We start from the raw sequence: 72,089 nt of genomic DNA, 5'->3' as shown, positions 1-72,089 counted from the left end.
TAATGATCACTATAAACCCATATTTCTCTTTTCTGAATTTAACATATCTTAAAAGTCAACATGGATGTTGTGGGTTGACAAGATATTAGGGTCTCAGGAATGTTGATTAGCTTAAAAAGTACCTATCCCAGCAAAAGTTTTTAAAAAAAGTAAAATGCAACCATGCATATGTACTTCTCTACTTTCAGTTGTATCAAATATGGGTCTGAAGGAACTTTAGATTTCACCAAAATTTACCGGTGACCAGGGGTCTGTCATCATAAATTAGCTTCCCATTCCCAAAGGAAATACATATATTCACATGTCAAAACCTTCCTGACACTCTCTTGCACTTTACACGTAACTTCCTTTCCTTTTCTACTAACTTTATTGACAACAATAAAGTTAGTCCATTTGAAGTATCTTCTACATTCGCTGCATTTGAGCTTTCTGACTAAATCCCAACCAAATGCTTAGAGAATACTAGGTACTCAAACACCTGCCCCATAGAAATGAAACACCATTCTGAATTTCATTTTGGTTTTATGCAGACAATTAGGTTCTATGAGTTAACATTATATAATGTTAATCTAAATTCTATTCAGTTTATTCTCTAAATTTTAATAAAATTATTTTGCTTTGTTTTTCCTGAGACACACATGGAAAATTTAATATTCAAAATATATTTGCAATAGCCATGTTTATTATATTCCATCATGCAGATAGGTGGAAAGACTTATCCAAGATAAGTAAATACTATGATAAAATTGGGGGGGGGTGGGCAGAAATAAGCCTGACACACAAGTCTCTTTTTTCAAAGGCATTAGTTGCAGTACAATAGAATCATTAAGAAAAATAAAATCCTAAGTAACTAAAATATTTGCTTCCATTTACTATAGTTTAATGTGTGAACCCAAAGCTGTGAGTTTGGAATCTCAGGATATCTTTCTTTTGCATTGTCTTAGATGACACAGCAAACTAAAAGATTAACATGAGGATTCTCTTTTTACTAAATACTAAATGTATATCAAAACTGTGTTTCTGTGTGCACATCTAATATGGTGTTGTTTCCTCAATAAATTTTCAGTAAGTATCTCCATGTCTACTGTATTACAATTATCAGGATATACTGGGTAGGAGATAACAAAGAATCAGAAGAAGTCATAACTGTCACATGTGGTTGACATATTGGCCACAAGAATAAAAATATCATGACACATGTTTAAGAAAAATACATGTAATTAAGTACTTAGTTATGTTATTCATTCATTATTACTATAGACTGGTGAAAGGGATATATTCATTTGCTCTAACGAAAGAAGATTTCAATTAAGAGTAAGATCTGGAATGGAGAAGAAAGCATTGAACAAATGATACTGTGAAGAGGCAGTCAGAGTAAGCTTAAAAAATTGAAAAAAAAACATGAAAATAAAAATGATAGGTTTTTAAAGAACTACAAACCTCATCTTAATGAAAGCATGGGAGAGCAAATCTGGTGTTAATAAAATAAGAAAAAAAGATAGGAAGGTGAGTACTGATATGGGCTGAAAGATAAGGACAGTAAGATGTTTGTAGCTCAGTCTCTTTCTGCAACAACTGCTAAATTGTGCTATAACACTACCTGGCATACCAGACTCTCCATCTCCCACATGCATGATCTCATGACCAAAACAGACTTTTTGTCTTCCCTAGGTAACAAGACTCCCAAGTGAAAAATGAGGTTGATGACTTTAGATGTCTTTCTTGATTGCAGCCAGAAGTAACTGAGCCAATGTATAGATTTGAAAGATGCAAAAAATTGAAAGGAATATGTAAAACATTTTGTAATGATCATGAGTATGATTACGGATACTGCATTAAATGGAGAAATCAGTGCTGCATATGAACTCTGGAAAACAGAAGTACTATTGAGCATCGAAGTCTGGAACAGAGATTCATCTTACCGACGCGAGAGTGGGTAGAAAGAAAACGTTTGCAACGTTTAATAGAAGCATTCCCTTTTAAATCTTCAGTACCACTGTTTACATAAATAAAAATAATTTAGTTTGTATTCTATTTATTTCCCACTTTCTTTGAATTTCAGATGGATGAATGTATTAATTAAACAGAGGATCAGACTCTAATTGTGCTTATAATCCCATTATGGACATGTTGCCAACCAGATATTCATGCTACTTATCTGAGTTGCTCTGTTTCATTTCTAAATATATGTATAGGACTTTATTGCCAGTTTTACTATGAAAATCATGGTTATCTTCATAGATGCTTTCTTCCACACCAAAAATCTCCGTATGTAGTTTTAAATCTTCCTTAAAAGCAAATGCATGTTTTCTCTCTTTCAAATGTGAACCCTTCCAATCTTGGCTTACTTACTGATTTTTCATATGCATTTAACCAATTCCTATGAGGTGACAATTTGAGATGACACACTTTAGTAGTAGTTCCCTCAGGAAAAAACAAAACAAAACAAAACAAAACAGTTCCCTCAGTAGGCCAATGAAATACTATTCATGACACTGAAGAGGGATAAATATTAAGGTTTTTGAGAACAGCTTCCCTCTTATCCATGCAATCATTTAATCAAATGAAATCCCACAAGGAAGCTCAGTAATAACAATTCTTGTTCCAACAATTTAGGACTATGTTTGGCCAGCTCAGTCGGCTGCTCCTAAAGAATATGTCAGATTGAAGGAATCTTTAATTTTGTTGGAGAAGGAACTGGAATGCCACAAGCAATGTAGAGCTGCAGGGCAGCTCAGTAAGTTGATGAATGAACTTGACCAACTGCTCAGAACACCTATCTCCAAGGTCCACCATGAAATCTAGCAGGATTAGTTTTATCTAAAAGGGCGATGTTAGAGAAGTTTAGGTATCAGAAAATTTCACTTTTCAAAAGCAGAGCCCATGACTTTGCAGCTGATACACACATGGGATAACTTGGGGAATATCAGGGTGAGCCTAGGAAAGATAAAGACATTGAAAGGAACAACTGTGTGGTAGCAAAAATGAGGGCTCCCCTGGCCATCCTGAAGATCATATTATTTGCCCTAGAGATCCTCACTGAGCAGAGGGCGGCTTTTGTATTTCCAGAAATTGTGCTGCTGTGGGGCATTTAGTGAGAAGGTGGCATTTAGTGTAACAGGAGGTTATTATTGTAACATACACCTTTGTGCTTAACAACTGTTTAGGCTACTCTACCTGACATATTTAAGTTATAATGTATACATATATTCATACATAGTGATACATATTATGACTTCATTTAATCAAGACACAATGGATGTCTGGACTGTTATGTCTAGAAAAATACTATTGTTTTTGTGAAAGTACAGTATTCTTTCTGACTACTAGCTCTTTGAAGATAACACTAAGAATTGAACTTTTCCCATACTTAGTAAGCCCTGAGAGGTGAGAATTTTCTGTCCTTTCATTTTAACAACATATGATATGAAAAGGAATGTTTTTTTATCTTATTTTTTTTTAGAGAGAGAGAGAGCACATGAGTGGGGGAGAGTGGCAGAGGAAGAGAGAGAGAATCTTAAGCAGGCTCCACTCAGCGTGAAGCCTGACATGGCACTTGATCTCATGACCCTGGGATCATGACTTTGTGTGACAATCAAGAGTGGGATGCTCAACTGACTGAGCCTCCTAAGCAACCTAAGAGGGAAAGTATTTTAATTCTTTTCTACTAAGAAATTTTCTACCATGCAATGTTTTTTTTTCTCTTTTTTTTTTTGATAACACTGGTCCATAAGGTCAGAATTCCATGAGGTAATGTAGAAACGTTTATATGACTATTTATACTGCTGAATTGTAGAAATAATTACTTTGTATCTTGAATTATAATACTCTAGACATCAAAGGACCATTAGATTAATACCATAACTACCACTCAGCAACATTTATTTATATTCTACTGTTGCTGGACACTACCTAGTTGGAGAAAATTTTAGATATAATTTTTAGCACCATATACTTCTCCATGGTGATAGCTTACAGATAGAAAAAATTCAATTTACCTGTTCTTTTTCTTTATTATTGCTTTATTATCGGTAGACTAATTTGTACTAATTAGACATTTTCTTCTGCATACTTCAGAAATATCATGTCCACTAGTGACCTGAGTATTATGTGTACTACCCTTCTAAATGTAAGTGAAACTGATTTTGTGAGTACTGAATGTGATACTTTGTAGGAGAGCTACTTCTTAGTAACATCTTTTAATCTAAGAGATATACCTCCAAATTGGTTGTGTTATCAGACATGCCTCTCCTGAACTGTTTAAGTACTGTACATAAATAAAAGTGTTTAAGTAATTTTTTACTTGAATTTTTTATTGTGATTCATGATTTATACTTCTTAATATGTGCCCTAATATACCACCACTTCCTTGAAAATTCTCTGGTATATGTTCAATAAATAGTTGTTAAATGAGTATCCGGAGAAGCACTGATTTTTCTGTCAAATGATCCTGAATTCTGTCTTTTTTTTTTTTTTACCAGTAACAATATGTAACTGATTCAAGTTCCTTAGGTAAGTTTTCTCATCACGTTGAATCTCATTTTCCTAACCTGTAGTGGGGAGGGTTTCCTCTCTAAGCATCCTCTTATGTTCACCTATTTATGATTCTGTGATTTGTTTTTAATGTTATCCTTAATTGTGTCCATAGTTTTGTCTTTTTCAGATTTGTGATTCCATTTAAAAAATAACTTCTAAGGAAACAACGACACTTTTTTTTCTAAATTATGTAGTTCAGGATAGAAAACCTAGAAATGGACACACAACTATATGGCCAACGACTCTTTGACCAAGCAGGAAAGAATATCTGTTGGATATTCAACAAATAGTGATGGGAAAACTGGACACTGACATGCAGAAGAATGAAACTGGACCACATTCTTACATTTTTATACACAAAAATATATTAAAAATGGATGAAATACCTAGAAGTGAGACAGGAAACTATCAAAATCCTAGAGGAACAGTGGCAGTAACCTCCTTGACCTCGGTCATAGTGACTTCTTACTAGACACTTTATCAGAGGCAAGGGAAACAAAAGCAAACATGAATTATTGAGACCTCATCAAGATAAAAGCTTCTGCACAGCAAAGGAAACAACCAATAAAACTAAAAGACAACTGACAGAATGGGAGAAAATATTTGCAAATGACATGTCTGATAAAGGGTCAGGTTCCAAAATCTATAAAGAACTTATGAAACTCAACACAGCACCCCCCCCCAAAAAAAAACAAATAATCTAGTTAAGAAATGGGCAGAAGACATGAATAAACATTTTTCCAAAGAAGGCATCCAGATGTCTCACAGACACATGTAAAGATGCTCAACATCACTCATCCTCAGGGAAATGCAAATCAAAACCATGATGAAATATCACGTCACACTTGTCAGAATGGCTAAAATTAACAACAGAGGAAACAACAGGTATTGGTGAGGATGTAGAGAAAGAGGAGCCCTCTTGCACTTTTGGTGGAAATGCAAACTGGTGCAGCTACTCTGGAAAACAGTATGGAGATTCCTCAAAAAGTTAAAACCAGAACTACCCTATGATCCAGCAACTACACTAGTAGGTATTGATCCAAAGGATACAAAAATACTGATTTGAAGTGACACATGCACCCTGATATTTATAGTAGTGTTAACAATAGTCAAATTATGGGAAGATCCCAAATGTCTATTGACTGGTGAATGGAAAAACTGTGGTACATATACACAATGGAATATTACCTAGCCATCAAAAAGAATGAAATCTTGACATTTGCAACAACGTGAATGGAGCTAAAGTGTATTATGCTGAGTGCAATAAGCCAGTCAGAGAAAGACAAATACCATATGTGGAATTTAAGAAATGAAACAGATAAACAGAGGGCAAAAAAAAAAGAGAGAGAGAGAGAGAGAGAGGCAAACCATAAAACGGACTATAGCGAAAAAAACTGAGGGTTGCTGGAGGGAGGTGGGTGGGGGATGGGTTAATTGGGTGATGGGCATTAAGGAGGACACTTGTGATAAACACTGGGTGTTATATGTAAGTGATGAATCACTAAATTCTACACCAGAAACTAGTGACACTATGTGTTAGCTAACTAGAATTTAAATAAAAACTTGAAACTGAAATGAATAAATAAATATAAATTATATAGTTCAGGGATTTGGGAGTCTAATCTAAATCTAAGCTAATCTAAAAAGAGTAGCTATGTAACGAAAAGGAGGGATTCAGTGCTCTAAAGGATGCAGCACCAACAACTGTGGGTCATATATACATACACATATATATACACACACATATAAGAATGGTATAGGGTGATAAAAAAAAACATATGCTTTGATCCTCTACCCTCACACACACATACACAGATGTAAATACACAAGCCTGCCTAGATTCAGGTCACATTTTGGCAACTATGAATTTTTTTTTAATGTTGTATAAGAAAACCAGTATCTCTTTCTTCCTGATAGCAATTCAGTGGGCATGACTCTCAAAAACTCTATATTTTCATTTCCTCTACTTGCTGATTTTTCCAAATAATGGCCTAGAGAGACTGCACGGTGATCAAAAGTCCTTCACTGCCACAGAAGGCAAAGCATTTTAGTAACTCTCTACCTTTGGCTGCCAGGCTGGGGCTGGTGTCATGCAGGGTGCTTTCACAGAGATCTTCAAAACCAACCATTATACCTTGCACAGTTTCACCATGGTTCTCTTTGAACTTCTGCTTTACCACAAAGTATTTCTTCACTGCCGTAATGTATATATCAGCCTTAGGATACTCACTGGCAATTTGAGCCTAAATTATTTATTACAAGATGCCAATGTTGTAACATATAATAAGAAATTATATTCTTGGGCATATTAATCATTTTTCTTGGCCTGACAAGTTCTCATTTACATGGGAAGCCAAGCTGTAAGGAATTTTCCTTTGATAAGAAAAGTCCAAAGTTAGACCCCTTTTCTTATCTTTTTCAGGAATGTTTCATGTAAAGGTCCTGGCTTTTAAATAGATCGCCTTTCCACATTCATGCTTGAGACTTCACATCATTGGGCAAAACAATACTTCGAATATTAAAAAAGAAAAAAACCCTCAGAGATTTCTGGTTCTGGTACAAGGGCAGCCAGAGAGGGAATTCAGAACCCTTAGTGAATAGCCATAAGTTTTAGACAAAGTGCAATTTTAAAATTGTTATTACTTGTGTTCATCAGAATGAGCTAACTCGATATACCAGACAAAAGAGGAAACCAAAAGCTAGAGCGACAAAGGCCAGAGGTGAGGCAGCCCAATGTAGGGTGGAGGCAGGGAAAGTCCAAGGAACCCAGCAAAGGTCTTGCTCTTCTACAACTAGGTTATGAGAGACATGGTCACAGTTCTATGCAAGGCAGAGAATTGGAAAAAAAAACACTGTTTATGATAGTGACATGAAATGTTATAGTTGTCACACTGAGGATGTGTAGGAAATGAAGAATGTATAGATACCCCATTTGGGGAACTTGAAAAATGAGTCATTAAGCTGGTCAGGAGAAGAAGAGCCTAGACTTTAGCCGGAGCAGCAGTGGTAGCAATAGAAGCAGTGGGGACAGGTGATCCCCTGATCTGAGAAGATGACAGGTACAAAATCACTGAAACAGCAATGACTGTCAGGGCCATGAACACACAGCAGAGTAGTAAGTCAACTCACAACGTGGTGAAGATTGACGAGCCACTTCAAAGGAGAACATAATTGGACATCAAACAGAATGCAAAAGCCACAGAAGGACCCTGTGGAGGACAGAGGAGACCTGTGGGCTGATGTCCCAAAGTAGAATGTCTATGACTCAGAGACAGGTTATCCAACAAATATCACCCACGTAGTTCCAATTTCCACAAGTAACTATGCTAGCTGGGAAGATAGTTTAAAAAACAAAGGAAATTAAGTTTTTTCAATGAAAACTGGAGATTCAGAGATCAAACACTTAAAACCACTACCCAGCAGACTTCCAGGGAATCAATAACAAACTTAACATCCTTGAAAACCACTAAGCTTTGGATGACACAATGAAGGTTCTCTTTAGTTTTTCTGAAGTATGTTGGGGGAGTTTTCCAGCTGTCGTCCTCCTTGGTAAGCCACAGATTTGATAATCTTCTAAGATTCAGTAAACGAAACTGTGAGCCACATGGATGAACTATAAATATGGATATGTCTCTTTTCCCAAACTCTAGAGAGCTTCATATATATATATATATATATATATATATATATATATATATATATAATCTCATTGTTTCTTGCTTTAAGAAACCACACCTTCCATGGGAATTTATTTCTAACATTTTCTTCTTTTTGGCACACATTTCTGCATATAAAAATAACAACCAAAAAAAAGGGCGTTCTTGAAGTTCTATCCAGGTGACTATATATGAACCAAGTAATAGGGCTGATAAAGAATCCAGGATTAATTCAGAAGGACAGGGCTAAATTTGTGACTGAGAACATTAGGATTGAAAGAGTTGGGAGCTAGCTCTAAGATTATTGTCAAACAGTAATCCTTTAACTTTTAATATCTTTAACCTTCACCTGATATAGAAACTTAAATTTAAATCACTATTTTATTTTCACTGGTAATATCTCTCCTCCACTACCAACTCTTGTTAAAGGTTTTCCTTTGCATATTATAAGAAAAAAATCTGAAGAAATCTGTACCCTTCTCTAATTGATTTTTTTCCCCCGCTCTGAACTGCTACTCACCTCACTGACTGGAGGGGAGAGAGTAACTGGAGAATTTCATTTTCCTAAAAACTGTGTAACCAAAGCCCATGTTTATATTTCTGCACCTGTTTCAACTTCACTACAATAAAACATACACTGATGATGGATGAAACAATTGTCATTGCACCAGTGTACCTCTGCTCTCCCATTATCACTGCACCCTGCGGAGCTCTCTTCACAGGACACCTGTGTGAGAGAGGACCTGAAGCACAATCCTGCTGAGTGAGTGCCTGCTTAGACATGTGCACAAGGGCCTCCTTACTCAGGGTGCTCCACAGACCAAGGGCATTTATAGCATGAGAGAGCTTGTAAGTAATGGAACATCTCTGCCCTGTCCCATATCTGCTGACATAGAACCTACTTTCCCATGAGAACCCAGGGTATTCACATGCACATTTGAGTTCAAGAGACACAATCCTAACAGCACGCTAGAATTGCATCCATCTACCAGTTAAGCTCTATGTTATTCCGCCCCCTCTCTTCCTCCTTTTTCTTCTCCCTCCCTTGCCCCTGAAGCATTTATTCTCATCTCTCAACTAACCTGCAATTTCTCTGTGGTGGAATCTTTGTTTTTTTGGTTTGTTTTTTTTTTCCAGCGTGTTAGATGGCAACATTGTTGGAGGATATCCGTGTCCCCTCAAGTGTACAGGTATCATGAGATAAAAGGAACACTTTCTGCTCTAAACTCCCACATGGCTCTGTATAACATGTTGTCGGATTGTTCCTTAAGGAAGCACAGGGAGTTCAACCCAAGGCAACCAGAAGCGAGGAGGAGAGGACAGACATTTACCAATGATCAGTGATCTGGCAAGAGGTTAAAATGCCAGGCACAGGCTCTCCTTATCTGTGGTCAGATCTTAGAGGTAGGAGTTTCGGCAGGTTCCCAGAGAGGATAACTGAGTAAAACCGTGGGAGGAGTAAAGTGCAGGGAGAACAGTGGAGAGGCAGCTGATGAGACCTTCATCTAAGCCACCATCTTTTCCCTCACAGACCACTGAAGTAGTCTCCAAACTTACTTCCCTCCCTACCCTCACTCCTGCTCCCTTCCAAACAGTTCTATGAGCCAAAGTGAACTCATAAACTCTTAAATGGCTTCCATCAAACATATAATAAAATCCACCATTTCACTGTGGCCTAAAAAAGCCGGATGAGACTGATCGCCTCCCACTCCCTGACCTCCCCTGCTACTGGTCACGCCATCCCTCACCAAGCGCTAGGTCATTGGCCTTCATTTTGTTCCTTACCCACCTTATGCTGTCAGGAATATCTAACTTCGTGTCTCTGCAAGGGACCCCCTTTGTAGGCCACCCTCTTTTCAGGGCAGTAGAATTCATCGTTGACCATTTATTACAGTGTCTCTCTTGATAGTCTCTCTCTCTTAACACTCTTAAATTTGAGAAGAGCAATTCAATCTGAAAATTAAGTCCCAGGTATGGCTGTGACCAGGCTTATCTTGCCTAGTGATTTCTTTGAGTCTTGAGTTGTACCAATGAATAGTAAAAACTCAGTAACTTTTTTTTTTAATATACCTTATTGTCAAATTGGCTAACATACAGGGTTTAAAGTGTGTTCTTGGTTTTTGGAGTAGATTCATCACTTACATATAATACCCATCCCAACAAAAGCCCTCCTCAGTGCCCAGTGTTCATCCCAACAAGTGCCCTTCTCAATGCCCACCACCCATTTTCCCCCCTCCCTTGCCCTTTCTCCCACCAACCCTCAGTTTATTCTCTGTATTTAAGAGTCTCTTACAGTTTGCCTTCCTCCCTCTCTGTTTGTAACTATTTTTCCCCTTTCCTTCCCCCACAGTCTTCTGTTAAGTTTCTCCAGATCCACATATGAGTGAAGACATTTGATATCTGTCCTTCTCTGACTTATTTCACTCAGGATAATACCTTCCAGTTCCATCCACATTGCTGCAAATGGCATGATTTCATTCTTTCTCATTGCCAAGTAGTATTCCATTGTACATATAAACCACATCTTTATCCATTCATCAGTTGGTAGACATTTAGGCTCTTTCCATAATTTGGCTATTGTTGAAAGTATTGTTATAAACATTGGAGTACACGTGCCCCTATGCATCAGCATTCTTGTATCCCTTGGATAAATTCCTAGTAGTGCTATTGCTGGGTCATAGGGTAGTTCTATTTTTAATTTTTTGAGGGACCTTCACACTATTTTCCAGAGTGGCTGCACCAGTTTGCAGTCCCACCAACAGTGCGAGAGGGTTCCCATTTCCTCACATCCTTGCCAGCATTTGTAGTTTCCTGAGTTGTTAATTTTAGCCACTCTGACCAGTGTGAAGTGGTTTTGATTTGTATTTCCCTGATTATGAGAACTTTGTAACTTTTAAAGTTATTAATAAGTATCTTCTTTGTCAGGTTTGTGCATTATGTCATTTAACATGCAGTAGAAGTCAATAAGTTTGACTTATACTTGATATTAAAACACCATCTTATAGATAAGGAAACTGGATCTCAAAAAAGATCACTTAATAAAAGCATGCTTGAGGTTCAACTCCAGGTTTTGCTAATGTCAGAGAATAGGATCGTTCTACTCTGAAGATCAGTCAGTCTAGTCCAGGGGTCCTGATGGAGGTGATTTGTCAGGGGTATGGATGACCAGAAGTAGAGAACTGTATACCAGAGAAATACTTTATAAATCTTATTTCTTAATTTCTGAGAGTCTGTGGACCACTTTCCAAGGGATGTGAGCATATGGATGACAGCTTTCTATATTCTTCAGTTTGGTTTCAGCTCCTAAAATGCATTCTTACTGTGTGACCTCATATTAGTTTGCTGTGGAGCACAGTAAAACATAGAGGGTCAGAGAGCAAAGGGAAGAGGCATTAATTTAGGTCAGATCAAGTACTCATATTTGTCATTTATCCTCACATTACCTATACAGGTGACTATTTTTATTCCAATACCCCTAATAAAGTTAGACTCAGAATGGAAACACCCCTTTGCACAAGGGCCGCATGGCCAGAAAGTAGTAAAGTGTCATCCTCACTGAGGTCTGTCCACAGTATTACGCAGCCTCAACAGAGGGTTTGGACATGCCCACTGAAGGGTCTTCATGTTTTCCTGGGCTTGGTGGGGAGAGAACCATGCTTCATTCTGCATTCCAGAAAGGACGTAAGTAGAGCGAAGGCCATGATGAGACTGATTGTACAAAGGGAAGAGATGATATAGATGAGTTTACTGTGACAAGAGGTGAGTGTGGCAAAATCAGGGGTATGATGGGGCACCTACGTGACTCAGTTGGTTAAGCGTCCAACTCTTAGTTTTGGCTCAGGTCAGGATTTCACGTTTTCTCATGAAAACCCCCACATTAGGATCTGCACTGGCAGCACAGAGCTGCTTGATATTTTCTCTCTTCCTTGTTCTCTGCCCTTCCTCCAGTTGCACTAAACTTAAAAAAATTTTAAGAAATAATAAATCGGTAGCATCAGACCTGCCTAAGCATAGGAAAGGTTTGAGGGGATTCATTTAAAAGTGCAAATTTCTGAACTATACCCCTGAATAACAGAATGAAACTATTCAGGAGTGGTGCCCAAGAATGTGTGTTTTTTTTTTGTTGTTTTGCTTTGTTTTGTTTTTTGTTTTGTTTTATATAAGGAGGCCTCGGAGCGCCTGGGTGGCTCTGTCGGGTAAGTGTCCGACTTCAGCTCAGGTCATGATCTCACGGTCCCTGAGTTTGAGCCCCGCGTTGGGCTCTGTGCGGACAGCTCAGAGCCTGGAGCCTGCTTTGGATTCTGTGCCTCCCTCTCTCTCTGACCCTCCCCTGTTCATGCTATGTCTCTCTCTGTCTCAAAAATAAATAAACCTTAAACAAAAATTAAAAAAAATAAATAAGGAGGCCTTTCTATATATATATATATATATATATATATATATATATAATTTATTTATTTATTTAATGTTTTATTTATTTAATTTTGACGGAGAGAGAGAGAGATGGGTAAGGGACAGAGAGAGAGGGGGACAGAGGATTGGAAGCGGGCTCTGTGCTGACAGCAGCGAGACTGATGTGGGTCTCACGAACTGTGAGATCATGACTTGAGCCAAAGTTGGATGCTTAACCAACTGAGCCACCCAGGTGCCCCTTTTCTTTCTTTCCTGTTATTATTCCAATGATTCTAAAAATTATGATGTTCAGAGAACCACTGATTCAGCTAATTCTTCTGCTCTTCCTGGTCATGAATTCACCATTTATTTTTAGTCAGTCAACTACCATTTACTAAAGGTTAATAGCTTTAGTTCCATGCTATAAAAGGAGACATAAAGAAATTAAAGAAACTCAGTATTGCCTTTTCAGAGATTTGTTCATTCACAAATTCATTGATTCTAGTGTAGCAGGTAAGAAGACCTTGGGTTCAAGAATCAGACTGCTTTAGAGTCTAATGTCACCAATGGTTAATTATTAGCACAGGGACTTTAACAGGATACTAAATGAATGCCTCTGAGCCTTGTTTGCCTCATTGTGCAATGATGATAACACAACTAAGGTTGTTGTTGTGTTTAACTGAGATAATAAATGTAAAACATTCAGGTATTATATTTAGCAAGTGTTCAACACATATTCACTATTACTTATTGGGCATCTATTAAGAAAGAAACCTTTTGTTAAATGTAAATCATAAAATAGAAAGTGGAGTTGTAAAGGATACCCTTTGTGTATAGTCTACCATTTTTTCCAGAAAATCTCTCTCATGGCTCTCCTTTATACAAGCTGTATGTGGAAGGGTAAATCACAATTAATTTTTCAAGCTTAGGAAGACAGAACATTAGTTTATTTTCCCCTCATCATCTTCCATACCCACAAAAAGGGAAAGAAATGGATAAAAACTCTGTGAATTGGTTTCTCATCTCTTAGGATTAGAAACTGAACTGTGAGGGTGCCTGGATGGCTCAGTCAGCTAAACATCTGACTTCGGATTAGGTCATGATCTCACAGTTTGTGGGTTCGAGCCCCGCATCGGACTCTGGGCTGACAGCTCAGAGCCTGGAGCCTGCTTCAGATTCTGTGTCTCCTTCTCTCTGCCCCTCCCCTGCTCATACACTCTCTCTCTCTCTCTCTCTCAAAAATAAACATTAAAAACAATTTTTTAAAAGAAACTGAACTGTGTATTCTGACATTAACTTTCTCAGAAGTGCCATTTTCTAATTTTTTTTAGATAAATGATAGACATTGCAATAGCTACTATAATTGTATCTCAATCTCCATTCAGCCAGTATGTATTAAATGACTCTTCTATCCTAAACTTCACTGTATAGCTGTCAAAATCCCTACGCTCATGAAATTTACATTCCAGTGTGAAGTAGCAGTTAATAATAATAATAAGAGCAGTAATAGTAATAATACTCATACCATACTATAGGAGTAAATAATTAGAAAAGCCATTAATGAACCAAGCTAATTTCAAATAAAGGCAAATGAGGAACACCAAAAAAAATTGGAATAAAGTAAGGGTCACTATTATTAGATTAGATACCAAAAAAGTTTTCAAAATCTCTGATAAGATGACATGAGCAGCAGAGACAAGAATAAGACAAATCAACTGTGATTCTGGGTAAAAGGGCGAAGGACTTGAAAGATGTGATGGAAATGCTTGATAATGAGTCCTGAATATCACATATCAATACATAAAATACACAAACACACACACACACACACACACACACACACACACACACACATCAAAAATCCTTCTGAAGAAAGAATAGTACAGTTGAGTGAGTTTAAAGTAACATGTATTCACTGAGGAGATAAGTCTTCATCTGAGTAAAATTAGAATTGACACAGAGAAGTGGATCATATGCAAAACATGTGAAATGAATATTAATGACTCTTGAATTTATAACCCATAACTTAAAATTCACTCAGATGTAAGAAGATGAGGCAAATAATAACATGTATCACAGTAGATAACCAATACTCTATTTTCAAAATTAAAATGTAAAACTTTGATCACTACACTAATTTCCTTGTAGCAGGATTCTCGCACAGAGAGTCATGACACTGAGGCTTTTCTTTCCAGGAAGCAACTTTATTCCTGCTGGCACTGCTCAGTTGGATTCGCACCCAAAAAACAGAGCTGAATGCCACGTGGTGTAGTTTTTATATGTATTTTCTACTTCTTTGTCTCTCATATATGGTAACACACACAAACATGTAGTCTGATTAAGTGGTCTCATGTTATAAGTTCATGAAGGATGTTGTCATGTATGTGCATAGCCAGGTTATCTTGAGGTTTTTTTTTTTTTTTTTTTTTTTTTCTTTTTTTTCCCCTGGGGTGGAGACCCTACCACATCCTTAGTGTGAGATAGCTCACTGATATATAATACCAGAAAGTAATAAGCACATTCTGACAGTTACAGAATGCCGTTGGTCTATAACCATTAAATTCAGTGATGGTCTAATAAACACATATTAAGAGGAGGCATCACTAACAATAAGAAATATATTTTCATTAAGCAAGTATTGCTTAAACACCTTAAGCATTGTTTAAGCAATGGTTACTGGGAACAGTTTCAGGTTAATATTTCTAAATCATATATGTGGTCATTTTTTTGAAAGATGATTCTTGAGTAATGGGGTAGTACAAAAAATGTTTGGTAAACTATAAATTTGTCCTCTAGATCAAGACAGAGCATACAAGCCAACAGATACTGGATAGCATTATCTCATGAGACCATATATTCTAATAGTTACCTTTAAGGTTGACTGAAAATTTAAAGTTTAAGACTCTTAACAACAGAGAACAAACTGATGGTTACCAGAGGAGGGGGGGATGGCTATATAGGCAATGGGGATTAAGGAGTGCACTGGTTGTGATGAACACCAGGTGATATATGCAAGTAATGAATCACTACATTGTACACCTGAAACTATTATTGCACTGTATGTTAACTAACTGGAATTTGAATAAAAACGTAAAAATGAATAAATAAATAAAATTTATACCGTTGCCTTTCACAGCCATTTATGGCTTACTATAGAACAATAGCTGCAAGTTGCACCAGAGTTCTGCATGAGAACTTGTTTTTGACTCATCCTCGGTGAGAATTCATAACAGGCCATGGTCTCCTCTACTCCTTAAAATGTCAAGGGAGACTCGGATTTGGTTGGAAAGATAGTTGCTGGGATGAAAGGAAAGACCAGTTTCTGCTATTCTCCAACGTTTCTCTAGATTCTCCTAAAAATAATCTCCCATGAGTGTTTTCTCTACAAAGTTCCTGCATAATAATAATGGTTTAGAGTGTGGGCTCTAAAAGTAGACCATTTTCAATTTCATTCTGACAACTTTACTAGTTAGTGGTTGACTTTGGATAAGTTCCTTAAGTCTCTATGTGCCAGTTTCCTTGTATCTGAAAATGGGGCTAAAGATTATTCCTACTTTCTAGGGCTTTCATGATATTTAAACACACTCTGCTTATCAATTACACAGAAAAGTGCCTTGCACATAATAAGCATTTAATAGATGTCTTCAAAGTGCAGCAGGATCAGACAGGACAGAGAGGCTAAGCTTCTGGGACTCATGGCTTCTCAATGTATGAACCATCAGTAATTAATACAGCTGGCATAAGAGCTTTTTATAGTGGAAAGATGTAGAAAATGTAGCAGAAGATCCAGCCACTGACTAAGCAATCTTTTGGTTTTTAGTAATTTAATTCTCCTTGTCCTCATCTGTAAAGAGGTTTTATGATTCTTACCAATTTGAAAATTTCCAAAAGTGCCAATCAATCTGCCCACTAGTGTATAAAATTAAGCTTTGAAGCCATCAGTGAAATGAAATATAGAATTTTGGGGGTTGGTGGCAAAATAATTCATGGTGTCTGGTAGTGAAGAACCAAGAATGGAAATGGCATCATAGTTTTCCAATGAAAGAGACCTTAGTGCTGTTGTAGGCTCTTATTTCCTGGAATGTGAAAGCTAAGCCTCAGTGCCAGAGCAACAAATCAAGGCTTTATGCAGAGTGGTATAAAGTGCCAAGTTTTTATTGCAAACTCCTGTAGGAAAATAGCATTTCATTTTTATTTTCTCTTGACCTGCTCTCTTCTTAACATCATACACTTTTCTAGCATTCTCAACACATAGGCCTTGGCCTGGAAATGCTCCTTTGGTGAGCGCATATCAACATCAAATCCCTAAAGCCTAGCCACATGCTTTTCACCAAGAACCTACAACTTCAAGGGTCCTGATCTGTGGCTTTGAAACATATAATTATTAGCTTTAATCATCTAACCTTGTAAAAAAAAAAAAAAGTAAAGACATTTTCTCATCTAAGAATCCAAAATTCTTACTTAAGAGAAAGTATGTTGGAGTTACTCATCTTACCGTTTGGTTCATATACCTCAGGTCAATTCTCTCCCCCTTAAAAAAATAAAATAAAATAAAAATAATAAAATAAAAAAATCCTAACCCGTCTGTTATCTTCTCTTTTTCTTAATCACTACTTGCAATCCCATTTTTGTCTTTTTCTCCATACTTTGTCTCTGTCTTTCTCCCTAAAAACAGTTTTTTTTTATTAGTAGAAATCTAGAATCTGGATCTGTCTCAAATAAAGACCTACAACATTTATTTTAAGCAATAAATCAATATGTTCTCTCCTATGCATCTAGTTTGGTTCTACTTCTATTACTTCCTTGCTAGAATTGAGACAAGAATCATTCAGATTCTTGTCTTTGTTTTGTGTGATTCACATGTCATTAGGTACAATGGCACATTTCAACAAAGAGAGAAAAGAAGACTATCCAATCTATAAGAGTTTGGCTGATGTCCAGCCTGATAGGAGTGGCTTACTTTAGACGGATGGAATGGACACAGCTATAATGTATGAGCTAGGTCATCTTCTTATTCATGCCATCACTATGCTAATGTGTTTTCATATTTCATTATTTTTTTTATTCTATTTTTCACATCTGTTAGTTAGTTCTGCTTATATACAATAGGTCCTAGTAAATCTCTGGCAGTTTAAAGTGTCCTTTTTTGAGAAGGAAATCTTGTCATTTGCAACTACATGGATGGAACTGGAGGGTTTTAGGCTAAGTGAAATTAGTCAGTCAGAGAAAGACAAATATCATATGACTTCACTCATATGATTACTTTAATAAAAACAGATGAACATAAGGGAAGGGAAGCAAAAATAATACAAAAACAGGGAGGGGGACAAAATATGAGACTCTTAAATATGTAGAACAAACAGTGTTGCTGGAGGAGTTATGGGAGGGGGGATGGGCTAAATGGGTAAGGGGCATTAAGGAATCTGCTCCTGAAATCATTGTTACACTATTGTTGTACTAACTTGGATGTAAATTAAAAAAATAAATGAATTATTAAAAAATAGAAAAACACTAATTGAAGAAAAATAAATAAATAAATAAGTAAGTAAGTAAGTAAATAAATAAATAAATAAATAAGGTGTCTTTTTTGGTGTGTTTAGTAAGAAGATATTAAGAAAATAGATTTTCCATGATGTATCCGTAAATATATAAGCACCTTTTGGTAAGAAATGAAGCAGAGAATTAACAAACTAGATTACTTTTAAAACCCAGATTATAGACTATCCTTATAATTTGTTTTTCCCCAATGACAGAGAGAGTTAGAACATAAATCATTAAGTTGTAAGGATATATCTTTTTGGATTTTCACATCCAGCCAAAGTATTTATATGTATATGTAACTTATCTTATAAAGCTCATATTTAATTCTTACCTTAAACCTCTAAATATAACTGGTTTTACCAATCCAGGCTTCAAAGAGAGAATCTTGAGGTTCAGTTAGCGAATATTGGTCTCAAATCTATAGCTAGTAAACAGAAGAGCCAGGAGCCAGGATTATTTCTGTCTCTAAAACCAGGGCTCTTTCAACTTTTAGCACACTGCTTTCCCCTATGAATGACGAAGCCCTATGAATAAGTTACCACATGTAAGGAATTATTATTCTTATAGAATCACTATGGTAATTTTTAATGTAATAGTGCTAAAACTATGTTATAGAACTATTTTCTTTTTATAGAAAAATTGCATCCCAGAAACTGTCTGGGGTAGGCCATGTATACAGAGAATAACTTCACATGATAAACACCCTTTTACTTACTCAGTTATGAGAGTGGAAAAAGTGAGTATAGACGCTGGCATCACATTAGCTTAGAGTCCACCTGTGCTTTACCAGCCACTACGTGTCTGATTTGAAGCACTTACATAACCCCTTTGTGCCTTAACTGGAAAACAAGAAGTTCCTATGTCATAGAATTTGTCATGAAGATTAAGCTACTTACTTAATCTATATAAAATGCTAGAACACTGTATGCCTGGCACATAATAGACACTCAAAAAAGCATGGGACTGAAAATATAGGTAAGGTTGATTATATACTTTCAAATAAAAAATTTAGGGGCACCTCGGTGACTCAGTCAGTTAAGTAGCCAACTCTTGATTTCAGTTCAGGTCATGATCTCACGGTTGTGAGATTGAGCTCCATGTCAGGCTTTGCACTGACAGCACAAAGCCTGCTTGGGATTTTCTCCCTTCCTGTCTCTCTGCCCCTCCCCTGCTCTCTCTGTGTCTCTCAAAATAAAAAAATAAATAAACATTTAAAAAAATTAAAATGACTTTCACCCTACTATTTCTTGTATAAATGAAAATGAGTTCACATTTGGCTCGTTGAGGTCATAACAGATCTAAGTCCACTATTCTGTTTGTTGCTATTACACAATACATGAATATGTGCTCAATCTTGAAAGGCAGCATTAATCAGAATGGTAATCACTCTGAGAAGGCTATAAAAACAAGAGTTCATCTATCTTTTATCAAAGAATAGCACAACCCTCAGACATTTTGACGTCTACCTCAACTTCACCGAAGTAACAATCAACAATGAAGATACTTTGTATTTTCCTGACCTTTGTCTTCACTGTGTCCTGTGGTCCATCAGGTAATATTTGCTAATAGGGAAAAGGAGGGAAGAACAAAATGCTTTTTTATAAATGCTTTACTCTGGCAAGAAAAGAAAAGAAAAACAAGTAAATTGTTAGGAGATTCCACATGAACTTAAAATGCAATTGACTCTCTTTTGCATGAAAGAAGAAATGAGTGGAACTGACAGTTGAGAGGATAAAGGCAAAAAAAAAAAAAAAAAGAAAGAAAAAAGAAAGAAAAGAAAGAAAAGAAAAGAAAAGAAAAAGAAAAAAGAAAAAAGAAAAATTCCCAAGATGTAGAATTAAGAATTAAATGTTTGTTATTTTGTTTGATGAGACTATGACTTCTTACACGCTTTCTACTGCCTTCTCTTTTTAAATGTAATTTAATGAACTAATACTATAGCTGTTGTCAAATTAAGCTTTCTACAACTGGTCCAGTAACTTGTGGGAGAGAGGGGATGTTGGAGGTGGATGGCTATTTAGAACACAAAACAGGTAGACTATTTTTTCCACATCCTTTTCACTTTACTCTTGAGGAAGCATGCGCAGATTAGATATTTAATGATATTCTATTTTTTTAAAAGCTAGGCAAAAGAAATATTGTTGGATAAATATTCATATTGTAAAAATGTGTAGGGGATAAAATCTATCTTTTTAATACAGTTGTCTGGACATGATTTTAGAAACAAGATGGTTTCATTCTATACTTGAAACAGCTTTATTTATCTATCCAGCTATCTATGCAAGGGGATTAAATTTGTATTTATGATCATAGATACTTTTTCTTAGTTTCACAGAAAAAAACAAAAGAAGATGTAGACAGAAAAAGAGAATGTTACCTTGTCCGTGGTGCCTGCAAGACTTCATGCAACAGTTGGGAATACATATATAATTACTGCAATACTGAGCCCTGCTGTGTTGTACGGGACTACCAAAAGCCAGTCACTAAACACATCACTACTAGTTCATACAGAGTAAATGATAAGTCCACTATACCACACAAAATTAAATTGTAACACCACTATTAATAAAAATGAACTTTCTTACTTTTTTGAATCTATTTTCACGTGAGTGTCTTTTGGCTTTCTGGATTACACAACTATATCATGGCAGCTAGTAAGTTCAATGTTAGGTTAGTACAAGAGGAATAAAGAGGGGTAGCCTGTTTTTTAAAACTGGCTGAAGTTCTTCTCTATCCACATGACAAATGCCTTGCATCTTTCATACTTCTATTTATCTCTGGCATGTTTATTTACCCTGTGCAGTAGCCTAGTTATTTCCCATGATCTTTTAGGTGTCAGTCATCAGTCATGATTTATGCTACTTTTTCATAATTGCAGCAAAAATGTGCTTGAGTCTCTAGACACAAAGTCATAAATACCTTAACACATAAAAAGGCAGTGTTAGTAGTATAATTATGAGTAAGAACAATCAAACAAAACTCAATAGGGAGTAAAATGTGATGAGAATAAAAGGAAGTTAAAAATATTGTTTAAAGCATTTTTTTTCTTACCATAAAGTGTTAAAAAAAATTTGGAAGAATACAAAAATGTCTGAAGAAAACAAAGAAAAACCGTTTCTAATTCTAGAGCTAACCTTGTATCATAATTAATTCTGAACATAGGCAGCCATTTCAAGGTCTTCTCTTCTGGTTCTTAAGAATTTTCTCTAACTTCTGCATCTTATAATTCAGTATTTAATACTTCTATCCTGTCCCCATCTTCAGTGAACTCATTGTATTTCTGGTTTTCCACTTTCCACATTAATTCTACCATAATATTGAATTAATGTTGACATGACTTTCTTATGAATTGTAAAGATTTCCATCAACAAATACTTGATGTGTAGAATTTAAAGTCTCCACTGAGTGTATTTTTTTACCCATAGCTATAGCACATACCTGGAAAAATATAAAAATTTAGGTGAGAAGTCTGATTTAAAGAAAATGAAAGAAGTCCAATGAACTTGGGGATTAAGACGAGAGGATAATTCCGAGTTTTCTTACTTGGAGAAACTGCCGAACAATGTGATCATTCATTGGGAAACAGAGCTAAAGACATAGATTTGGAAAGGAACATTTATGACATGTTGAGCTTAGACTTTTTGGCCATATACAGGTGTGAAGTTTGGGAAAGAAAAATGTGCTTCAAATATAGATTTCAGGAGCCATTAACTGAAGCAATGAGATAAAATCACCCAAAAGACGATTACAGATTGATAAGAAGAAGCAGAAAAAAAGCCAAAATCCTAAAGAATAGCATTTAAAGGAATTACATAAAATCCAATAAACATTAAATTGGATTGGATGGAGTTGGATTCCATAAGAGAGTAAGAAGGAGAAGCTAGCCAATGAGAACTCACTCCCAGCCTTCATATCTTCCTAGATGAGGTCTCAGATAGAGAAGAAAAGAGGTCACACATACCTACTATGCTCTGTGTTAACTTTTGATCCACAGAATCAATGAACATAATAAAATGGTTTCTGTTTTAAACCACAAAGTTTCAGGGTAGCACAGTAATACTAACTAAAAGTGTGTATAACTTCTAAACTATAAAAGTTTTTAAAAAAGAAAAAAGAAAAAATACATAATGAAGCATAGGCAAGATTTCTGAAATGATGAGATAAAAAGATTCAGAATTCTTTCCCTTCATAAAGCAGCAAAACAGTGACAAGAAATCAATTTTTCGAGAGCTATCCAAATTAACCACAGATTTGCAAAAATCCAAGAAGCATTTATTTATTTAAAAAAACAAAAACCAAACCAAACCAAACCAAAACAAAAACCACCACAGGGGCACCTGGGTGGCTCAGTTGGCTAAGCAGCCAACTTCGGCTCAGGTCATGATCTTGCAGTTCTTGGGTTCGAGCCCCGTGTTGGGCTCTGTGCTGACAGCTCAGAGCCTGGAGCCTGCTTCAGATTCTGTGTCTCCTTCTCTCTCTACTCTTCCCCCGCTCATGCTCTGTAACTTTCTGTCTCTTAAACATCAATAAACGTTAAAAAACTTAAAAAGAAACCAACCCAAAACAAAACAAAACAAAACAAAACAAAACATTCTGAATCTCAATAAAAACAGCTAACTTTGTGGCAGTTAAACTGTCCCATTCATTACTTTCCAACTCTCCTCAGCTCCACAAGTAGCCTTGACAATCTTCAGCCTTCTTATCAACGTAGCTGTGAATATATAGAGTATCTACAACTCAATAATAAAAACACTCTAATCCAATTATAAAATGGACAGCGGAGTTGAATAGACATTTCTCCAAAGTATATCCAAAGAGGATATACAAATGTTCAACAGGCATATGGAAAGGTGTTTAACCTTAATAGCCATCAAGGAAATGGAAATCAGCACCACAATGAGTTACCACTTCCCACCGGTTAAAAGAGGTATAAGGAACATAAAACACATAAACAAATGTTGGGTATGATATGAAGAAATTGGAACTCTCATACACTGCTAGTGCGGATGTAAATTGGCACAAACAGTTGGGAAAATATTCCGCCAGTTCCTGAAACAGTTAAGGCTGGAGTTTACATTTGATTCTGCAATCCTACTCTCAGATATATATGCAAGAGAAATTAAAAATGTCAATAGAAAAACTTGCACACAAATGTTCATGGCAGCATTATTCATAACAGCCAAAGGTGAAAACAACCCAAATATTTATAAACTGATAGATAGATAAACTTGTGTAGAAAACCCATACAATGGAATATTATTTTGGCAAAAAATGGAATGAAGTATGAAGTCGTGCTATAACATGATAAAGGTCAGAAGACCTTTCCTGAGAAATATACAACATTCTTTCAGTAACAGTAGTGTATGCAAGACAGAAATTTGGATCTACAAAAAGGAATAAACTGACCATGGAATTTGTACATTTGTGGGTAAATGTAAAATATTCTTTCCCTCAGTATTTAATCTCTATTAAAGATAATTTACTGCTTAAAAGAAAAGTAATAATATATTGTGCAGTTGATTGCATTGCACAAAGAATGAGAATAGCCCACATTATGAATTATGGGAAAGAGGAAATATTAGTGTAGAATTGTAAGACTTACATTATAATGAAAGTTAGAAAGCTATAGTATAAACTTTGAAGAAGAACAAAAATATATGTAACCAATGGAGTAGATAAAATGTAATCATAAAAAATATACAGATAAAGAAAGGGAAAGGGAACAAAGTCAGGGAGAAAAAACAGAAAACAAATAACAAGGTGGCAGTTTTTTGTTTGTTTGCCTTAAAGTTTATTTTTGAGAGGGAACAGAAGGGAAGAGAGAGAAGGGGAGAAAGAAAATCCCTGGCAGTCTCTGTGCTTAGAGTAGGGTTGTTTGAGCAGGGTTCATACTCATGAAATGTGAGATCATGACCTGAGCTGAAATCAAGAGCTGGACACTCAAGTGACTGAGTCACCCAGGTGCCCCAACAATGTGGCAATTTTAAACAAAACCATATTATAATTTCAATAAGTGTGCACATTAAATGTAAACATGACAATTAAAGGACAGAGAATATAAGACAGGATATTACATTGATTTTTTTCTGCATAACAAATTACTGCAAGAGGTAAAACCTTAAAACCTTTATTATCTCATAGACTCTATGAGTAGGATTCCAGAAACAGCTTAGCATGGTGCTGCTGTCCCAAGATCTTTGTTGAGATTGCACTGAAGCAGATAACTATAGCTATAGACATCTCAATACTTCGCGGGGGTCAAAGGATCTGCTTCTAAGCTCACTCATGTGGCTGTTGCCAGGCTTAATTCCTTTTTTTTAATAATTTTGTTTAATGTTTATTTATTTTTGAGAGAGAGAGAGAGAGAGAAAGAGAGAGAGAGAGAGAGTAAGTGGGGAAAGGCACAGAGACAGGGAGACAGAATCTGAAGCAGGCTCCAGGCTCCAAGATGTTAGCCTAGAGCCTGATGTGGAACTCGAACCATGAGATCATGACGTGAGCCAGAAGTCGGATGCTTAACCAACTGAGCCACCCAGGTGTCCCAGGTTTCATTCTTGAGAGCTATTGAACATATAGCTTCAGTTTTTCACAAGTTATTAAATAGAGTCAAGGATTCGAACCACATGATCTGGGCCATTCCATAAGGATTATCCCAACATAGCACCTTGCTTCCCCTGTACAAATGATAAGAGAGAGAGAGAGAGAGAGAGAGAGAAATGGAGGGAACGAGAGACAGAGACACTGACGTACACGAAGAGATATAGACAAAAAGAGAGCCCAAGATTATAACCAGAGTATTTTTAATGGTTATATTAAAAATAAGAAATGTTTTAAACCGATGATTTAAGCTTCCATTTTAAGGATTTAGGAAAAGAAAAAAATAATTTTAAAAAAAGAAAGGCAAATTAAAAACAATTTTATAAACTACATACCTCAATGAAACCCTTATTTTTACTCAGCAAAAGGAAGTAAATAATAAAATAAGATCAGCAATTATTTAAATATAAAATGGAAAACCAGTAGGAGAACATGAATAAAAACAAAAGCTAGTTTTTTAAAAAGATAAAAATTAATTTTTAGAAATCTCTAGCCACATCGATAAAAAAAAAAGGGACAGAGAAAATGCACAAATGACCAATATCAAGAATGAAGAGGAGAAATCACAGCAGATGTAAAAGATATTAACATAAGAGTAAGAGACTCTAATAAACAACACTATACCAGTATTTTGGTAACTGTTATAGAAAGGAATAATTCCTCAAATGATGTAAACCACCAAGATTCACTTAAGAAAAAATTTGCAACTTGAATAATTCTATATCCATTTTTAATAATGTATATTTACAAAACTTCCCACATAAAAAATATCAGATATATATGGCTTCACTGCTGAATTATTCTAAACATTTAATAATGAAAGTATATACATTATATACTCATTATAAACAAATCATTTTGTATGATAGTATAAGGGAGAACATTTTCCAAATGATGTTAGGAAACCAGCATCACCCATATCAAAACTTGAAGAAAATAAAAAAAAAGAAATTTCAAGGAAACTACAAATATTCTAAACATAATATTATCAAATAAAATGTAAATTTAGTTTTATGCGAAAAAATGAGTTAGCATAATCCTGTATATTGCAAGAGTAAAAAACAAAATCATTATTTCGCAAGATGCAAACAAATAAATGTCATAACCATTTATGATAAAAAGTCTTGGCAACCAGAAATAGAAGGGAACAGTCCCAACCTGAAAAAGACATCTATGAAACACCTACAGCTATCAGCATTCTTATGGTCAAAGATGGGATTGAATGCATTTCCTCTAAAATCAAGGACAAGGTAAGAATAATCACTTTCACCACCTGAATTCCAAGTTGTAAGAGAATCTTAGAAAGTACAACAGGAAAAATAAACAAAGGCATGTAGATTATAAATTAAAAACAAACAAACTTATTTTCACTTGACATGATTCTATACAGTAAATGTCTATACAGTAAATCTAAGGAATCTAAAAATGAAGGTAAACTAATAAGTAATACCTTTGATACAGAAAAATATAAAAATTACATTGCTGTAAACTAGAAATACATACTTGACCTAAAGACACCTGCAGATTGAAAGTAAGGAGATGCAGAACCATTTATCATGCTAATGGATGTCAAAAGAAAGCTGGAGTAGCCATATCTATGTCTACATTTTAAAACAAAGACTGTAACAAAAGAGGAAGAAGGGCATTATATCATAATTAAGGAATCAATCCACCAAGAAGATCTAATCACTGTAAATATTTATTCCTTCAATTTGGAGCACCCAAATATATAAATCAATTACTCACAAACATAAAGAAACTCATTAATAATAATACCGTAATAGTAGGGGACTTTAACACCCCACTTATAACAATGGGACAGATCATCTAAACAGAAAATCAACAAGGAAACAAAGGCTTTAAATAACACACTGGACAGGATGAACTTAACAGATATATTCAGAATACTTCATCTTCAAGCAGAAGAATACACATTCTTCTCAAGTGCACATGAAACAATCTCCAGAATAGATCACATCCTGGGTCACAAGTCAGCCCTAAACAAGTACAAAAAGATTGATATTTTCATACCATGCATATTTTCAGACCACAACACTATGAAACTTGAAACAAACCACAAGAAAAGTTTGGAAAAACCATATGTATTTGTAGATTAAAGACATCCTACTAAAAAATGAATGGGTTTTGAACTTGCTTGCACTGTGCAAACACCCAAAGCTCTGCTTCTGTGGATCCATCCCTCTGACGGGTCTGCCTCCCTCCTGGTGCTTCAGGGCCCCTCCCACAGGGGATCACGATAGCAAAGAGAGCTAAGCCTACCCCTCCTGCCCCTGTGCACCTTGCGGATCCACCCCGTCTAATACATACATAGCCAGATCCCATCAAAGCAGCACCACAAGCCTGGCAGTGTGCAAGCAGCTCAGACAGGGGCCACACCACTCCACAGTGAGTCCTGCCCCTGGGAGAGGGGAAGATAAGGTACACACCAGTCTGACTGTCGCCCCAGTGGTGGGCTGGGGGCAGACATCGGGTCTGACTGCAGCCTTGCCCACCAACACAAGTTACTCCGGACAGCACAGGGGAAGTGCCCTGCAGTTTGGAGCCACCGCAGGAACTACCCAAGTTGACGAAATGGAAGAATTATCCTCAAAAGAAACTCCAGGAAGTAGTGACAGCTAACGAATTGACCAAAAACGATTTAAGCAATATAATGGAACAAGAATTTAGAATAATAGTCATAAAATTAATCGCTGGGCTTGAGAAAAGCACTGAGGACCTTAGAGAATATATTGCTACAGAGATCAAGGGACCAAGAAATAGTCAAGAGGAGCTAAAAAAATGCTATAAATGAGGTGCAAAATAAAATGGAGGCAGCCATAGCACAGATTGAAGAGGCAGAGGAGAGAATAGGTGAATTAGAAGATAAAATTATGGAAAAAGAGGAAGCTGAGAAAAAGAGAGATAAAAAAAATCCAGGAGTATTAGGGGAGAATTAGAGAACTAAGTGATGCACTCAAACAGAACAATATCCATATCATAGGAATTCCAGAAGAAGAAGAGAGAGAAAGGGGCTGAAGGTGTACTTGAACAAATCATAGCTGAGAACTTCCCTGATCTGTGGAAGGAAAAAGGCATTGAAATCCAAGAGGCACAGAGAACTCCCTTCAGACGTAACATGAATCTATCTTCTGCACAACGTAACACAGTGAAACTGGCAAAATACAAGGATAAAGAGAAAATTCTGAAAGCAGCTAGGGATAAACATGCTCTAACATATAAAGGGAGACTGATAAGACTCATGACGGATCTGTCTACTGAAACTTGGCAGGCCAGAAAGGAATGGCAGGAAATCCTCAATGTGATGAACAGAAAAAATATGCAGCCAAGAATCCTTTATCCAGCGTCTGTCATTCAGAATAGAAGGAGAGATAAAGGTCTTCCCAAACAAACAAAAACTGAAGGAATTCATCACCACTAAACCAGCTCTACAAGAGATCCTAAGGGGAATTCTGTGAGTGAAATGTTGCAAGGACAAAAAAGTACCAGAGACATTACTATAAGCATGAAATCTACAGACATCACAATGACTCTAAAATCATATCTTTCAATAATAACACTGAATGTAAATGGACTAAATGCTCCAACCAACAGACATAGGGTATCAGAATGGATAAAAAAACAAGACCCATCTATTTGCTGTCTACGAGAGACTCGTTTTAGACCTGAGGATACGTTCAGATTGAAAGTGAGGGGATGGAAAGCTATCTATCATGCTACTGGAAGTCAAAAGAGAGTTGGAGTAGCCATACTTATATCAGACAAACTAGACCTTAAATTAAAGGCTATAACAAGAGATGAATAAGGGCATTATATAATAATTACAGGGTCTATGCATCAGGAAGAGATAACAATTATAAATGTCTATGCACCAAATATGGAAGCTCCCAAATATGCAAAACAATTAATCACAAACATAAACAACCTTATTGATAAGAATGTGATAATTGCAGGGGACTTTAATACCCCACTTACAACAATGGATAGATCATCTACACACAGGATCAATAAAGAAACAAGGGTCCTGAATGATACATTGGATCAGATGGACTTGACAGATATATTTAGAACTCTGCATCCCAAAGCAACAGAATATACTTTCTTCTCAAGTGCATATGGAACATTCTCCAAGATAGATCACATACTGGGTCACAAACAGCCCTTCATAAGTATAAAAGAATTTAGATCATACCATACACACTTCCAGACCACAATGCCATGAAACTTGAAATCAACCACAGAAAAAAGTCTGGAAAACCCTCCAAAAGCATGGAGATTAAAGAACACCCTACTAAAGAATGAATGGGTCAACCAGGCAATTAGGAAAGAAATTAAAAAATATATGGAAACAAATGAAAATACAACAATCCAAACGCTTTGAGATGCAGCAAAGGCAGTCCTGTGAGGAAAATACATTGCAATCAATGAAACAAGAAACAAGAAACAAGAAAAATTCCAAATACAAAATCTAACAGCATACCTAAAGGAAATAGAAGCAGAACAGCAAAGACACCCCGAACCGAGCAGAAGAAGAGAAATAATAAAGATCAGAGCAGAAATAAACAACATAGAATCTAAAAAAAAAACAAAAACAAAACAAAACAAAACAAAAAACAAAACAAAACAACAAAAAAACTGTAGAGCAGATCAATGAAACCAAGAGTTAGTTTTTTTGAAAAAATAAACAAAATTGATAAACCTCTAGCCAGGCTTCTTAAAAAGAAAAAGGAGAGGGCCCAAATAGATAAAATCATGAATGAAAACAGGGTTATTACAACCAATCCCTCAGAAATACAAGCAATTATCAGGGAATACTATGAAAAATTATATGCCAACAAACTGGACAACCTGGAAGAAATGGACAAATTCCTAAGCACCCTCACAGTTCCAAAGCTCAAACAGGAAGAAATAGAAAACTTGAACAGACCCATAACCAGCGAAGAAATTGAATCAGTTAGCAAAAATCTTCCAACAAATGAGTCCAGGACCAGATGGCTTCCCTAGGAAATTCTACCGGACATTTAAAGCAGAGATAATACCTATCCTTCTCAAGCTGTTCCAAAAAATAGAAGGGAAGGAAAACTTCCAGACTCATTCTATGAAGCCAGCATTACTTTGATTCCCAAACCTGAGAGAGATACAGCAAAAAAAAAAAGAGAACTACAGGCCTATATCTCTGATGAATATGGATGCAAAAATTCTCTACAAGATACTAGCAGGTCGAATTCAACACCATATAAAAAGAATTATTCACCATGGTCAAGTGGGATTCATTCCTGGGCTTCAGGGCTGGTTCAACATTCGCAAATCAATCAATGTGACACATCACACTAAGAAAAGAAAAGAAAAGAAAAGAAAAGAAAAGAAAAGAAAAGAAAAGAAAAGAAAAGAAAAGAAAAGAAAAGAAAAGAAAAGAGAACAATATGATCCTGTCAATTGATGCATAAAAAGCATTTGACAAAATTCAACATACTTTCTTAGTAAAAACCCTCGAGAAAGTCGGGATAGAAGGAATACACTTAAGCATCATAAAAGCCATTTATGAAAAGCTCACAGCTAATATCATCCTCAATGGGGAAAAACTGAGAGCTTTCCCCCTGAGATCAGGAACACCACAGGGATATCCACTCTTACTGCTATTGTTTAACATAGTGTTGGAAGTTCTAGCATCAGCAATCAGACAACAAAAGGAAATCAAAGGCATCAAAATTGGCAAAGATGAAGTCAAGCTTTCACTTTTTGCAGATGACATATTATACATGGAAAACCTGATAGACTCCACCAAAAGTCTGCTAGAACTAATACATGAATTCAGCAAAGTCGCAGGATACAAAATTAATGTACAGAAATTAGTTGCATTCTTATACACGAACAATGAAGCAACAGAAAGACAAATAAAGAAACTGATCCCATTCACAACTGCACCAAGAATCATAAAATACCTAGGAATAAACCTAACCAAAGATGTAAAAGATCTGTATGCTGAAAACTATAGAAATCTTATGAAGGAAATTGAAGAAGATATAAAGAAATGGAAAAACATTCCATGCTCATGGATTGGAAGAATAAATATTGTTAAAATGTCAATATTACCCAAAGCTATCTACACATTCAATGCAATCCCAATCAAAATTGCACCAGCATTTTTCTCGAAGCTAGAACAAGCAAACCTAAAATTTGTATGGAGTCACAAAAGACCCCAAATAGCCAAAGTAATGTTGAAAAAGAACCAAAGCGGAAGGCAGTACAATCCCAGACTTTAGCCTCTTCTACAAAGCTGTAATCATCAAGACAGCATGGTATTGGCACAAAAACAGACACCTAGACCAATAGAATAGAATAGAGACTCCAGAATTGGACCCACAAACATATGGCCAACTAATCTTTGACAAAGCAGGGAAGAACACCCAAAGGAAAAAAGACAGTCTCTTTAACAAATGGTGCTGGGAGAACAGGCCAGCAACATGCAAAAGAATGAAACTAGACCACTTTCTTACACCACTCACAAAAATAAACTCAAAATGGATAAAGGACCTGAATATGAGACAGGAAACCATTAAAACCCTAGAGGAGAAAGCAGGAAAAAACCTCTCTGACCTCACCCACAACAATTTCTTACTTGACACATCTCCAAAGGCAAGGGAATTAAAGGGAATTTATGAAGATAAAAAGCTTCTGTACTGCAAAGGAAACAATCAACAAAATTAAAAGGCAACCGATGGAATCGGAAAAGATATTTGCAAATGACATATCAAAGGGCTAGTATCCAAAATCTATAAAGAACTCACCAAACTCCACACCTGAAAAACAAATAATCTAGTGAAGAAATGGGCAGAAAACATGAATAGACACTTCTCTAAAGAAGACATCCAGATAGATGGCCAGCCAACAGACACATGAAAAGATGCTCAACGTCACTCTTCATCAGGGAAATACAAATCAAAACCACACTGAAATACCACCTCACACCAGTCAGAGTGGCGAAAATGAACAAATCAGGAGACTATAGATGCTGGAGAGGATGTGGAGAAATGGGAACCCTCTTGCACTGTTGGTGGGAATGCAAACTGGCACAGAACTCTGGAAAACAGTGTGGAGGTTCCTCAAAAAATGAAAAATAGATCTACCCTATGACCCAGTAATAGCACTGCTAGGAATTTACCCAAGGGATACAGGAGTGCTTATGCATAGGGGCACTTGTACCCCAACATTTATAGCAGCACTTTCAACAATAGTCAAATTGGGAAGAGCCAAATGTCCATCAACTGATGAATGGATAAAGAAATTGTGGTTTATATACACAATGGAATACTACTTGGCAATGAGAAAGAATGAAATATGGCCTTTTGTAGTAACCTGGATGGAACTGGAGAGTGTTATGCTAGGTGAAATAAATCTTACAGAGAAAGACAGATACCACATGTTTTCACTCTTATGTAGATCCTGAGAAACTTAATAGAAGACCATGGGGGAGGGGAAGGAAAAAAAAAGTTAGAGAGGGAGAGAGCCAAACCATAAGAGACTCTTGAAAACTGAGAATAAACTGAGGGTTGATGGGGGGGGGGGGCTGGGAAGGAGGGGTGAGTGGGTGATGGGTATTGAGGAGGGCACCTGTTGGGATGAGCACTGGGTGTTGTATGGAAACCAATTTGACAATAAATTTCATATTAAAAAAAAAGAATGAATGGGTTAACCAAGATTTTAAAGAGGAAATTAAAAAGTACATGGAAACCAATGAAAATGAAAACACAACAGTCCAAAATCTTTGGGATGCAGCAAAGTGATCATAAGAGGGATCATAAGTAGCAATCCAAGCCTTCCTAAAGAAGGAAGAAAGGTCTCAAATACACAAGCTAGGCTTACATCTAAAGGAGCTGGAAATTGAACAGAAAATAAAGCCCCAAAACAACTAAAAAAGGGAAATAATAAACATTAGAGCAGAAATCAAGGATAGCAAAAAAGAAAAAAAAAAAGAATAGGTCAATGAAACAAGGACAAGGAGCAGGTTCTTTGAAAGAATTAACAAAACTGCTAGCCCCTAACCAGAATAATCAAAAAGAGAAAGGAAAAGACCCAAATAAATAAAATCATGAAGGAAAGAGTAGAAATCACAGCCAACACCACAGAAATACAAAACAATAATAAGAGAATATTATGAACAATTATATGCCCAAAAATTGGGCAATCTGGAAGAAATGGATACATTCCTAGAAACACATAAACTACCAAAACTGAAACAAGAAGAAATAGAAAATTTGAACAGATCCATAACCAGTAAAGAAATGGAATCAGTAATGAAAATTCTCCCAGCCAACAAGAGTCTAGGGCTAGCTGGCTTCCCAGGGGAATTCTTCCAAACATGGAAGAGTTAATATCCGTTCTTTTTAAGCTGTTCCAAAACATAGAAATGGAAGGAAAACTTCCATACTCATTCTATGAGGCCAGCATTACCAGACAAAGAACCCACTAAAAAGGAGAATTACAGACCAGTTTCCCTGATGAACATGGATGCAAAAATCCTCAACAAGATAATAGCAAATTGAATCCAAAAATACATTAAATGAATTATTCACCAGTATCAAATGGGATGTATTCCTGGGCTGCAGGGGTGGTTCAATATCCGCAAATCAATCAATGTGATACATCACATTAATAAAAGAAAGGATAAGAACCACATGACCCTCTCAATAGAAGCAGGAAAAGCATTTGACAAAATACAGCATCCTTTCTTGATAAAAACGCTCAAGAAAGTAAGGATAGAAGGAGTATACCTCAACATCATAAAGGTTATATACAAAAGACTCAACAGCTAATATCACCCTCAATGGGGAAAAACTGACAGCTTGCCTCCTAAAGTCAGGAACATGACAGGGATGTCCACTCTCACCACTATTGTTCAACATAGTACTGGAAGTCCTAGCCTCAGCAATCAGAAAACAAAAGTAAATAAAAGATATCAAAATCTGAAAGGAAGAAGTCAAACTTTCATTCTTCCCAGACAACATGATACTCTGTGTGGAAAACCTGAAAGAGCCCACCAAAAAACTGCTAGAACTCATACATGAATTTAGGAAAGTCACGGGATATAAAATCCACATATAGAAATCAGTTGCATTTGTATATACCAGTAAAGAAGCAACAGAAAGAGAAATCAAGGAATCAATCCCATTTACAATTGCACCAAAACCTGTAAAATACCTAGGAATAACCTAACCAAAGAGGTAAAATATCTGTATGCTGAAAACTATAGAAAGCTTATGAATGAAATTGAAGAAGATACAAAGAAATGGAAAAACATTCCATGCTCACAAATTGAAAGAATAAATATTGTTAAAATGTTGATACTGCCCAAAGCAATCTGCACGTTCAGTGTAATTCCTATCAAAATAACACCAGCATTCTTCACATAGCCAAACAAACAATTCCAACATTTGTATGGAACCACAAAAGACCCTGAATAGCTAAAGCAATGTTGAAAAAGAAAACCACAGCTGGAGGAATCACAATCCCATCATGTAATCCTGCATTACAAAGCCATAATCATTAAGACAGTGTGGTATTGGCACAAAAACAGACACATAGACCAATGGAACAGAATAGAGAACCCAGAAATGGACTGACAAATGTATGGCCAACTCATCTTTGACAAAGCAGGAAAGAATATCCAATGGAAAAAGACAGTCTTTTTCAGCAAATGGTGTTAGGAAAACTGGACAGCAACACACAGAAGAACGAGCCTGGGCTACTTTCTTACACCATATACAAAAATAAACTCAAAATGGATGAAAGACCTAAATGTAAGAAAAGAAACCATCAAAATCCTAGAAGAGAAAACAGGCAACAACCTCGTTGACCTTGGCTACAGCAACTTCCTACTAGACATGTCTCTTGAGCCAAGGGACATAAAAGCAAAAATGAACTATTGGGACCTTATCAAGATAAAAAACCTTCTGCACTATAAAGGAAACAATCAACAAAACTAAAAGGCAACTGACAGGATGGGAGAAGATATTTCCAACTTACGTATCAGATAAAGGGTTAGTATCAAAAATCTATAGAGAATTTGTCAAACTCAACACCCAAAAAACAAATGATCTAGTGAAGAAATGGGCAAAAGACATGAATAGACACATTTACAAAGAAGACATCCAGATGGCTAACAGACACAAGAAAAGATGCTCAATATCACTCATCATCAGGGAAATACAAATCAAAACCTTAATGAACTACCACCTCACACTTGTCAGAATGGCTAAAAATAACAACTCAGAAAAGAACAGATATTGGCAAGGATGCAGAAAAAGACGAACATTTTTGCACTGTTGGTGGGAATGCAAACTGGTATGGCCACTCTGGAAAACAGTACAGAGGTTACTCAGAAAATAAACAATAGAGCTAATCTATGACCCAGCAATTATACTACTAGGTATTTATCCAAAGATTACAAAAATGCTGATTTGAAGGGGAACCTTGTACCCCAATGTTTACAGCAGCACTATCAACAGTAGCCAAAATATGGAAAGAGGCCAAATGTCCATTAACTGATGAATGGATAAAGAAGATGTGAGATAAATATAATGGAATATTACTAGGCAATCAAAAAGAATGGAATCTTGCCATTTACAACAATGTGGATGGAACTAGAATGTATTATGCTAAGTGAACTAAGTCTGTTGGAGAAAGACAACTATATGATTTCACTCATGTGGAATTTAAGAAACACAATGGATGAACATAGGAGAAGAGAAGGAAAATTAAGATAAAAACATAGAGAAAAGCAAACCATAAGTGACTATTAACTATAGAGAACAAACTGAGGGTTGCTGGAAGGATGTGGGTGGGAGATAGGCTACATGAGTGATGTCATTAAAGAGGGCACTTGTTGGGATGAACACTGGGTATCATATGTAAGTGATTAATACAAAATTCTTCTCCTGAAACCATTATTACCTATATATTAACTAACTTGGATTTGAATAATAAAAAAAAACTAACCCAAATATTTTAAGAAAAAAAAGAAAGGATTCGAAAATACTACATATGAAAGTATTCAAAACAAAGAGAGAATATATGCATTACTTCCCTATACATTGACAAATACATTGTTGAGAGGAATTGAAGAAGTAAACAATGAAAGGTGGGAATACAAACTGGTGCAGCCACTCTGAAAAACAGTATGGAGTTACTTCAAAAAGTTACAAATAGAACTACCCTACAACCCAGCAATTATACTACTAGGTATTCAACCAAAGCATACAAAAATATAGATTCTAAAGGATACATGCACCCTGATGTTTATAACCACATTATCAACAATAGCCAATCTGTCCATCAACTGTTGAATGGATAAAGATGTGGAATGTGCATGTGTGTGTATATATGTGTGTATATATGTATATATGTGTGGAATGGAATATTGGAATGGAATATTACCCAGTCATCAGAAAGAATGAAATCTTGTCATTTGCAATGATTTGAATGGAGCTAGAGTGTATTATGCTAAATGAAATAGGTCAGTCAGAGTAGACAAATACCATATGATTTTACTCATATGTGGAATTTAAGAAACAGTACAGATGAACCTTAGGGTTTGGGAAAAGAAGAAGAGAGGGAGGCAAACCATAAGTGACTCTTCACTATAGAGAACAAACTGAGGATTGCTGGAGGGAGGTTGGTGGGGGGATGGGCTAAATGGGTGATGGGTATTAATGAGGGAATTTGTTATGATGAGCCCTGGGTGTTATATGTAAGTGATGAATCACTAAATTCTACTCCTGAAACTGATATTATACTAGTTAACTACCTAGTTAAATGTTTAAATGAAAACTTAAGAAAAAAGAGAGAAGTAAATAATGAAGAGATATATATTGATCAGGCATTGGAAATGTTAAAATGCCAAATTTCATCATATGGGACTACAGATTCAATAAAATCTCAACCAAAATACCAGCTGGCTTTTAAAATAGGTATTGACAATCTTACTTAAAAATTTGTGTGAAAATTTACCAGACCAAAAATAACCAGGAATTGAAGATTGAGAACTAAGTTGTAGAGATGACACTACTTGATTTCAAGTTTTACTATAAAGATTCAAAAAGAGAATTTGGTATTGACATAGAGGAGAGAATGAATCAGAATGAATCAGAATGTAAAATGTTGAAACAAACTCAATATATGTAATCAACTGATTTTTTACAAAGATGCCAAAGAAATTCATCTGGATTATATCTACTCTAATAAAAAGATTCCTACATATTGGAGATTCAGTGTCAAACAAGAGAAATACAGTTCTTCCCTAATGGAGTTTTTAGTTTTGTTTAAATAAAACCATGACCAATAAAGAAATCATGTGGAGAAATCTAAGATTTTTAGTATAGGAATTTGTGTCCCAGTAAAAAGGAACTTTTTCCCCCCAAGACATTGAGAGTTCTAACCCCTTCTGCTCACTTTAAAGGCACCTTTCCAATCTACATCCACAAGGTATTGTATTTCTTCATCCTAGAACTGGTTTTACAACAATATGTAAAAGCTATGGCATGAGTAACTAAGATAACAACACCAAACAGACCTCTAGATACTGAGAAAATGTTCAAGGAAAAAAGAATAACACAAATAAAAAAACTCTTTTAAATATATTTGGAGAGGTATTCAAAAAGATCTTACATCAACAAAACAAAAATACAGCTTCTATGGCAAAAGAACAGAGAAACAGATAAGGGCACTTACATCTTAAATATGATTGCTAAAAAAAAAAAAAAAATAGTAACACCAAAAAGTGAAAGATATTTAAATCATAAAATGACAACATAAGTAGACATAAAAATAAGATAGTAAAGACAAAACTAGAGAGGGATATTTCAACATTTGACCAAAAGAAATCCCCTAAAGCGAGAAAATAAATATACAAATTGAAAGGAACAGCTTTGAATCCAAATGACAGCCCCGCCTTAGTTTAAAGCTCGGTTCTCTTTTCTGCTTATTATGGATGTTTGATAAGAAATACAATTGCTGAGAAGTTTGTTTTGCTTGCTGTTTGCTATGAGCATTGTGAGACCTTTCCTGATTGTAACCCACTGTAGAATGGGCTGTAAAACTTCCTAAATGTAGTCTGATATGTAATGGAATGAGTGATTGTATACAAACTAACCGGCATTTCTCGCTTCTGTAAACCTGCTTGCTTAGCACATTCCTCACCTACCCCCTTCCCCCTTTCTTCCTCTCGCCACAAGTAAAAACCTCCCCTGTGCTATTTGTCTCTGTCTATAAAAACGCTATACCAACCCTAATCGTGGCCTCTTGTGTCACCGGCGACGAGTGCGCAGAGGACCAGGTTCGAACCTGCAATAAACGACCCTTGCCGCTTGGCTTTGACTTACGACTCTGGTGGTCTTTTGTGGGAGGTTTTGGAACTTCAGGCATTACACAAATAAGGAGAGAAAGTGTTCATCAGAGGAAAAAAATATAAAAAGAGAAGAGAACAATTCCTAGATTTGAAGATACAGGCTCACTGGTTTTAGATCTAACTCATAAAAAAAGAAGTTCACACCAGGAAATGTGTGACTATAAAATCTGGGTTACAAATTATAAAGAGAATGTCCTAAAAAGTGTCATGAAAGAACAAAAAATCAAACCATTTAAAAGGAGCTAACCTAATTTTGGATTTCTCATCAGGGAGACTGTATAATAGAAGTGGCTTATGACTTCACATGATTTTGAACATAGATTTTACATCCAAATAATCAGATATGAGGGCAGAATAAAAATATTTCCTTGCATGGAAATTCCTGCATTTCCTATCTTTTTTTTTTTTTAAAGAACATTTCTGGATGGAGAAAAAAACAAAAAAGAATACAGGAGATGCAAATAACAGTAGGTTCAGTGCAGTTAAACAGGTTCAGAAACTCTTAGAACAAAGAAGGCACAGGAAGAGCCTATCACACTGGGACAAACTTGAGGATGAGGACTGATCATTATTTATATCTTTTATTCACATCTAAAAGAAAACTATAGGAAAAAAAATTTTTTCCAAAGTGTCAGAACCAAAAGTTAAACAATGAAAACTAAAATACGTGAAAACATTTGAGAAAAAAAAATGAGAAAGAGAGATAATAATAAAAGAAAACAAGAAGAAAAATAGTAAAATAATGGTAATAATTCACTTAACTTTGAAACCAACAACATTTGTCTTTGGTTAGCACAGTGTTGCCACATTAGGTGCATTAAAAAGGCAATAAAATCCATACTACTTATTGTAACACAGTATTTCAATATAAAGCTTAAGTGCCTCTATTCAGAGTGCAAACATTATCCCAGACAAAGGTAAAAGGCAATGTATAACAACAGGTGAATGAGATGTGCAAAGTAGGGAGGAAGGTTGGAGGAAATGGCAAGGGAACTAATATCCTTATTTTAAATAGAGAAAGTTGAATGTTGTGGCTAACGTTGGTGGGAAAAAAGTGTTTAAATATTTGAAGATAAACTAAAGAACTTTCAAAAATTAATATAACTTTCAAATATTTGAGGAACAGAACAGCACAGGAGTGTAAGTGATCTGAATCCACATTTTTCTTGGGGGAAACCAAAAGATACATTCTGTAGTTGGCAGGCAAGGACAAAGTATTAAGCTGGGTCCTAATTCTTATGTTAATAAGAAGATCTAAAATAAGGAGATTGAATAGGAAATTATTTCTATTCATTACAAGATCTTTTTTTGTTCAATTCTTATTGTGTACCTATATTACTATGATAAAAAAAAAAACTTAAAATGAATGGAGACTAATTGGGCTTTTCTAGGAAAAAGCAGAGCTCCCTAAATATTCAAGTTGCTTCTGAAAAGAATATAGTGAAAATTAATGACAAAAGTGAGGCCTCCTATCTGTTATTTGGTAAATTAATAGTTTAGGGAAATCAATGGGATAACTGAATATAAGTCAGAATTTGGGATATATGGACATATTGATGATATTGTATACCGAATTAGAGACTAGAATGTATTTTGAAAAGTAATCAGGAGTTTAACCAACATGGTAATGCTCAGTTGTTTACATCTGAAATGGTAGATATTTCTCTTAAACCCACTCCATGCATGCCCTTTATGTTGATGTTTAACTGATCACCATCGATACAAGGATGTCATGTGTACAGGCTGCTTCCACATAGAGATTCCTCTCTAAAGATCAATAATCTCAAGTATTCTCAATTTGGGTAATTCTACCCACAGCCCTAGTCAATGGTACAAAGACAAGTACACCAAATTAAAACAATTTCCGGATAAAGAGTCTTTCTTCCGTTAGAAAACTATAAATAGTAAATGTCTTTTGGCTTTTTGGAAAGCTAGTCTCTAGATTTTGTTACCAAATCTTTCAGCAACTTCTTTCTGCAGAATGAAGATCTTTTACTATTTCCTCCATTTTCTGTGTTATGTGACCTTCATTCTACCAGGTAAAATAGATGTTTGTTTATATGTAACATAGAGCTTACAGCTAAAAATAGAAACACCAGATTATGAAATAGAAAATGCAGTTTCTTAACAATCTTGTCAATTCAAGAAGTCTCTTGATTATGTTGAATTTCAGTTTACTCATATAGAATAGTGTTATACTAATGTACTCAACTCAATTTGAAAATTAATATGTAGATAAAATGAAATGATTCCGGTAGATCCTTTGGCCTTGATTTCTTTTAGATATTATCATTATTTTTTTAAATATAATTTTAAAAATGTATTTGCAAACTTCAGAAGTGAAGGCTTCATAATAAATTGGGCCCAGGGAAGGTGAATGATTGAGAATAACAGAATATATCTCTTGTGGTATTAATAACAGAATCTACAAATTGATCCAGGATCCAGTCTCAGAATACTCTGGGTAATGAAGCACAGCAGGAATAAAATGTCAAATAAAGGCATAGTACTGCAAAAAAATCCTTGTTGGTTAGTTAATGCATTAGTAAAGAAATTAAGCAATGGCTTTATTTTTTAAAATGTTTATTTATTTATTTTGAGGGAGAGAGAGAGAGAGAGAGAGCAAGCATGAGTGGGAAAGGGACTGAAAGAGAAGGAGAGAGATAATATCCCAAGCAGCTTTGCACTGTCAGTGCAGAGCCTGATGCAGGACTTTACTCACCAACAATGAGATCCTGACCTGAACTGAAAACAAGAGTCAGCTGCTCAACTGACTGAGCTACCCAGGCACTCCAGCATTGGCTTAATGGATCAATTAAAAATAAATAATCAAAATACGTAGTGCAATAAAGTGCTTCATGGTGATTATATGATTTTCTTGAGAGGTGTATCCTCTGAGGTAATCCAGGCTCTCTAACAATGAAGATGTAAATTGATATGCAGAAGTATTTGTATTTGGACCTAGAAAGTTGGAACTTCAAAAGGTACAACACATAACAGAAAGAGAATTTAATTCAAACTTAGAAGATTTTTTATATTTGAAAGTTTATTTATTTATTTTGAGAGAGAGAGCTGGGAAGGGGCAGAGACAGGAGAGGGGGAGAAAGAATCCCAAGCAGGCTCCACACTGTCAGCACAGAGCCCAATGAGGGGCTTGAACCCACAAACCAAGGGATCATGACCTGAGCCCAAATCAAGAGTCAGATGCTTAACTGACTGAGCCATCCCAGTGCCCCAAACTTAGAAGATTTAGATTTTATTATTAGCTTCCTACTTAATAGCTTGTGAACCTTGCCACTCAGAGAATTTAAGTGATTTACCAAAGTTTTTAACAATAAAACAGAAAATGTAAGCAGAATCAATAACAATCACAATTTTTTTTAGAATAAAATGTCTGCTGTAAAATGTACTTGTTAATTGTATGTACCTCAAAAGACTGCAGTTAGGATTTAGTGCAATAATGCACCAGTAACTAGTCCTACAAACTGAAAATTAGTCTATCAATTTGGGTACTATTATAATTATTATGGCTGTTACTATTATACTTATTATTGGTAATGAAAGGGGACTGAGGAAGTAAGGACCTCAAATATGATTAGGGAGGATGTTGAGGTGCATGGGGCTAGCGTGTCAAGCAATAACCACGTAACAATGAGTGGCTAGTAATCTGAGCACAGTGCTGGACACTAAGGAAACAGAAATAAAAGAAAGACTCAGTAATTCTCTAGGCATACTTAAAAATATAGTTGATTAAATTCAGAGAAGTCAATGAATTGCTTGATTTAGAAGATTTATATAAGTATGCTTTAAATAGCAAGAATGGTGGGATTATGGCCTAGCAATTGTAGAGGTTTGGGAAAATGTCCTGAATTCTCTGATGAAGAGCTTTGAAATTAGGGATAAGACTCTTGCATTTAGACTCTGGAAGATGAGAGAAAAAAAAGGGCAGATAATTAAATACGAGTGTCTAGAATGTGCCAAACCCCATTTCATAACTTCTCATGTAGATATCTAATCTGACCTTCCAGATAACATTGTCAGATACCTGTTATTGCCTATTGCCTCTTTTTAAGAAGAGGAAAATTACATCAGAGGTTTTCAAGGTCACACTTATTATACTATATGTGGTAAGTAGAATATAAATACTGGAGTGCAAGATCCTAGCATATTTGTTCCTTATATTTCATCAGGTTTTCTATAGAAGGCACTGAGGATAATGTAAAAGCTGAATAGATTATTTGGTGAAAAGCAGTGAGGTCACATGGGAAGATAGCTGGACTTCAGATGTAAAGGGTTTGGATGTACAGGATCTATACCATCAAACTCAACATTTGCTGAGCTTTGCAGAAAGCTTTAAATAATGCAATGAAGACCTTGTGGTCTAGGAATATGACCACAAACTTTCCTTTACTTTTTGATCAAACAGATACTAAATTATAACGTCTACTGAAATGGACAGAATGCTATATATTTGGCCCTTGCTAAACTAAAAAATAGGGAAAGTAATACAAGGTTTCAGAGCGAGTGGCTTTGAAAGAATTCATAGAGTAATAGTACCAATTGCACAATGGTGTGGTTTGGCTATTGGTAAAACCTTCAAGTCTCTAAAGAAGCTGTAAAAACTGTTCAATCTAAGTGGATACTTTGTGAAGATGTAAGATGAGTGTTTGATCCAAGCAGAGTGATACCATGCTGGAAAGTGAATTACAGAAAATTGATAGAGAACAATGCTGACGATGGTTAAAACAGAATGAACAGTATTTTAAGCAGTGTTTTAGTACAAGAGTAATATAATCCACAGAGATAGTGAAAACAGCGTACTATAGTGATTTATAGAGTGAGTTTGCCATCAAATAGATCAGAGTTTATATTAAGGACCTGAGGCTTCTTTGTGATTGCGGAGAAGCTTTAATTCTTTTAACTGTACAATGGATGGTAAGATCATTAATTTTATAAGGTTTTGCAAAGATTCAGAAATAATGTAAGAAAAATATTTACCACTTTGAATATCATATTGCAGTATTTCGAGAAATGGAAAAAAAAGAAGTAAAAAACAAAAAAGGGGGAGAGGAAATAGTTGAGGAGAAGAAATACAAGATGGTTTCCCTGTATAGCCAGTTGTTAAGGTGTGTCAAAATGGATCTTGAATGGCAGAAACATGGTGGCCTTGGAAACTTTATGATATATTGCATGGTGAATGGGAAGCTGAGTCTAAAATAGTGGAGGAGAGACATTCACCTGTGTTGAAATGTTTGTGAGAAGACAGTATCAGTCCCAGTGCTCTAGAGTATATTACAATTATTATTATTTTTTATTTTTTAAATGCTAACGATTATTTATTTTTGAGAGAGAGACAGAGAGACAGAATGTAAGCAAGGGAGGGGTTGAGAGCAAGGGAGACACAGAATCTGAAGCAGGCTCCAGGCTCTGAGCTGACAGCACAGAGCCTGACGTGGGGCTCAAACTCACGTGAAACTGCAAGATCATGACCTGAGCTGAAGTCAGATGCTTAACCAACTGAGCCACCCAGTTGCCCCTAGAGTTTATTAAATTTAAAATCAAGTTGATTTGGTTACTTGAGAATTATGATAAAATGTTGGAAGAAAAGTGGAGCTCGTTAAAATAAATAACCTTCTTCAATTGGCTAGGATTTCACAGATAACTAAATATCTTCCCCACTAATCCAGAAAGCTGATGTGTGACAAATACCATGTTAACGCTTCCTTTGTGGCAATGATTAGTTTAATTAATTAATTTACATTAGTTAAGGTAATTTGCAAATTAGTCATAATTTCTTTCTATATTTTTACCCACCTGACTTAAAGAATTATACTTTCTTGAATAAGCCAAGGAACAAATCAAACACAAACATTAATACATTAGAACGTTTATGACTTTCATATGAGGGTACTATTAACTGATATGAAGTCTCTTCAATAGTAGAGATCCAGGCACTAACCATAAGAAAAGATTTAAGTAACTCTTGCCAAACTAACAATATTTGAGGAATACAAAAGAAAACAAGGATTTAATTCTAAGACCTGAATACAGCTGGGTAAGAGATGGGGAACAGAAAGTGATATAAAATACCCACTTACCTAACTTTGAGTTAAGACATCAAAGTCCAGGGAATTGACAAATAATTCAACATAAAGAGGCTAAAATTATTTTATTTAAATTTGTCTAAGGTAAAATTTTTCCTACATTCAGGTGAAGTCTGGAAACCCATTTGTTAAACATATGTACAGCATATTAACAAGTATTTATTACTAATGATTATTTGTATGTGTACACATATTCATCTTAATAGAATTCCATTTTGTCATTCTGTAGTCAACCTCCAATATTCACATCTTCAGGTTCCTCTACAATCATAAAATAATTAAGGGTCCTAGAGGCAGCCAAGTCTACCATGAGTATCTAGTTTGAGACAATATCCGGTATGTCAGTTTCCAACTTTTTTTTTAATGTTTATTTATTTTTGACAGAGAGAGAGAGAGAGAGCACGAGTTGGGGAGGGGCAGAGACAGGGAGACACAGAATCTGAAGCAGGCTCCAGGCTCTGTGCTGACAGCTCAGATGCAGGGCTAGAACTCACAGAGAGCAAGATCATGACCTGAGCCAAAGTCAGACATGCAACTGACTGAGCCACCCAGGAGCCCCAGTTTCCAACTTTTTTTGTAGAGGCCATGGATTAAATATTTAAAATGTTGAAAGCTGGGTTAAGCATGTATTAGTTTTGCAGCAAACGTCGGCAATTTATTTGGTCACTGAAAGCCTGAGGTTGTTTGTTTGTTTGTTTGTTTTTTATTTGAGAGAGAGAGAGCAGGGTAAGAGGGGCATGTTCTGGAGCCAGACAGGGTCTCGATCTCATGACTTGAGCCTAAATCAAGAGTTGGACGCTCAGCCAACTGAGCCATCCAGGTGACCCAAAAGCCTCAGGTTTCGTATCTGAACAGCATCTACCTCAAAGTTTTAGAGTAATTAAATGAGATCACATGTAAAACATACTTAAAAAAATACCTGACACATAGTAGGTTTCAATGAATGAAAACTATTTGTGTTATTATTAGTTTTTGAACCTAAACATATCATATTCTCTTTCAACTCTAGGATGAGAATCATACTACTTTGTCTGCCTGTTTCATGTCCTTTTTATACTGCTTGTGTTCATTTGAATAACCCTTACTAATTTTTTAGGGTCTACATTTTCATATCACTTTTTTATGATACAACAACCATGACAAAAGAAAACACTTAACCTGTTCACACATTGGACCCAATATATTTCTCTATTATGGTACTTAATTAACCTCTCTCTCTCTTCTTCTCTCTCTCTCTCTCTCTCTCTCTCTTTTTTTTCATGCCTGTGTATTTATCTCTTTGCCTCAGTGTTTTGCTTTACCTCCAGAAAGAGCACACTGCCTGGTTTAAAAGTTGTAGTTAACAATGATTTAGCTTCAACTATAGTCTTTTGTTCACCATTAATTAATAACAGTTCTTAATCTGTGAGAAACTATTATGTTCCAAGCACTGTTGTAAACTTGTTTACATGTTAACTCATCATGTTTCACAAAGACTCTGTGAATGAGGTACCTTTGTCTCCATTTTAGAGATGATGCAACTAAGGCTCTTAGAGCTTACCCAAAGTTACACAGCTAACAAATACCAGCATTCAAATTCAAGCTTACAGTCCATGGCAGCCAACTCATCTTCACTCCGCAGTTATAAAGAACTATCCATATGCACCATACAAAGATTTTGAAAAACAAGAATAGTGGTTTGTTTGCTCTACCTGTTGTTACAACACACTATAAAATTATAGTCTGTTTCACATAGCAACTTGATGTTAAAGCACACTATAAAATTATAACAATTTTTTCATATAACCTCTCCTATGTACTGAGGGGGATAGATGGACAAAAAGAAAAAATACCATAAAACAATTGGTTAAAGGCATTACAGAGTAAACTGGTCAATTAAAAGTTACAGTGAAGAGATTGTGTTGAGATCAACCTCTGAAACAGCTCTTCTCCCTAGAAGCATCTATCTATTCTTAAAAAGGCAAGAAAGAAGTTGAAGAGCAGAAATCTGATAGCCTTGTGCTACCTTTGGGGCAAAAATTATAACTCAGTCTGTGAAGGAAGGAGAACTATAGAAATGCTGGTATGTTTCGGCTGAGGAACCCAAAAAACTACAAGCTAGGTCTAAGTTAACAGGATATTAGTCCAACTGTCCAGTCATTCCAGGAACGAATGCCCAGTTTTACGTTATCTTAAGTTCCATAAATGGTTTAAGATTATCCAGGAAGGTTGGCTGGTAGCCATGGAACAATACGAAATGGAACAATAATAAGTCATTTCTGGAGAAAGATAATATTCTAGACCTCAAGGTATTTTCTTGATTTTTCATTAAAAATGTATGGCACCCAGGGGTGCCTGGGTGGCTCAGTTGGTTAAACAGCCAGCTCTTGATTTTGGCTCAGGTCATGATTTCACAGTTCGTGGGTTCGATCTCCATGTCCGACTCTATGCTGACAGGGCAGAGCCTGCTTGGGATTCTCTCTCTCCCTCTCTCTCTGACCCCGCTGCTTGCTCTCTCTCTCTCTCTCTCTCTCTCTCTCTCAAAATAAATAAATAAACTTAAAAACAATGTATGTGACAAAAGTAATCAGGAACAAGTGAAAACAGGACTATCCTATCAAAAATCAGTTCTGATGCTTCATCAGCACAAGAGAACAGATGAACAAGGGATCCAGATGATGAAGTTACCAGACCCAGACTTTAAAATAACTGTGTTTTTGTTTAAATAAATAAAAACAAAGTAAAAACTTGGCATAGAAGTGAACACTATAACAAAGAATAAAAATAAAATTCCCGAAGTGAGAAATATAAAGCAAAATGAAATATGTAATGAATGTGTTGAATAGTAGTTTATACATAATTGGAGAGATATTTAATGATGATGAAAGATGAACCAGAAGAAAATATCCTAAATGAAACAAGAGGTTGAAAATAGGGGGAAAAAAAGTGAGTGAGGGAGGGAAAGATGAAGGAAAGTAGGAAGGAAGGCAGGGAGAAAATAAAGAAGGAAGGTTGGAAGGAAGAAAGAAAAAGCATAGTTAACTGCAAAAACAAAAACAAAACCCTAAAACAATAAAGTAAAGCAAAATTTGAAGAAAACAACAGATCACTTTCAAAGGATCATATGTTAAATTGGAAGCTGACTTCTCAAAAAAGACAATAGGGAAAGAAGTCAAAAGACAATGCAGTGAAGTCTTCAGAGTCCTGAAAGAAAATAACTGCAATCTAGAATCCTGTATCAAATGAAAATACTGTTCAGGAGTGAAGGTAACATAAGGTTATTTTCAGTCCAATAAAAACAGATTTCAAAATCAGAACTCCTATATTAAGGGAATTCTTAAAAGCACTATTTTGCCAGAAAGGGAATGATTTTCTGTATGGAACTTAGAAACACAGAAAAACAAAATTTTTTTTAATAAGACTTTGATAATTTGAAACTTCTAGCATAAACAGTAAAATAATAATAAAATATAATATAACTACACATAGTAAATGAGAAGATGGAATTATAAAAAGTAACCAATAAATACAAAAGACAGAAAATATAGCAGAATATATTTTACCCATTATATTACTATTATAAATATTAATGTGCAGTTAAAAAATAAAAGTGAATCTTTTGAATATAGTGAGTATAGTTTTAAATATAGTGAATAGTTTACATGAGAAATAGCTAATATATGAGAAAATAGAAATTATAAAAATCTAGGGGCACCTGGGTGGCTCAGTGACTAAGGTCCGACTCTCCATTTTGGCTCAGGTCATGATTTCACAGTTTTGTGAGTTCGAGCCCCATGTTGAGCTCTGTGCTGGCAGTGCAGAACCTGCTTGGGATTCTCTTTCTCTCCCTTTCTCTTTGACCCTCCCCTGCTCACACTGTCTCTGTCTCCAAAAAAATAAATAAATAAAATTATAAAATCTAAAGGATAGGAAAAGATGTAAAAACCCAACAAAAGCATGGTGAAGTAGCTATATTAATATTATATAAAGTAGACAGTAAGAAAAAAATGCATTCCTAGAGACATTCATGGTAATAAAAGATTCAATTCAACAGGATAATATTGCAACCATAAATTTAATGCAACAAATGACTTTGGCTTGAAATATGTAAGAAAAAAGATAGAAATACAAAAAAACAGAGAACATTAGAACAATGGGCGATAATAACACACTTTCCTCAGTTACACGGAACAAAGGGAAAAATGGGGTCATCTGGGTGACTCAATCTGTTAAGTGTCCCGCTTCAGCTCAGGTCATGATCTCATGGTTCGTGGGTTCCAGCCCCACATCGGGCTCTGCGCTGACAGCTCAGAGCTTGGAGCCTGCTTGGGATTCTGTGTCTCCCTCTCTCTCTCCCCCTCCCCTGCTCATGCTCTGTCTATGTCTTCAAAAAATGAATGGACATTAAAAAAATTTTTTTAAGAGAAAAGCAACAACATAAATGTAAGAATAAAGAAGATATAAACATGAAGACTAACAAAACTTGACCTAATTCAAATAAGAAATATCAATGAGTACTAGAGATATTTTATCTAATGGTAATAAAAATGAGGTAACACAAAGCTCATGGAATAAAGCAACAGTAGTGTTTACAGGAAATTTATACCATTATATTCATATATCTAAAAAGAATTAATTTTAAAAATGGAAATGAAATTTAATTCAAGAAGTTAGAAACAGAAAATCAAATTAAACCCAAAGTTATGAGGATATAATAAGACATCAGCAGACACTAGACAAAATCATAAAAGCTGACTTTTGTTTTCGGAAAGACTAGTAAAATTAATAAAGCTTTAAAAATGAATAAGTCATAAGACTGTACAGCAAGGTGAGACTGTAGTTATAGTATTGTATATTTCAAAGTTGTTAAGAAAAAAAAGAAAGTTGCTAAGAGAGTAGAACTTAAAAATTCTCTTAAAAAGAAATCAATAAAGCTTTACCAAAACTGAAAAAAAAAGAAAGGAGGCAAAAATGAACTTTATCAGAGATATTAATGCATTGCTACAGGTAACAAAATTATATTGTAACGATATTATGGACAACTCTATGATAATGCATTCAAAAATTTATTTGTAATGGCTAATTTCTGAAGAATACAACAAAATTAATCTGACCAAAAAAAGAAAAAGAAAATATAAATACTTCTAAACTCATTAATGGAATAGAGCCCATAATAATTAAACTTCCTACAAAGAAAATATTTGATACAGATGGCTTCACCGTTGAATTCTACCAAACTTTAAAAAAGAAATGTAACTGATTATACACGAACTATTTCAGAGAATATAAAATGAAGGGATTCTTCTAACTCATTTTGTGGGATACACATTACCTGGTGTAAAACTGATAAGGACATCCTGAGAAAGAAAATTAAAGGCCAACTTCACTCATGAATATGGATGCAGAAATCTTTTAAAAAATAACTAGAATCAAAACCCAGCAATATCAGAAAAGTTGCTTGAAATTCATGGATTGCAAGATTAGTATAGAATTCTAAAATCAATGTCACCACATGAACAGATTACAGGAGAAAATATATGATCAGGTCAATAAATACAGATAATTATACAAAATAATATACAAAAACCACTACATTATAATAAATTTGAAACAACTAATTGCATAAAACATAGATGAATCTCAAAAACAAATCTTCAGCAAAGGAAATCAGACATGAAGATGTATATACTATGCCATTGCATTCACATAAAGTTTTAAAATCGTCAAACTTAGACAAAATATTATGTCAAGATAATGGTTTATTTTGAAATTGAAAGAGTAGAATGGAATATGATTGACAGGGAGCACAAAGTGATGACACCAATGTTCTACTTTCTGATCTGGATGATGTTTACATAAGGGCTTAATTTTCAATAACACTCTTCATTGGGTATTTGTGTTTGGGCACTGTTCTGCAAGTTTTATTTTACTTTTTTCTTAATTTATATATAAAGAAATAAAATACAATAAATCACGTTTTTTCTATATATATCTTGATTAGCTTATTTGTTTTTGTTCCAAGTATCGACATCTGCTTACCAAATAGAATAAATAGTTCAAAATAGGCCTAGAGTTTGTGAGAATTTAGAGTACAGCAGCACTAAGAATATCATGAAAATCATCTCAAGGCATGAAGAGAATATTTCAAAAAACAATAGGGGATAATTATTAATGATTTAGGAGAAACGAAGTTAACTACATTTCTGATAATTATTATTGATTTAAAGAGAAAATACTATAATAAATAAAATAGAAAAATGAAAAGATTTCATGCAAGAATATCTTATAGTGAAGGTGGAATACTACATTAACTGCTCTGTATATTTCTGTACGTTTAATTATAAGAGTCTTACATTTTAAAAAATGAGCATGCATTGTCTTATAATAAAACTGTTGTTATCTAAAAACACAATTAACAAAATAAAAACAACGATAGAAAAAAATTGTTTTGCAAATAATGGGTAAAAATTATTACCCTTAAAATATAAAGAGCTCTTGGTAATTCTTCAAAAAGACAAAACAATTCTTAATGAGTGTGTGACTAATAACAGAGAATAAAGTTATGAAGCAAAAATTGATAGAACTAATAAGTGATTATAGTAAGATTATAGGATACAAGGTTAACATATAAAGTCAATTGCTTTCCTATACACAACAATGAACACGTGGAATTTGAAATTAAAAACAATACCATTTATTAACACCCCCGCCAAAATGAAATACTTAGGTATAAGTCTAATAAAATATGTAATGATCTATATGAGGAAAATTATAAAACTATAATAAATGGAATCAAAGAATTAGATGAATAGAGGGAAAAAATCATGTTTATGGATAGGAAGACTCAACACTTTCAAGACATCAGTTCTTTCCAACTTGAAAGTTTCCAACTTTCCAGTGTAGGTTCATCCTTGCTAAAAAATGTACCCTTCTGGTGAACGATGTTGATAATGGGGAAGATTATGCATATATGGGGGCAGGGAGTACATAGGAAATCTCTGTGCCTTCCTCTCAATTTTGTTATAAATCTAAAACTGCTCTAAAAAATAAAGTCTTTAAAATTTTTTAAAAAGAACTCATATGAATTCTTTTTAAAAAAATTATATAACAACATAACAAGAAAAGTATATGAACAATTAAAAAAGAAAGTGTTCAAAACAAATACCAGTAGCATAAAAACTAAAATTGCAGTGGATACCATTTTATTTGGGGGAAAATTTTACATATATTGTTGGTGTGGATCTAACTCTTCCACAATTATCTTAAATATGTCTCATGTGAATATTAAAATATGTACTAAAATTTTGCTTCTTATCATAATCCTAAAATATTAAAAATTTAAATATGACCTAATTGAAAAAAATTGGATGAATTGTCATATGTTTCCACGGAATATTATGTTGTTCTAAAAATTTTAAATCTTGTTGAGGAGAATAATATATAACATAAAAATGTAACATAGATTAATTTAAAACATATTTAAGTATTATATATATATGTGAATGTATAATATTTTAGTGTTTTCTTATTTTTTGACATTTTTCTTTTGTTGCAGTGTACACATAGTACTTCTTTGTAATCAGAAATAATATGTTCTTAAATAAGAGATCAGTAATTTCAGTTACTCTTCTTTTACTATAGCCACATGTACCTTGGTGGATCCTAATCGTTGCTCACAAAATTTTGGTTACTGTAGAAGACGCTGCTTTAAATATGAAAAGCAAATTGATATATGTCTCTCACCAAGTAAAATTTGCTGCATTGAGAGGTTGTTTGAAGAAGACTAATCTTGAAGATGTACCTGTGACCAAAGAAGTTCATACACCAGTGCAGAGAGGTATAGGAATATAATTAGAATTTCTGTAATAAATAAACACATAAGCCAATATTGATATCTTCCTCTCTAGATGTTAATTACATATTCCGTGGAATGAGGTAGGACCTTTCTTATTTTCTCTAAGCTAAAGGTTTATGATAGAGATATATCTGGTGTTAATTTTCTAACAAATATGGATACAAGTTTTATACAACCACTTTTGATCTGTCACGAGTCACCTAAACTTATACAATTGAACATTTACCAACTTAACCATGACCTTAGTAGAAATCTGATTCATGAAAATTAATACCCATAGACTTATCAATTGTCTAAACGTCATCATCATGTTATTGACATTGAGGAACAGAAAACCTAAGCACAAAATGAATGCTTAAGCCACAGTAGAGTACGGTGATACTCATTGGCCATTCCTTTATTCTCTCCAAGTTCTGGTCATTCACAAAGGCATATTCATTGAATACTATGTAATACTAATACTATTTAACTGCGTTCCAATACAATGTGAACTTTGGCTAGAATCTAGACTTATAAAACCTTAACTGGGCATTTTTGTACTTAGTCCTGAATGGGGTGGGAAAATGCATAAAATCTGTTATTTCATCCACAATGTAATTACTAGACAGCACAAATAGTCTCTGTAATGATAAAAGTTGGGGATAAAAACATGTCAACCCTTTATCAATATTTTACCAAGTTCCCAGACATATTTAGGGGACAACTAGGTAATAGAGTGTCTTAAAATGCCTCTTAAAGCATGAATCAACTATCTCTAAAAAGCCAACTAAAATAAAGACAAAGTAATATCCAAATAATTGAGCACGTGGAGGTCTTTGAAAACCATTGCTAGAGCAATCACAGGAGAGTGCAAGAGGCAAAAACCTGGTTCAAGAGAGAATGAGAAGATGGAAATTTAAGAGAAAATATAGAAAATTATTTTAAAGAGTTTGGAAATAAATTGAACAAAAGAAAAGAACTGATAGCTAGAGACCAAAATGGGGTCAGGAGTTTTTTTTTTCTCAATATTTATAATTGGAAAAAAAATTTTCAACAATACAGAAGACTCTAGTGGAGATCAACAAAATGAAGAGACAATTTATAGAATGAGAGAAAATATTTGCAAACCATCTATATCAGGGGTTAATATGCAAAATATTTAAGAAATTATGCAGCTCAATTTCAAAAAACAACTTGATTTAAAAATGGGCAGAAGCAATGAATAGATCGTCTCTCAAAGAAGACATGCAAATGGCCAACAGATACATGAAAACTTGCTCAACTTCATTCATCTTCAGGGAAATTCAAATAAAAACCACAATGAGAAATCTATCACCTTACACCCTTTGAAGTGACTAGTATTAAAAAGGCAAGTGACAACAAGTCCTGGCAAGGGGAAAAGAGAGCCCTGTGCACTGCTAATGGATATGGAAATTGGTATAGATACCATGAAAAACAATGCAGAGGTTCCCCAAGAAATTAAAAGTAGAACTACCATATGACCCAGCAATTCCACTTCTGGGTCTATATCCAAAGTGAATAAAAATAGGATCTCAAAGAGGTATCTGCACTCCCATGTTCATTGCAACATTATTCACAATAGCTAAGATATAGAAACAACTTATGTATTTATCTATGAATAAAAGGATAAAGAAGATGGATAAAGACTGTGTGTGTGTGTGTGTGTGTGTGTGTGTGTGTGTGTGTGTGTATGTCAGACCTTTGCTGGGGGCTGAGGATCCTGTGTGATCCTTATACCATAGCAGGGAGTGAAGGCATTGAACACTAACATGTAGCAGAAGCAGGAAAGCTAGGGACTGAGAAACTGGAGAAGGAAGTTGGTGAATCATGGGGTTCCTACCTGAGTAGGAGATCGAGTGGGGACAAAGATAGTCTCTGGGACAAAAGGAAGCCTGAAAGATGAAGAGAAGTGAGCCCAATGTTGTGGCTGCACAAGAGAAAGTGGCAAGGAGAGGGGAAAGGCACATTCAATGCCACAGAGTTGAGGAAGTACACAAGAACCTGAAAATTACAGCAAATCTGGAATAAGAAAAGCAACTGGAAGTGGCTTGAGGCTAGACTGGGAGGACTTGAGGACCGCGAGAAAGAAGCTAGGTGTTCTCTAAAGGGCAATAGAAAACCATGGAGGGCTGATCATGCCATATACATACATACATACATATATATATATATATATATATATATATATACACACACACACACACACACACACAATGCAATATTATTCAGCCATGAGAAAGAAGGAAATCTAGACATTTGCAACAACATGGATGGATCATGAGGGCATTGTGCTAAGTGAGATAAGTCAGACAGAGAAAGACAAACACTGTATCATCTCACTTGTATGTAGAATCTAAAAAATCCAAACTAATAGAAACAGAATCGTGGTTGTCAGGGGCTAGGAGGTGGGAGAAATGGGAGATGTTTGTCAAAATGTACAAACTTCCAGCTATAAGATGAATAAATTCTGGGTTCCAGTGTACAGTATGGTGACTACAGTTAACAAAACTGTATTATATACTTGCAAGTTGCTAAAACAGTAGTAGATACTGAATGGTCTCACCACCAAAAAAAAATAAATAAATAAGACAAACAGTAACTATAGATGGATAGAGGTCTAACCTAATCACTTCACAATATATATGTGTATCAAATCATCACATTTTATACCTTCGCTTGTACACTATTATTTTTCAAACATATCTCAGTAAATCTGGGGAAAGAAATATCAAGTTGATGTGAGATGGAAGCAATACTGGCTGAATATGTTCCTGCTACTATTAAGCCTAGACATCTAGATGGCCGGTTCTATGCTTTCACACCTTTTATTTTTCTTTTGATGTTTACATATTATTATGATGGAGAGACAGACAGAGTGTGAGCGGGGGAGGGGCAGAGAGAGGGAGACAGAATCTGAAGCAGGCTCCAGGCTCCAAGCTGCCAGCTTGCTTGGGGTTTGAATCTACAAACTGCAAGATCATGACCTGGGCAGAAGTCAGATGTCTAACCGACTGAAACACTCAGGCACCCCTATGCTTTCACATCTTTTATCTTCTTGGTGTCTTGTCAATTCTTCCATGTGCAAAAGAAGGTTTCTTCCATGGTCCCATATCACTGTTTTACCTGTATAGTCTATATAAAATCTGTACAATAGAAATATGATATGAGCCACATACACAAGCCATATATGTAACTAAATTTTCCAGTGATTACATTGGAAAAAAACTAGTGAAATTACTTTTATCCCAATATATCTAAAATATCTTTAAATTTTTTTAACGTTTATTTATTTTTGAGATAGAGAGAGACAGAGCATGATTGGGGGAGGGGCAGAGAGAGAGAGGGAAACACAGAATCCAAAGCAGCTCCAGGGTCTGAGCTGTCAGCACAGAGCCCAATGCGGGGCTCAAACTCATCAACTCCAAGATCATGACCTGAGCCGAAGTCGGAGGCTTAACCGACTGAGCCACCCAGGCGCCCCTAAAATATCTTTAAAGATATAATCAATATAGGGCGCCTGGGTGGCTCAGACAGTTGAGTGTCTGACTCTTGATTTCGGCTTAGGTCATAATGCCGAGGTAGTGGAATCAAGCCCCACGCATGGAGCCTACTTAAGACTCTCTCTCCCTCAGCTGCTCTCCCCCACTTGTGCGTTCTCTCTATCCATCTCTGTAAAATAAACAAATAATAAAAATAAATAAAAAGATAATAAATATGAAAAATAATGAAATATTTTTTTTTTTGTATTAAGAACTCAAAATCCAGTGTCCATTTTTACACTGATCGCACATTTAAGTTGGAACTAATTACATTTTAAATTCTCCCTGGCCTCATTGTGGGAAGTGGCTACTCTATGGGCAGTGTAGTTCTCAATCTCCTCCCTTGCTGATTTCTACTGAACTTGCTAGGTTGCTTTTTTCTTTCATTCACTCAACAAAAGTGTTGGACACTAATTGTGTTTTAGAGTGACAGCTCCTTTTGATTTTTCTCAATGGAGTCTTCATAGTGGTGTAACAGAAGGAAGACACAAATGGCTTTGAAAGTGTAGAGATTTCAATTTGCCACTCAAGAGCTGTGCTAAATTGGATAAGCTATTTGGTTTCCAAGGACTTCAGCTTTGTTAGCTGTAAAAATATGAAAAACCATATTCTCTGCCGAGTTCTGTAGAAAGGGGAATTATAAATGTACTACATTCTAAGTTTGTTAAAAAGTCCTCTGCAGATGCTCTGACATGTAACATTGCTCAAAAGTACGAGTCTCCCCTCTGTACTTTTAAACATGAATTTGTATTCACTGTTCAGAACCCCACATAAAAATCCTTCCAGTTTTACAACATTTAATTCATCTTAGGTTGGAAAATTCCTTTATAGTTGAAACCTACAATTCCTTGTCCCACATTCTTTACCAGTGTAACCACATCCCTTTAACATCATGCATCATAGCTGTTACTCTTGATATGATTTTTCAAAGTATTTAGAAAAAAATTTTGTTATATTCAATTGTATTTTATATGTCATTATTTTCATATTATATGTGATTCATTTGAGATTTCCTAAATCTTTGTGACTTAAAGATCTCCTTTTTGGTTTGTGTGAATTATTTCTTCATATAGTTTGACAGGACATTTTCCTCCATCATTGTTGTAATTTTCCTTCATCATCCAGCACTCTATCCATAGATGTTCTCCAAGGTTTAGTTTTTGGTTCTCTGTGCTTTCTTTAGTTCGGTTCATAACCCCCCACCCCCAATCCTACTTCCTCTAATGCTCTCCACGATCTTTTTATAGCTTCCTTTGGAAAATTTCTACTTGAAAATTCTGCTTTCAATCCAAACTCAAAATATCTAAAAGAATTTTGAGAATATAGGAGAATGAGCAGGAGTCTTTTAGTATTTATCTAATGCCATGCAATCACCCCAAACTTAGTGGCTTAAAAACAAATAATCATCAATTATATCATGTGGATCAGCAGAATCAATCTGCCTGTCAAGACCTTTTGCTTAACCAGAACCTCACATGGGGGACCTAGGATGACTTTTAGGTCTGAAACCCAGAGCTCCCTAAGACATCTGTTCAATACTAGACATTGTGGGGGAACCTGGAGAGTCAAGAGACTGCCTAAAGAAAGAAACAGAACCAGAGCCGACTCAGGTCCAGCCAGGGTGTAGGGGCTCTCATTCAGATGGCTCTGCCAGCTTTGAATGGTCAGGGAACACAGAGAAATTCTAGGAAGCTACTCCAAAGTACAGACATAGTGAGGCAGTGTGCCCTGTATAGCAGGGTCCAGGGAAAGGTCTTTCCTTGATGGAGTATCAGTGTGATACTACATGCTAATGCAATGGAATGTGATAGAAAAAACTTGTTATCTGTTATGTTTATACCTATCTTCACCATATTTGGTATCACCATTAAATACATTTTCTTATTCTTTCTTTACATTCTGTACAATCGCTACTTACTTGCAGGGGAGCATCTGAGACCTTAAGAAAAGCAAGGAGCATCTTTTTGAAACCTGCTTTCCCCTCTCACCCCACATCACTTTTAAACTGCCTAGAAAGACTGGAAACACAAAGTAGTCAAGAGGTAGTCTAAATATCCCCTGGTGCATTTGGTGGACATGTTATGGATACATAGATATTCATAGAAATTTATAAAAGGCTTCGATTTATCTTGATATGCCCAAGTTCACAAACTACTGGAGATATTACAAATGATTCTCTTTCTACAGACATTCATTTCCTTGTAATGACTTCCTAGTTCATCATGGCATGAAACTGTCATGAGTTTATTTTTAATAATTTCCCTAGTTATGCTCAATTATTCCAATTTCTCATTGTTGCATTGGACACCTGTGCACAATTTCATGCACAATTTTATGCACACTATAAGCAGAAGGAATGGGAAGTTTTGGAATTCATGGGCCAAAGTGTATGTGAATTTTTAATATTTATACACAGCCAGGCTTTCCTACCTGTTTTTCCACAATGGGCCCACAACTCATGATTGCTCTTTAAAAAACAACAAAAACAAAAAAGCAGTATGCAATGGTCTACAAATATTCATAACTGTCTTCATTTATATCTTCTTAAATCCTAAGGAGTTAACTTTTTTGGAAATATTTATCATATTTATATTATTCTCCTGTGACGTCCTTTTTCATAACCATATCTCAGTTTTCTTTAAATTTTTTTAATGTTTATTTATTTTTGAGAGAAGGAGACAAAGCGTGAGCAGGGGAGGGGCAGAGAGAGAGGGAGACACAGAATCCAAAGCAGGCTCCAGACTCTGAGCTGGCACACAGTCCGACACGGGGTTCGAACTCACAAACCGTAGGATCATGACCTAAGACGAAGTCGGATGCTTAACTGACTGAGCCACCCAGGCGCCCCCCCAATCTCTTAGTTTTCTTTAGTGCTATTCATATTTTTTAAATAATTTTGCAGCTGTTATTAATGTCCATATTTATATCAAACCTTTGGCTATAATATGTGGCAAATATTTTGTTCAAAATTTGCTTGTTTTTCATTCATAAAGAAATCATAAATTTGTATATGGCTTGATTTTATTAGAGTTTGTGTAGCTAAGTTTTTTCTTGCTTAGAAAAGCCTTCTCTGCAACCAGATTATAAAATGTTTCTATATATATTTTGATATATTTTAAATACATTTATAGGTATACATACATGTACACACAGAAACAGATATATTTCACATTTGATTATTTTTGCTTTAAGTAAAATAAAGTAAATAAATTATAAGTAAAATAATTGCACTAGAAGTATATAATTTTTTTCTAATAGTTTGCTAATATCATTTGTGAATATGCCATATTTTCTACATTGATTCGAGATGCTATATTTATGAAAAACTAAACTTTTGAATATATATATGGGCCTATTGATCAATTCGCCTATATTTTTAAGAAAAACCATCTTATTTTTATTGCTGTAACTTTATAGTATAAAGTACATCCTTCTTTATACTCCTTTTTAGGTTACTTTATCTTTATAAGATCCCCTTGATCTTATCTGTTCTACTATCAGAAATCAATGCTACAACTCTGATATCACACAGAGTCTCACTTCCCCGGGTTCTTAAAAAATTTCTTCTTTTGAAGAACAAAGAGACTTTGTTATTGCAGTTTTATTCAGCACATTTGATGGACTAGTAATTAAATTATTAGATGAGCACAATGTTTTACATTATGAATACCAGCTTAAGTGATATGTGATCTGATTGCTTAAGATAGTCAATGATCTCTACAGATTTATTCTAGAAATTATAAAATTATTTATTGGAAACCATATTAGCAGGATTATCTATTTTGATGACTTCATCATAATAACATCACATATAGTTTTCTAGTATTTTACATTTACAAGCATTTTTTATCAATGTCTTATGTCATAAGCAATGAAATATATCAGAGCAAAAGAACATTTCTCCTGGGAAGATTTCAAGAAAATTTTGTCACACACATCTTTCATTAAACAGTGTATAAAGTGGTCAAGAGATGGGACTCTGGTATTCAACATCCTCAGTTCAATTCTCCTCTCTACCATTTATTAACTGTACTTAACTGGGAAAATTACATGATCTCCTTATGTCTGAGTTTCCACATCTATTAGTTGGAAATATTTTTACCTACATCCTCATAGAATGCTATAAGGATTTAACGAGTTGATGTGTACAAAGTGTTCAAAACAGAGAGTACATGGTAAATAATCACAAATGTTAGTCCTTATTATTCAGTGAAAATGGATGTGAAGCCCAGATAGGTGAATTGATCAAAATGTTTCTTAGGAAGTCAGCTGCATATAGAAAAGAACTAAGCTATTCTAACTTCTAGACAAGTACACTTTCCAGATGCAAAAGAGGCTACGGTCCAGGAAAGGAGACTGAAATAGGGGGAGCTATTGAAAAAGGCAGGGCTTTTAACTTTCAAGCTAGTTTCTCGTTTTTTCTGTTTCTGTAATCCCTAGAGCAACGTGGGTAGCCTTCTTAATAACTAATACGCTGAGAATGAGGAATATGTCCTAAAAACACGAGGCTTGAACGAGCACCAAAACTTTAATAGCATTCTTTGGACTAAAAGTCACATAAGATCTGAAACTATCCACTTTCATTTTGAATAATTATTAAGGCTTTGAATCTACCCTAATAGTAAGGATAGTTCAGAGGACCTGGTTTCATTTTTGCAAATTTGTTGCAAACAGAGACTGGTCTTGGGAATTCAACAGTTTCCTATATCCTATATAATAGCCACTGAATAATCTTGCAGAGTTCCAAGTTCTTTGGTTCAGCAATTAAGCATAAGGAGGTTTATTACATTTTTTATCGTTTATAGAGAAACTTTCCTTACCCTTTAAGAGTAGATAAATCAAATGCCTTAAATTAGGCATTTTGTTATCACTCCTCTTTAATGGTTCATTGTAACCACATTTCCAATAATCCTATTGCTTCCAGATCTTAGAAAAAAGAACGCTCAAAGCAAAGTAAAGCAAATTTTGACTTGTATCTTTTGCTAAACATCTCCTTTATATAACCATAATATCTTCTTAGAGACATCATCCAAATAATGTATTCTCATTAAAATGACTTACTATTTATTAGTGGTGTCATTATATGGCACCTTGCATATTTACACACACTATTTGGCTGTGTGTGTGTGTGTGTGTGTGTGTGTGTGGGTGGATGTATTCACTATCAAATTCTCTTATAGTTATTGTGTCTCCAAGACCTACATTGCATATCATATACAGCAAAGGTTTGTTTTAGTAATGATGAAAAGGGTTTTAATAATGACCATAGATCTCAGGGGAAAAGGGAAAAGTAATAAATTAGGAGACAGTAATTTACTTTACATAGCTTTTTAAGAAACAGAAACAGAAAAGCAAAGATTAAATTCTCATACTTATTCTTGTCAGTTCTCTTGTAGGAAATTCCTGGTGGTAAGGAATTTCTTAGATAACTAGTTATTCAAAAGTCATAATAATCTGCTGTGAATGTCATAAGCCCTTTACATTCCCAAGCTAAAAGCAAAGCAATGTCCAGCACTTTTGTCCCAGGCACCACTAAACAAGAGTGTTAACTTTTGATGAACAGAAATGAGTAGATTCATATCTCTACAGGGAAAGAAATATAAAAAGATACACTCTCTAGCCGCCTCTTACTGAAAGACTCCAGAGCTATTGATTTGAATGATTCTCTTCAGTCATGAAGATTCCTGTCCTCTTGATTTTATTTTTCCTTCTGGCCCTATTGCCACTAGGTAAAATAGAAGTGTTAATTGAGGGGGTGAAATATCTTTCTGGAGAGGGACGTCTTGGTTGATGTCAACTAGAGATAAAGAAGTGACTGCTAAGAGTGGTGTGTGATGGTCCTGGGAGTGAATCACAAAGAAAGGACTTGTGATCTTACTAAAAAGTAAGGCTCCTGGTGAGTCATATTATTGTGGGAGACAGTTTAAGGACTTGATCAAACGCTTTGTTCTCAGTGTGAGCTGGCTGTCCAGAAAGCCAAGTTAGATAGGATGTTAAATTATAATCATCTGGATCCTTGAGAAATAATGGGATGCTATATATAGTATAGTAACAACAGGTTTTCCACTAACTTACACCAAATGATAGATTTGGCTATATCATGTTGCATGGTTTATTTGAGAATTCTCATTTTAAAACATTTTGTGTTTTTAAATGACTTAGAGTCAAAAACAATTTAATGGCTCTATTACCACAGGTCCAATTAGATAACAACTAATATTAATCAGGTGATGAAATGAACATAGCCTTTGGAGTTATTGATACCTGGGGTCAGATTTGGTTTCTGCCACCAAAATGGTTACATGAATCTATCAGTTTGTTTAAACTCCTGCAGCCTCAGTTTCTGCATCTGTGAATTAAGTATAGCAATTAAGCTTCCTCATAGCATTATCATGAGAATTAATAATATATAAATATGCAAAGTACCTAATGTAGACTATGGTATATATTATGTTTTTCTTACATATTATAATTACTTTTACATTGTATTGAAACATCTCAGAAGGAAAGTAGGCTCTTGGTGTCTCATTTTGGGAGAAGAAATTTTTCTCTGACAAGTATTGTAAAAGACAATGGAGGCAACATTTACCCTGTTGGATTTCATGTGCTTAGGTTATGTACCCTCATTTGTAAACCATTGCCCTCATCACCCAGGTTACATTAGCAGCCAAATGGATGTGTCTTGATATAGATCATTGAAAGAGTTTCTTTGTCACATTTCAGACTACTCAAGATAGGAAAGTTATTTAACACTATAAAAACACACATCCCTTAAAAAATAATTCCACTCAAAAACAAAACAAACCTCTAGAAACTTCTGATTTAGGAGTGGCCTAGACCTTCAATAGATTACTATTTGAACTCCAACTCCATCCCACAGAACACGGATGAAACCAAATGTTCTAGCAATAAGTCAGCCTAGCTTGGAGGAAATTTAAAAACTCAAATACCTAAGTATTTTGGATAAAAGATTCAAATCATTTGAGTTCTCTTATAATTAAAATAAATTTTCTCAGATAAAAATCATGAGGATTATTGTTGTATCACAACTTCCTAAACTCAGGACTTAAAACAAGGTTTTAATTTTACTAACACCAAACTAAGATTTTCTTAAAACAGAGAAGACTAGTATATAGGGCGACCAACCACATTTGGATAATAAAATATTACCTCCAGTTATGTTATCTTGATTTACATGTGTCCCACATGCCACTTGCTTTTGAAAAAAAATGTGAAAACCTTCATGACATTTTCAGTATCTTCAGAAACCAAAGAGACTTGCATGTGTGCATGGTTTCATCAAAAAGTTGAAACATTTGCAATTCTTTCTTGTACATAAATATGAATTTTAGATGATGCAATAGCTATTATCTAGTGAGAAGCTATTTGTTGTTTTTGTTACTAGTGGGGAAATGCTAATTTATAATTCCCACTTAAATAATGCCATTCTTTTTCTCATACTGATGCTTGACAGCTGTCATATTCTGTTATTTGTAAATTCCAATTAAGTCGACATACATGTTTCACACCCCTCATATAGGACAGTGTAATTTGAAGATGCATTTTTAAACTGGTGAGATAATGTCTTTTCCCTCTGGCATCAAAGGCAATAAATAACATCTCTCTAGACAATACAAATAAGAAGATATCATTAATTTATACGGTGGAACAGTGATATCACATGGACTCAAATATGGGGAAAAAATCAATATAATATGGTTTCAACTTTTCCCCCCAAAGCATAATTACCCAAAGTAACAGAGGGAAGTTAATATAACTTCACTGATATCAGAGGGTGTAAATATATTGGGTTATCACTACCACCAAGTCTATCATAGATGGGTCCTATATATGATAGGATTTTAAGGAAAGATGAAGAACAGTGTTCACATACCTTCTCTGCTGATGGCAGATAATTCACCATTATATTTAATGCTTTTACTTTGAGAATCTCCTTCGCTTAGGGACCCATTTTAAAATACAAACATTTCTTGAAAAGGTGAAATATTGTCTTCTGCCCATGATTTCAATAGGTTCATTAGTTGGGATATGTTGCGATAGTGCTGGCCTGAGTACTTTATAGAGAAGGGGACTCTGAGTAAAGGAAACATGAGGAGACGCTGGCCAGTTTCACTCCCTTCACTGCATGTCTAAGGCTGGCTGTGATATGGTACCACTAGTGCTCTCAGCACCCCCTGACTAACCTCAGATCTTTGTGTGTGTTTTCAAAGAATCCTTATCTCAACGTCTTCATTCTCCCCATAAAAAAGAGCCCTAAATATAAAAGCAAAATAGCAATTTAAATATGAGTTGATGAAGCCAAGAATACAGTGTATGTTAACTAACGTGAGTTTAAATAAATAATAATAATTAAAAAAGATACCACACGCATGACATGCATGCTGGGAAGCATTTGGTAGCTGGATGGGGGTAAACAATAACATCAACAACAACAACAACAACAACAACAACAACAACATGAATTGGTGTTCCCATTGTTTAATCCTAAAGTCAAAAATAATTTACATGCTTATTTCATTTGAATCAGAGGGGAAAAAAAAACAAAAAACAAGTAGGTGGGTAGATAGCCATAGGGATATATGATGTTTGTTCCAAAGCTGTTCTGCTTCCAACAATATCTATTTAGAATTCTTATGGAAAACTAAGCTTTAGCCACCAGTGGATCAAGTCAAAAGTTGGAGCGAGAACTGAATGAAGCAGAATCCACAAAACTGTCATCACCAGAAAAATAGTAAAATAAATGACTTCTTAAATGCCTACTCCAGGGTGAAAACTTAGCATATGCAGACGCTTTAATGATTTTCATGTCAACAATTGATTTATACCAAGTTTGGGTCCCTAAAACATATACAATGACTCAATGGTTTCTGTACTTTTTCTTCCCCCTTTTAACAGTGAAATGTCCTGTGAAAGACACCTATAGTTGCTTTGTCAAGAGAGGCAAATGTAGACAGGAATGCCATGATTTTGAAAAACTAGTTGGTTTCTGCAGAAAACTAAATGCCAAATGTTGTATGTAGAAGTCTGAAATAAAAATCAGCATTCCTGAAAATAAAGCACAGTGGGTGTAAGGATTAGTAATAAATGAAACTGAATTACTAACCACTCTTGTACAGTGTGTGTTGCTTTCTTGGTCACATGGCATCATCTGAAGAGCTAGTTTTTCTCCTGAAGATCTGACAATAGCGGGAGATATAGGTGTATAGGGTGGTTCTATAGAAATGGGTCATCATTTGTTTTTTTTAATTTTTCTTGCATTTATTTTTAAGAGACAGAGAGACAGCACACAAATGGGGGAGGGGGAGAGAGAGAGAGAGAGAGAGAGAGAGAGAGAGAGAGAGAGAGAGAGAATCCAAAGCCAGTTCAAGGCTCCGAGCTGTCAGCACAGAGCCCAACAGAGGGCTCGAACCCACCAACTGTGAGATCATGACCTGAGCCGAAGTCAGACACTTAACTGACTGAGCCACCCAGGCGCCCCAAAACAGGTGATCATTTTGGATATCAATTCTCTATTAATTGGTGGAAGAATGCTAAATAACAAAAATAATATTATCAGGAATCTTCAATTCAAAGATATCCAAGCTGATAGGAACAATTCTACAAATGAGAGAGGAGTTGGAAGAGATCAAAGAAATGGAATAAATAGGACCTCCATCAGGTCATGGATTAAGGGACCTGATTCACTGCAAGCAAAGAGTCCTAGCATCAGCTCAATCCTTCAATTAAGTCTTTGCTTTCTTAATATGGGATAGGGTTTTATTAATTCCACGGGATGGAAAATGCTTAGAAAGTATAGACACAGGGAAAGGTGATGAAAGACTGTTGAAATGATCCAGGTGTAAGAGAAATAAAGACTTGCTCTAACAGGGGTAGTAGATCAGGCTTGAGACACTCTAGCAAATGTTTAATTTCCAAATTATAGTACAGATATCAAATAAAACAAATACTAATAAGATTGCAAGAGAAACTCTCATGGTGTATTATTAGACTATGTTTCTACTTTTCAGTGTTAACTTATAAGTACATAAATAAGAAGACATCCTCTTTATATTGTGAAAGAGAAAAGAGCTTATTGTTCTGCTTCTTTTTGTCTCTTCTAGTTTACCAGGGTACAGCCACAGGATATTTGCTTTTTGTGTGGACTTGGCCAATTTGAGAGCTAACATGATATAAGACAAGTGCTAAAATCTTACTTGAAACCTTGCACAAGTTCTCCATCACCTTTTCTCACAGGAAGAAGGTTCATACTCCTTAACCAGCCAGGGTATGAACAGACTGAAGTATCTAATGAAGATATGAATATTATTGTCTTATCCTGGCATATCTTTTCTGTATAAAAAGTGCAACCATGTCTGGAAATAAACATACTTATTATGAAAAGTAGAAAAAAACTAGCTTGATAATAAAAGCACAGTTTCTTCTGATATTCTTCTGATCCTAATTTATTCTCAGTATTTTATTTTATTTTATTTTACTTTATTTTATTTTTTAACTTTAGACATAGAGAAAGGGAGAGCATGAGTGGGGGAGAGGGGAAGAGAGAGAGGGAGAGAAAGAATCTCAAGCAGGCCTCACGTCCAGCATGGAGTCTGACGCAGGGCTCCATCCCAATACTCTGGGATCATGACCTGAGCCCAAATCAAGGGTAGGACACACTGAACTGACTGAGCCACCCAGGTATCCCCATTCTCAGCATTTTAATGAATAAAATTGCACAATGAGTGAAACTGCTGTCCCTGTATATATCTGCTAATGACTTAAACATTGAATGAGGAAATAATACTTTCATTTTGTTTCCAAAATGGTGGAAAATAGTGGTTAATAAGCAAGAGGTTCCTCTAAGATTAAGAAATTTAGGTCAGGGAGGAAGGTGGGAGAAGAGTGTATCATAATGATGAGGTCTTTTTTTTTTAAGTTTATTTATTTTAAGAGAGAGAAAGAGAAGATGAAGAAGGAGGAGGAGGGGGAGAAGGAGAAGGAGAGAGTGAGCAGAGGAGGGGCAGAGAGAAAGGGGGAGAGAGAATCCTAAGCAGGTTCTGTGCTGTCAGCATGGAGCCCAATGCAGGACTTGATCCCACACACTGTCAGATCATGACCTGAGCCAAAATTAACAGTCAGGCACTTAATTGACTGAGCTACACAGGCACTCTGAAGTCTTCATGTTTTGAAGTTAGATTGCCTGAGTTTTGAGTTCCAGTTTCACTATGTTTTTAGCTATATTATTTGAACAAAAATCATTACCAACTCTCTCAGCCCCAATGTCCTTATCTATAAAATAATAATAGCATCCACTGAATTAAGTTTGACGTGAGGGTTAAATGAGATAATCCAAGTAAAACTCAAAATTATAATGCTAAAAATAATGGTAATCATTACAACCTTAATCATTTCAACAATACTATAATTGTTTAATGCTCCAAACTTGCCCTTGCATAAATGGTGATTATGTGAACAGAGATCACATTGTAGTCATCAGAAACCTATCCACATGTAAAAACATAAAAGAGAGAAATGTGGGTGGGTTTGAGAAGTCTCAAGAAACAATTCCTAAGGCAAGGAGACAGCACTGGGATAATTCAACATTTCAGTTTCTGTTTTGTTTCTCATCTATGATCTGGGTAAGGGAGGAAGCTTGGTCTAGTTCATATGTTCTGTTGACCCAGACTGTTCATATGACCCAGAAGCATGAGACAACCTGACAAGGTAATACAAATTTTATGGGTTCTACAGTAATACCAGGATAACTTAGTGATAAAACTCAAAGGCACATGAAGAATGAAGAAAGATCAGTAAGCCTAAAAGATGAACTACTACAGTAGCTATATTTATATTTTCAAATTTTTAAAGTCAAAATGTTTTTGCAAACCGAAGCCTTTAGATAAATATGATAATAATTATAAAGATCATTAAAAAGTTTCAAAAATAAGTCTCTTCTTATTTCCTATCATTTTATTCCCAAATATAATTAAATTCTTTAGGCCTGATGTGTCACAACAGAAAATACTTCTAAGGTTCCTAGAAGTACATGCTCAGTCCCCTTTTTCTAAATAATCTCTGGAGCAATCGTACTTACAACCACTATTTCAACCACCTGAAATGATTCCCAAAATTTATATTTCTAACTCTCATTTTTTTCTTTAGCTCAAGGCACACATATGCCTATTGGATATCTCTTAGGGAAATTCTACAGATTCCTTAAACTCAACTCTATCAAAATAATTACCTCTTCTCTCTTTCCTTGTCTCCCATCAACTGACTTCTCCTATATTTTTTATGATCATTTGTTAACTAAAGGACAGGGCTACTTCTTTACCTTCTCCCTTTGTAAGTACATTTATTCTAGGTCATTAATATTTTGGGAAAATGAGCTTTTAATTCTTGCCCACATAGGCTTGGGCAAGCCCTTACTGTTAGCTTTGCCTGCCCAAAGTTCATGACTTGTTTACTGGGATGTTTGCCTTTCAGGTAGTCCCTACTCAAGTTACAGAAAGGCTCAATAGGAATCAAATCAGTCACTGTGTGCTAGGCACTAGGGGTGTAATGATGAATGTAAGGAATAATACAGTTTCATGAGATCTCTAATCAGTAAATATGCATTTATTAGTGCAAAACTCTAGGTTCTAAACGTGCCTTGAAGTAAGGAATTCTGGGAAGCCTCTATTAAGAAAATGGAATTTAAACTAGGATCTAAGGGGGCACCAGGGTGGCTCAGTCAGTTAAGGATCCAACTTGGGCTCAAGTCATGATCTCATGGTTCATGAGTTTGAGCCACACGTTGGGTTCTGTGCAGACAGCTCAGAGCCTGCTTTTGATTCTGTGTCTCCCCCTTTCTCTGCCCTTCCCCATTCATACTCTGTCTCTCTATCCCTCAAAAATAAAAAAAAAAACATTGGGGCACCTGGGTGGCTCAGTTGGTTGAGCATCCGACTTCGGCTCAGGTCACGATTTCACAGTTCGTGGGTTTGAGCCCTGCATCAGGCTCTCTGCTGACTGCTTGCTCAGAGCCTGGAGACTGCTTCAAATTCTGTGTCTCCTTCTCTCTCTGACCCTCCCCCACTCATGCTTTGTCTCACTCTGTTTCTCAAAAAAAAAAAAAAAAAAAAAAAAAGAAATGTAAAAATAAATAAAGAAATACATAAACATTAAAAAATAATAAAAAAAATAAGCATCTGAGACATGAGGAAAAGATAGGGAGGTTGGAGAGGGTAATTGTGGATGTTTCTGGTAAATGTAGCAGGTAAATGTGTAAAGGCAGAAAAGAATGAAGACATAAGTAACAGAGAAACTCAATATGGTTGGAAGGGAAAAGAAGAGTAGTAGAAGTAGCTGAAGGTGGAAGTTTGGGTGAGCCAAACTCATGAATGGTCATGCTAAGTGTATAGGACTTTTTTTAAAATTTTTTTTAATGTTAATTTATTTTTGAGAGAGAGACAGAGCATGAGCAGGGGAAGGGAAGAGAGAGATGGAGACACAGAATCCAAATCAGGCTCCAGGCTCCAAGCTATCAGCACAGAGCCAGATGCAGGTCTCGAACTCAAATACTGCAAGATCATGACCTAAGCTGAAGTCGGGGGCTTAACCAACTGAGCCACCCAGGCAACCCTAAGCGTATGGGACTTTAAATAAAAAAAATGGAAAGCCAAACAAAAGGGAACTCTGTAACTACTGTATGGAGAATGGAAGATCAAGGATGTGAAACTTCTAGATAAATCAAAAGGCCGTTATAGCAATACCAATGAGAAATGATGCTAACTCAGAGAAGATTCTTTCAGTGGAGATGAGAACTGAATGAAGTTTGCTGCACATGGGTGGTAGAATCTATAGGAGCTGAGGACTGATGTTATGTGTACATTAACAGCCAGTAGTCCAGAAGTAGTCACAGGAAGTATAATAATCTCTCCTACTCTCTACCAGATGAAAGCCTAGCTGGCTCATACCAGGTTTTTAGTGTTGCTCAGCAATCTATTCAGGATTCTAGAAAGCCATGAAGGTATCCGATTGAAAGTTGACTGTCAAACTCAACTCTGTGTGGAAAGTTTATTTAAAGTGACCTTATGGTAAAGTCATGAACACCAATCTTAACCCCAGTCCCAAGAAATAATTTCTAATTTCAGCCTCAGCCTTCTACCCTCACACTATTCCTGCCAGAACTGTTGTTGGTTAGGGTTGGGCCTTCTTTTTTGCTCTTTCTTTTTCTTTTTTTAATGTTTATTTTTATTTTGAGAGACAGAGAGAATGCTTGCAGTGGAGAGGAAGAGAGAAAGGGAGAGAAAGAATCCCAAGCAGGCTCCATGCAGTGTGGAGCCTGATGTGGGACTTGATCTCCCCACTGCAAGATCAAGTTCACAACCTGAACTGATATCAATAGTCAGACTGAATTTAAGAGCCTCTTACGGTTTGCCTCCCTCTCTCTCTGTAACTACTTTTTCCCCTTTTAATCCCCCATGGTCTTCTGTTAAGTTTCTCAAAATCCACATATGAACACTGGGTGTTGTATGTAAGTGATGAACCACAGGAATCGACCCCAAAAACCAAGAGCACACTTTACACACTGTATGTTAGCCAATTTGACAATAAATTGTATTTTAAAAAATAAATAAACAAAAATAAAGACCATCAATGTCTAAAAAAAAAAGATTCAGTCTGAGCCACCAAGCGCCCCCTTTTTTGCTCTTTCTAAAATCACCTTATGTAATAAGCCTTGGTAAGTAATAATCAATCCTTATCTATTTCCTAAAATTAAAGTTAAATTATAGTTTTCACATCCTGGAATTTTAGCACAATATTCCTTCCCTTCATGAAAACTTTGGAATCAGACAGACCCTGGATTTATCATACTTTTTAGTTTTTAAGTTTGGACCATAGAGGTCTGTATGCTCTAACTGCCAAGGTGAATTGTCTGAAGCCCCCTTTCTATTAGTGTCATTTGGCCAACGGTACAGAATTTAACATTTGTCATCCCTGATTGGCTATATTGTAATAGCCTGTTATTTGCTTCTTCTAGCTTGAATAGTTTCCTGCAAAAATATAATCACTTCACAACTTTACCAGGCTAACCTTAGGAAAGAAAATTTCTAAAGCCATTCTCATTTTTCAGCATGTAATTATTTCTCACTTCTATAGAACACTTATCCCTGTCAGTTATTATTCCTAATCTTATTGCCAACCCCTGCCTCTAGTGACATTCATAACTCCAAGACTGAGACTGGTGAGTTATACTTTTAAAACTATCCTTCTTTGTTTTCAGTCTGTAAAATTCCTCATTCTTCAAAACCCATGATGATTATTATGTCCTTCATGAAGTTTTTCCTACTTCTGTATCTTTGGGTTACAAGGTCCAAAACAGATAATAAAATACTTTTAAATCAGTTTTTCCCCCTGGATTAAATAATGCTTATGTTATGGTCTCTATAGTTACAACATGGAAAAATACTTGAATTATGTCTTGCATCCAAAAATTAAAACTTTCTGATTGGGGCATCAAAAATAGTACACCCACATAAGAAATTTTTAAACAGAGGTGCCTGTTAAGCTCAGGCGTCTAAGCAACCAGCTTTGGCTTGGGTCATGATACCATGGGTTGTGAGTTTGAGCCCTGCATCAGGCTCTCTGCTGTTAGCACAGAGCCCGCTTCAGATCCTCTGTCCCCTTTTCTCTGCCCCTTGCCCCCACACACATGCATGCAAACACATGCATACTCTCTTTCTCAAAAAAAAAAAATCTTTAAACAAAAGGATTTAATGATTAAAAATTTGTTACATTTTATTGTATCGTATACCTGGAACTAATATAATGGTATATGTTAATTACACTTCAATAAAAAATTAAAAAATAATTAAAAATGAATAATAAAATACCATGTTCCTAAGCTAAAAAAATCTTTATGTTTATGGGATCCTTGGAAAATCTTGAGTAACTAGGACTCTGTTATACAAAACCTTAGTAAAACCATATATGTATATATTTATTTTGAAGCAGAGTTATATACTGCTTCCTATGTCCCACCTTAGAAACATGTTCATACATTGTTTTTGACCAGGAATAAAAATTATTTTCAGAGTAATTTCTTTACATGTCTAACTCTGGTACATACTACAAGCTCCCTTGGAATAGAGATCTTGTCTAAATAATTTTACTATTCCTCCATATTTTGCTATTAAGTGGCTGTTAAATAAATTAATAAAACCACTGCAATGTTCATCATAAGACTGTAATCTAAACAAAAAAAAGCATTGTATATACCTATAACTTTGATTTATAAGATCTCTTTGGTTAGTATACTCCTGATAAGTATGTTAGGCTGTATATTTATATCAAACTTTGAAAAATTGTCTCTGCAAGAGTCTAGTACAGACATGTTTGAGATATATCATCTTTCCCATATTTGGTTTAGGGAAAAGGTTTGTAGGAAAAAGGGTGACACCTCTAGAACATATATTTTATTCAACT

General features: G+C 35.3%; 3 protein-coding genes across 3 annotated transcripts in view; all 3 read left to right on the top strand.

Moving 5' to 3' along the window:
• The window catches only part of LOC122238841 (beta-defensin 110-like), a 7,486-nt gene extending 5,622 nt beyond the window's left edge, over nt 1–1,864 (top strand). The window contains exon 3 of the mRNA XM_042987604.1: nt 1,733–1,864. Coding sequence (XP_042843538.1) covers nt 1,733–1,864 — 132 coding nt within the window. The remainder of the gene's footprint in view (nt 1–1,732) is intronic.
• Nucleotides 1,865–19,619: 17,755 nt separating this feature from the next.
• Nucleotides 19,620–20,679, top strand: DEFB113 (defensin beta 113). The gene is made up of 2 exons (XM_042987602.1): nt 19,620–19,677; nt 20,453–20,679. Exons 1-2 carry the CDS (start codon nt 19,620–19,622, stop codon nt 20,677–20,679), a joined length of 285 nt encoding a protein of 94 aa, XP_042843536.1.
• Nucleotides 20,680–20,769: 90 nt separating this feature from the next.
• On the top strand, nt 20,770–52,012 carry DEFB114 (defensin beta 114). Its single transcript, XM_042987601.1, has 2 exons — nt 20,770–20,779; nt 51,831–52,012. The coding sequence occupies exons 1-2, from the start codon at nt 20,770–20,772 to the stop codon at nt 52,010–52,012; spliced, it is 192 nt and encodes a 63-aa protein (XP_042843535.1).
• Nucleotides 52,013–72,089: the final 20,077 nt, after the last annotated feature.

This window comes from Panthera tigris, chromosome B2 (assembly GCF_018350195.1).
Source record: "Panthera tigris isolate Pti1 chromosome B2, P.tigris_Pti1_mat1.1, whole genome shotgun sequence".
Taxonomy (NCBI): Eukaryota; Metazoa; Chordata; class Mammalia; order Carnivora; family Felidae; genus Panthera; species Panthera tigris.
Note: the sequence above shows the minus strand (reverse complement) of the source record. Positions and strands in the feature narration are given on the sequence as shown.

Bases quoted from the DNA above. Each gene is read 5' to 3' on its own strand.
- DEFB113 (XM_042987602.1), top strand. From the start codon at position 19,620: ATGAAGATACTTTGTATTTTCCTGACCTTTGTCTTCACTGTGTCCTGT. The intron at 19,678-20,452 runs GTAATATTTGCT...ACTTTTTCTTAG, and splicing joins TGTGTCCTGTGGTCCATCAG to TTTCACAGAAAAAAACAAAA.